Consider the following 72,089-nt stretch of genomic DNA (forward strand, 5'->3'; position numbering starts at 1 on the left):
TCCTCTGTTAGCAACACTATTTCTGGCCATACTATGAATATGGTAATAAAAACTAAAAAACAAAGGAACTGGGGAGCATTTATCACATGCAATATTCAGTCAATTATATATATGTATTTTTATATATGTATATAAAATATATATAAACATATATATATAAACATATATATTTTATATAACATATATATAAATATATATATAAAGACATATACATATATAAACATATATATTTATATATATAATATATATATAAACATATATATATATAAAATTTCTCTGTTTGATGCTTACGATATTTATATTCTTGCCCAGATAAATCTAAAATGAAAAATGAATTACTAGTGTTTGCAAATAAAGACATAAATCTTCCAGTGCTGAAACAAATGGTAGGCTTTTGTGTCTCGTTGGGAAGGTAAAAGAGAATAGGTTTGTTGCTAAAACAATAAAAGCTTGTTCTTATCCCTGTTCTGTTTTATATGGCCTGTTATTGCACTGAAACTCATCTGGCATTTACCAGGTGATAAAAAGGGCAAAACAAACTGTTCTTTACTGGAAACCGTGAAACTTTGATGTTAAAGCTGATACGAAATAGACCTGCTGGGTAGGATTGTATCAGATTCCTTCCAAATGCAACCTGAAGCCAGAATTTTCATAAAGATAAAAGTTTTACTTTGGTTTTGTTTAAAATATTAAGCTGGACTCAACATAATTTATGCTGAAGTAAGTTTTAAGAAACTTAAATGAAATCTAGTGGAATTGCAGTACCATTTGTGTCCGTGGATAACAGGGAGAGCCCAGAAGGTATTTGCAAAATGCATATAGAACCGAAATATGAGAATCCACTGGTGTTTGGAAATGGAGGCCTATATTTTTCAAAGCTTGATCTTCACATGAAAACTGACAAGTTACCGTGAAGTAAAACACTTCAAGGCAGCAATTCCTGCACTGGGAAAGTYGTGTACTTTAGCTGCTCTTTACTGCACAGACATCACGCTTTCACTTTGCCCCTAGACAGCTCTTCATATCTATACCATATTTTCTTCCCATTGAATTCCCCTACACAATCTCTAAGAGGAGTCAATCAAGAGTGAAAATTTTGCAGTGGCAAACTTTTTGTTACCAAATGAATGAGCATCTCCTCACTCGGTTCCTTCTGTTCCCAGGCACGTCTGGTGTAAGCTCCCAGAGCTGATGGAGAGACTGTCTGGGYTAAAATGAAGTTACATTTTGGAAACACAACAAACCAAAGTTGTACTAGAAATATAAGCACTGTAGAAATTTGATGGGTTTTAAATCAGCTAACATAGTCTAAAGGAGTTTGTTTCTATTGACTCTTTAGACAATCATTAATCTAAGCCTGGTCTGAAAAGACTAGTCTGAAAAATACACAGGAGTAGCATTACCTCACAGAGTGTGGCAGACAGAGCATCCTCTATCCCCAGCCCACAAGTGAGACAAAATTGAGGAAATTTTGTTTCCAAGCCCTATTCTCCAGCACTAAGCAGAAAGGTTGATCTGCACAGGAGGAAAAATCAGAGGATTTGGGGAGATATATGGTAAATATATGGTTTGGGAGATATATGATAAATGTATCTGAATCTATTCCAGACATGTGCAGTAAGTCAAGCATCAGATAGACATTCCAGAGTCAAAATAATTAAATCCCACCTTTACTGGCAGATTTTAATATATCAAGAATCCCTAAAATTCACCACATATCTCTGAATTGCTGTATCTAATAGAAAGTYTAAGAGTCTGTATTATTAAAGTAAGGTAACTGCATTAGGTGAAAGTAGAAAATCTTTTAATAAGGCAGGATAAGGAAGATTTGGAGGACCTTTTAAAAGTTTTGATTACCAGTGAAAACTGAGTAGAATTTCAATAGTCCAAATAAAAAGTCACATAATGAACATCTAGCTTGAGGGAGTTCCCTGTGGCAAATATCAAAGGATACGAAAAACAAGCATAAAACTATATTCAGGTTTTGCTGAGCAATAAACAAATCACCATTTCCTCTCTCTCCTGCTTCTGTTGCCCTGGGAAAAAAAAAAAAAAAAATCCCACCTTCCAAAGTTTTAGCTAAATGTATCTAGGCTCACGCCGCTCCCAAAACAGCAAGAGTGGAGGAGGCATTGCGCAGAGCTGAGAATGCAGCTGAGAACACAGGTGTCAATTTTCTATGTCCCCAAAGTGGGCTGCAAACTTCTGCATTCCCACAAAGGCTGGGGAAAAAAAGAGTGTGCAAGCTAAGCAGAATACCCTGGGGATCAGTAATACCTACCACAGCACGGAGCAAAAACAGGACTTAGAAATGGAGCTTTTTCAGCGATGCGCCTGGAAGAAGTGGTGGCTGCCTGTGCCACTGAGTGCTCAGTTCAGCAAACCTGACAGCTGGGAGCTGGATCTTACAGTAGTGAGATACTGCTCTTTGAGAAGAGGCCTCACCTTCCAGCTCCCTAATGAGCTTCCACCTGCATGCTGACCCTCTAATCTGTGAAAGAAAAATACAGTCAGGCATGTTACCTCTGAAAGGTATTCACAACCGTGACACATAATTTAATACAATATTTAATATAAGGGCTTATTATTTTTCTGCTGGATCTCCCATATCATTCAGTGCAAAAGCAGTGCTTAGGAAGGGAAAGAACGCAAATGGGTAGCAACCATTAATATAGCATTTGCTTGCTTTTCTGGTTGCATCTGCAACTGAATTAATAATTTTTAAGGAAGATTTTTTGCATGCTGTTTCTTTTTTTGTATTCTGACAGTCCATAAAGATCAGTTACCCACTGTGCAAGGTGCTGGGTAAACTGATGACATATACTTCTAATGGAGGAAACTTTTCAGTCTAAGATAAAATTAGCTGGACTTAGTCCTATTTAGAAGTAGAAAAGACAAAAGTTGCTTATGAATTTATTACGCTAAATAATCTGATTTAGTATGGACACGTTCTTTCAGCAGAGCAGCCAACAGCTGAACTCRTGATCAAACTTGTGAACACCCTTCTCTCCATATACATAGAAGTCTTTTCTGTTATATATGATGTTACAAATAAAACAAAATCCTTCCATGCCGTACAGGAAAAATATGGCAGCTGATTATGGGAATTACCCATTACCAAGCTGCAACTGAGTAAATACATCAAACGAATATCAGAGAATAAGAGAGATGCCAAACTATGAAAAACAGATACCTGGCTGTAGGTGTTATAAAGCAGCTTACCCAGTTTCTTTTTGCTATGTAGCAATACCCCTACGTGAGAGGAATTGTAAGAGCTCATTTGCACCTTGAGAAATTATGGAATAAAGTTTACAGTTCCTTATATGGCCAGTCATTCTTCATGATCAGTATGAGAGGCTCTGCCTTTCTCTAACCTTTCCCTAATATTCTGGGGTGTTTTTAGAGAAAACTTTTATTCCCGGATATGCCCAGTGGATCTCTCTTCCATCCATCCACATACATCAATCTATATTCATAGATGTAGTATTGTGCACTCTCCACACAGAGGTCCTACGGAGAGCTACACGTTCTCCTGAATCTCCGAGTTTGACAGAATATTGCTCTTAAATYTTTGATACTTGGCTGCTCTAAAAATGCAACACAAATACTTCTGAAAGTATTATTTCTGCATAGTGAATATGAATACTTTTTCAATTTTGTTTAGCTATGTTTAAGTTGCTAGAAAAGCTAACATTTGCATATTTCTGCTGCCAAAGTTTCTCCMCTCTGATCCCTAGCAGCACGATCATCCTTCAGGAGAAAGAAAAACAGCTCAGCAAATTGCTACATAAAAATAACATCTTACAAACTGGAAACACAAAAAGATCTTTACTTATCACTGAAGAAAGGAAGAAAGAGGCAAAACACTTAGCAAAAAGAACTGAAAACATAAGAAACCATCATAAAAAGGAGGAAGCAAAGATCAATAGTGAAAAACATCCCTTCAAAGATGGGTAAATGAAATAATAATAATAATAATAATAATAAAATAGATTGTGCTTTCTGGCTTAAAGCAATCATAGTCCTACAGCTAAATCCACTGATCTTACCTTTCTTCATCAGTTACATTTCTCATTCATTTTACTCATTAACTATTAAGATAGATTCAGTAAGGTCTAGGCTGGTTCACAGGCTCTAACAAATGGCCTCCAAAACAGGCTTGATTTAATTAGCAGACAAGCTTTATGATTTAGCTGTAATGGACTTCCTATTTGAGATAATACCCTCTCATTTTATCTCATTGCCAAAATAACCCACATGCACATTCTATATAAATGGCTGTTTTTCTAGTACTTTGAACACTACGATGAGTCTTTCCACTAAATTTAATAGGCTTTTCACAGTGTTTGGAGTCTCAGATACAACCTGATGAAGAAAGCACTGTTTTTAGTACTAGCTGTTAGACAGAAATTGTTTGACTAATCCCTAGGGGAATAGGTGAACTAACTGGAAATGGTGAAAATGAAATAGAGAGATAACTAAGAATTTCTAATCCATGGTATAAACAAGTAGGATTGCCAAAAAAAAAGGAAAAAATCTGACTGAAAAAATATCACTTCATGACTGGCTGATAAGATTTTTTGATTCTCTGTGGCAGATGCAGATTGCATCGTCCCTACATGATAGGTGTTAAGAAAGCTCTCATTGGCAATGTAGTAAAAAGACTGAGAGCTGAACGGGCTTATGGTTAGCTCCTCCAAATAAAAAAGAGCATTTTCCATCAGCGTAGCTAGACTGATGTTTAGAGGAAAACCACAGAGGCACTGCCTTTGTCCAGCTATTCACTTTCCAGTGCATAATTTTACTGATTTGTTTTCCCTTTGCTGTTCTCAGAGGTTCTTRTTCTCAAAATAAGAGAGCTTTCTGACCTCTCTGCTTCTCTCCTTTCTTAGAATCATAGAATCAGTAAGGTCGGAAGGGACCTCTGGAGATCATCTAGTCCAACCTCCCCACTCAGCAGGGTCACCTACAGTGTGTTAGACAGGGCTGCAACCAGGTGGGCCTTGAAGATCTCCAGAAAGGAAGATTCCACMACCTCTCTGGGCAACTTGTCCYAGTGCTCCGTCACCCTCACAGGGAAGAAATTCCCCCTCACGGTCAGGCGGAACTTCCTGKGCTTCAGTTTCTGCCCATTGCCTCTTGTCCTGTCACACGGGACAACTGAAGAGTTTGGCCCTGTCCACCTGACACCCTCCCTTCAGGTACTTTTTTTCCTCCATCTTCCACATCCATAGAAGTCCTTTATCTAGATTCTCTCTTTCTTACTTCTAACTAGACTTCTAATTGTTTTCGTAGTACAACTGGAAGTCCCAGCAGCTATCGAGAATGTCAYTCTTTCAGGCATTCTACAAAAACATATTGAAAATTATGCTGTGTCTTGAGCTGGTGAGTAACTAAAAGGTGATTGACTAGAAGTGCCAGGAAGGAGGAGAAAATAGCATGGCATAGGAAAGAGGTCTGTTGTACTAAATCAGTTGGTGAAATGKAGGTATAGAGAAAACCAAGAGCTGCCACACTGCCTCTTTCAGTTGCTCTTGTGATTACATTGCTCTCCCTTATTTCATCCACATTCCCACAGGAAAAAACACTTTCATTGATACATTTCGGAATAAATCTAATCCAAAATTATTAGAAAGCATTTCTCTTGTACGCTTTTGGCATTCATTCCATTGAATAATAGCATACTCATTTTCCTTATGAAACAAAATGCAACCATTATTTATCAGGTTGAGGGTTGAGTTCTATGTGTGTTACCACCTCAGAGGTAAAAACACACAAAAAGAAACAGCTGTTTAAAGGAATTGTGATATTTTCTTCCCACTGATGACCTTTTTTTCCACAGCTCTGAAAACATATCTTCTGGTTTCTTGAGTCTATGCCTAGAAGCTTTTTTCTAAAATTAGTATTAAAACACCTTGCGTTTTTTCAAAGCTCCTGGAAAGCTGCCAGCATGGCCCTCTGTCCTGCAAGTAAAGAGCATCCTTGATTCTTCAGCCTTTCTCATACACATTTCTTATTACCATAAGTAAAATCATTGTATAGTCCATGGGCTTTTTTGTGATTTTAAAGATGAAAGAATAAAGCCTTTGCCAACAGTCTTTTTTTTGTCTCATAGGAAAAATCAGTTTTACAAATTCCTGAAAGAAAATATGTTCTCAGCAGGGAACAGTTCTAAAAAGCAAAATTATTCGGTCTTGATCCTGTGATTACTTATCATGTGAATGGCGGCCTTGCAGTCAACATTTAGAATCAATAGGACTGTTTTACATGAGTTAGTTTTATTTTCATAGTTGGAAGATGTATGATCATGTGACTACGTATGCTACATAGRCTAAGGCAGAGATTTTCAAGATAGCTTGAAGCACTTATGTACCTAAAGCCAATCAAAAWTCATGACTTGGTTTCTACATCTCCTAGATGTCTTTGAAATAAGGTAAGTATTACCCTTTAATTAGGTACCTTAATTATATCTAATGACAATTATTATAAACATTAAAAGATRCTGTAATACTTGTATTTTATTTCCAGACATTTGTATTTTCAAATGGAAATTGCACCTATGTTGTAAATTTCTGTTTTCCTATAAAATATGTATTAAAAAATTAACATGAGAAAAGCTGATGCTATCATCAAGCAAAACAAAACATATTGTCTAGATTAGTCCAGAGAGTAGATACTAATAATTTTTATATTCTTGAATTTTTATTTATTGCTTGTATCCTTGGATATAAAATTTCTGCCACTTAACTGGAATGGATTAATATTTTTTTAAACCAGGCAAACGATTTTGTGTCAGCTGTTTGAACATATCAGAGTTGAATTCATCACACCCTATTTCAGAAGTCTAAAAACGGGATATCCAAGTCCAAATACTCTCATACCCTAGCAGTCAGTAAAGAGACATAGACATCTCTAGAGGGCAGTTTGTCTGATYTGTCCTAGACACCTATCTTAGAAAGAGAAGGATTGCAGTCTGGAGACGATATTTCTCTACACTGAGTATTAAAAAAACCTAGAGTAACTGTCTTAGTCACTTTTGTAACTTAACATATTAGATGCCTAAACCAGGGCAGATGAATCTCTTGTTAGGTGACACTTTTATTACATACCAGGTTCAAAAGAGCAGTGCAGAGCAAATCAATGTATTTGTCTGGTGTCCTACTTTCTATATACGTATATGCGAACATCGATTTTGGAAGCTAATAAAAGTATTAAGATTCTTTCCTTAATGTTGTTTTAAAAATTTCTTCATATATAGCAAATGTCAGGTATCTGTTGAGATGTTCATTGCAAATGCATGCTTGCCAGTCCTTGGAAACCTGTTGTATCACGATTTCCCCAGTCTTCATGCTAAAGTAGTGTAATGCCAAAGTGCATGTACATGCAAGTAAGGAATGTAATAAATTACAAGGTGCCAAAGGAAAAAAAAAAAAAAAAACACAGGGGAAAAAAAAGACAAATATTTTTTATAAGAGAACACGGAGTGCTGGAGGGTGAAATCTTTCAAAAGCAAGTGCACTTCACTAAAAATGTTCAGACATGGGAAAATGAATAACATGAAGTTTTGATAGTTAAGAGACTGGAGTGAAACATCATGAATGGTGTTTGTGGAGTAACTCATTAACCTTTTCTACCTGTTTCGAAAGGTTATATGGATTATTGCCCTACCGGCCTCTCATATCTTGTGCTTAAGGTTTAGAACTCCCCTGTTCAGCTTTCGTGACTCTGAAATCTTGATTACAGCAGTTATGCTACAATAGAGAGYGGAAAATAAAGTTTGTTTCGAACCAGCCACAGGGCTTTGTGGGCAACAGAGAAACTGGCCAAGGGAGAGACATGGGGAGAAGAGGATTAAAGGGACGGGACAGGAATAGGCAATTCATTCTTCACCATGAGCTTTCACATATAATATTTAAATATGCGTAAGGCTTGTTTCAAACTGTTCTCATTTTCAATTAGTTCTACCATGCCTGAACCATAACTAATAAGCAATTACTGACAGGACCAAAAAGCTTCTACACCAGTAGCAGTGTCATCTTCTCTGCTACCAAATGCTACCCATTAAACATCCAAGGAAATCTAGGAATGGATGTAACCTTGAGGGAGAACTACTGTCTGTCAGTCTGAAGTCTGCAGAGGTCAGAAAATAGCCTGCGAAAGCATTGCAAGAAAACTAACACCTCAAATATATCTAACGATTCCCATGCCTAAGAGCAAGTAAACAAAAACAATAAGGGGGAGTGCAGGTAATACATATGCAAAGTTTAGTGTCCCTTTATTCTGGAGTTAAAGAAAACCACTGTAACAATGCTACACAAGACATTGTATTGTGTTTTGTTTTGTTTCCAAAAAGCTGGGARGTAGGAAAGAGGCATATTAAAAATGCTGGAAAGCATTGGTCTAATTCATCTGCCTGAGCAGTTGCAGGATAAGTTATATTTATACTGCTACGTATAGATATTTGTCCAATCTGTTCATGAAAAATTACAAAGATCATGATTCCACAAGGCAGCTTGTGCTGGTGTTGGACCCTCTCAGTATCTCACTTAACTCATCTTCGAAGCCATAGGGTAATTCCTTCTTGTCTACCTCCAGTGAAAATGCAACTCCTTGATCCCTATGTGTTTTACATGCAACTGCTGCGCAGTCTAGCAAGCTGTTACTATGGCCATTCTTCTCTCCACTACCTGAAGCTCATCATTTCTAGATTTTTAAAAAAGTTGAGCTTTCCTTAAAGGAAATTAATAAATCTCTCACACTTGTTAATATTCTTCTTTAGACTGTCTCTGACGTGTCTACATCTTTCCTGGGATGTGGTGCTCAAAACACCCCCTAGAAAACTTCATCAGTTCCAAAACAGGTGGAATAATTACTGACTTGTCTGATACCTGGGACTTCTGTTAACACATTCCAAATGAAATTTGCGCTTTTTGCAACGTTAGTATACTGTCTCACATTTGTTTGGAAATGTACTACTGTATTCTTTACAGCGTTATAACTGCTGTACTACTTGCCTCTTTTTCTGGAGTACAGATGCCTCCCACCTCTTCTCCATTTTGTATTTGAGCATTGAATTCTCCTATGCACAAGTTTGTGCCTAGCAATGCTGGTGCTGACCTTAAAGTCCTTGCCAAATTCCAAAAACAATATTTACATTGTGCCATTCTAAATTCATCTTTACTTACAAAATGGAAGGAAGATTCAATTCTTGGATCAAATTCCTGAATTTAGGTCATATATTCCATAGACATAGCAAATTCTCTCAATGGTAATTTGTTGAGGTAAAAGAGACAATGTTAATAACTCCAATGAATTTGAAGCCATGGATATGAGTATCATTTGTTTTTGTTTAATTTTGTCTACAGATTCCAAACTATTTATTCAATTTGTCATAAGTCTTTTGAATTCTGGGCATTCCAGAATGAATTTGGGCCTCTGAAGTGTGCACAACCACTTTCAGGCTGGAATAAATCTYCAATTTTAGAAGTGTACTGATTGCTGTATCTGAGTCGTTAACAAACACATTGCATTGAATAGGCTTCAGGACAGATCCCTGCAGAACCTGGCTAGAAATGSTCTCCTCATCTGGCAGCAAACTGTTGTGTTTTACCAGTCTGCTAGACATCCTGCTTATGGTAATATATAGGCTAGGTGAACTGGATTCACCTGAGCTCAATGTTTGACTGAAGACCTCCAAGAAAAGAATCCAATGTTAGAGGGAGAACTACTGATGGATTAGTAGGATGACTTCTAATATGCAGAGAATCAATGCTCTACTGTTATAGTTCAATGTGCCATATCCTGGCCATATRATAGTATTTAACATCTCATCACAACTTTGCAAAAATAGTCATATAGCCTCTGGTATCTCTGTCAAATTCCAGTACTGACAATTTCGTTATACTAACTTAAAATATTCTTGAATATTCATAAGAAAAAATGTTTTTCTCATTTTCTGCTCCAAATATTGTGTCATGTATGTACGTTTTACTCTTCATCAAAAAGATCGTTGTGGATATTTACTAAGCTGTCCCAGAAATCAGTCAGGTAGAGGAACTTGCTCCAGATCATGGGCCATCATATTTCAAGAGTTAACATTTTGTCAATGATAATTTTATGTTTATTTCCAGGTCATTGAGGAAAATATTGAATGATGTGTAACTTGAGTACTATGTGTATCCACACTAGGAGCACCTCATTTGATGATTAATCCCCATGAATGATTGATTTTTTCAGCATGTTATTTTTTTTTTAATTTCTTTAATATACGCTGTATTGATATTATTTAGCACTAACATCTTCACTAGAACATCAAGAGAACTAATTATACTGTCAATTACAATAATGCGTCTAGTAGCCAAGCAATAGGAACATTGTTGTTGACTTCAGTGGCACAGTTTAAGAAAGAGAAAGATGAGAAAAGAAAACCTATGATTTTATCTACAAAAATAAACTTTACTCAATTCCTTTTCACACAAATACAATACAAAAAAAAGAAGATGGAAATGTAAGACTCAATGGAGAAAAAATATGAAGATTTTCAACTCCATGAAATGAAATCTGCCCCAGATTTTGAAGCTGGATGCAACTCCGTTCCCTTCAGGTTACCAGAGCCACGTCGATACAAATCAAAAGTAATTTTTTCTTATATGTTACAGTCCTTAACTTAATCCTTTCATAATGCCTTTTAACAAAGAATTTAGGAGCACAGGATAACCGTTAGGTAATAAGATGTGGATTCCTCAGGATTTGTAATGTCTAGACCTGTGCAGAGAGAGGTATCAAAGGAGGTGGTTCAAAGGGACCTGACTCTGTTGGCCACACAAGACATTTCATGCCATTTGAAATATCCCAGCTATCCAGCGTGGTGTTGAGCTGCCACTTSAAAAGAACTCATGTATTCGTACGGGTCCTTTGTCATGTCTGCTAGTCCTGTGTCCCACAAACCCTGCCAAGTAGCTGTGGATACCTATGTCTGGACAATGGAATTGAGCCCCAGGCAATTTTATTCCAAGTGCAAAAATATTTGAGAATCATTATTAGAGAAATATTATTCCATAAAACAGTTTGCTTTCTCACCCAAAAGTCTGGATTTTAATTTGATATAGATACATATATTTTTAGATATGTTTATATTTTATATATACATGAGAAATATTTCTACTACAGTTCATGCAACCAAATATCACTTGTGTATTTTATATATCCCATTTTGTGTCCAACCCCTAACACGTATGACTTCAATCAACTTTGGAAATTCTTATTCAGTTCTAGTTCAARCTAACACAATATGCATCCTGCAGCACTATATAAAAAAAAATATTTAAAGTTTCTAATAACAGGGGTGAAATCCTTAGCCTAGTTGATGAAATTCTRAATGACTAATTTCCCAAAGAGCATGCATTTTTCTCAAAAGGAGACAGTGTGGAGATTTCTAAGCTCARAAATACCACGCTGGATTCCCTAACACAGAGGACATGATACTGCTGCATCAGAATAAAAATGATGATACACTGCCAGTTTAAGACACTTACGCTATGTTCAACATACTTTCTGATTATAGGGTTAAAGCGAGTTGGGCCAGCTCAAGTCTGGCTGTGTTGATGTAAACATAGAATTCACTGAGCTTCATTTCATTTTGAAGTGGGTAAGAGAGGAGGAAAAGGGACCAAATTAGAATAATGAACTTAATTACAAGGTGTTTGTGTATCAGTCTCAATGGGATTTACATGAGGCTGTAAGTTTTACATGCTATTTCTCTTTCTAAAGAAAATTGTTATCTGTCTACATAGAATTGTAGAATTATAGAATAATTCAGGCTGGAAGGGCCCTCTGTAGGTCAGCTAGTCCCATCCCCCCCCCTCAAGACAGGTCCAGTTAGATCAGYGATTTTTTTCCCCTTAGGAATTGCTAAGGGATTTGCCACTGTCTTTGAGAAGACATGGATGGCCCCATTCACCTCCTAAAAAAGCTTCCACTCACTGGAAAGAGAGAGAAAAGTAACCACCCCTGAAATTTTATCTTCCTAAAAATTACTGAGACAAATTCATTAGTGGATTACACTAATCATTATGCCAAGGAATTACATCCATGAAGTCTCTAACCTTGCTGAATATTATCACATCTGCTGCCCTCTCAATGATACACTTGAATTATTCTCTCAATAACAGGATCACATCTCCTCAATTAACACATTAAATAACTAAATAAAAAAGATAAAAATCTTTATATACTTTAATTAAAAGGAAAAGACTCACCAAGTGTCTAAAGAGGCACATAACTGTTCCTGGAAAAACTCCAAGACATCATATGTGAAGGAGAGGCAGGAGGAAAGGGTATAATTACTTTTTCTTTCTTTTTTCTTTTTTTTTTTTTTTTTAAGGAAAATGTAGAAATTGGAAATGGCATTGGGCCAGATTCTGCCACACCTACACATGCTGAATAACAATTTTAAAATAGCTCCACTGAGCTCAAGGAGAAAACCACTGCTCAAAGGAGATCGCAATGAARACTTTATAAATTAAGAATTACACAGTACTCAAACCAAGAATTTGTTTCCTTGTCAAGTGCAAGAAGAGCATACACATGAGCAAAGATGTAAGTTGAATCCTTCAGCACTGGCTTCCTTCACTGTCRTCAAAAAAAATTTTTTTCCATGGCACTTTAGAAATCTGTGCTTTCAAATAGGTCATCAATACCCTTAATCTTACTCGAATATGTATCAATAATCTATCCATACGGTAGTTTTCAGATTAGTGGTTATTCAGGCTTTTCTATTTAAAACACAATTCAATTTCTTTAATCGGAATACCAGAGCTGTGATTTCATTAATACTATAATTTCTTTTTCCTGATTATCTTTATTTACATATATCTATCCACCATTATCCCCTAAAGAAAATACACATGAAAATTGATTTGAAAAACAGTAATAGTGGCCAACATGTGGAAAAAGAAATTTATCTTCCCACTTAGATTTATACATAATGATATATATGTTATGTATCATACTCACAGACAGGTATAACTTAGTAATGTTATTGGTATGGAGTGCCTAACAGTTTCTTCAAAAGTACTGGGATGCCATTACAAAAATAAATAAATAAATAAATAAAGCTCTGTTAATGAAGATAAGACTCCAGTCTTATCTGAGCAGAGAGTTTGCAATGTGTGAGCTCAGAGGAGCTCTGACTCTGCTGGGTGACCTCAAAATTTGCAGGGTCATATACCCATTCGTAAAAATAGGGACCTGAGGGGAATTCAGACTTAGATAAAAACAGGCACAAGGATGAATCTCCACGTGTTAAATGAGACCTTCTGGTTCCTCAGTTATTCCTCAAGAAATGTGTGTCATTTTGTACTGGCAAAGGCCAAGGTAGGTAAGGTCACTCAAAGTAAGGTTAGGTACACAAGCAATTAGCAGTTTCCAGGAATTCCGAAATTTTTAGCACCCCATCTTGCCCCCTGATGACTTCTTTGTGTGACTGTGTAGTCAGAGGTATCTATGGAATTTAACTCCCTCTAAATTGCATTAGAGCACGATTTTTCAAATTCTTAATTTCAGACTTAGATGTCAGGTGTCTGAACACCTCTGAAGGTCTAATCTTAAGTGACTAACATATATACATTATATAATAAAATATATTTATACTTTGATATTTATATTTAGGGGAGGTAAAGTGTGARGTGTATATATCCTCATAAAAAGATGAATTTATAGCTTAGTAGCTTAGCTGGGAATTTTACATAAACATACAAAGTCTAGTGAATTAATCTTAGTTTCTCACTAACCAGTCTGTGGCTTCTAAAATAGCTATTGATAGAACAGAATGATTTGACCTAAAAAAGTCTTTTGAAGSTGTACCTGGTCCTGAGATTAGGAGATATGGAAAAATACAAACAAACAAGCTGTGTAGCAAGGATCATAATAACATTTCCAACGTGCAACATATTTGGYGTATTATTAACAGACTACTTAGCTTTTCTACCAGCTAAATGATATTGATGGAGGTATTTGCAATTCTAGTATTACAAATATTTATTWCATCTAGTCTGTTCTGTCAGGCATTAAATAACATTCTCATTCTCATTTTCAAGAACTCTGTCTAATCTTTGTTTACACTAATGCCTCCTTTGTTGACTTTTAACAAATATGCGCCATTGACAATTGTTTATTGTTGTTTAATTAGGAGGTGGATTATTCCCATGTTTTAATGATAACTGTTCAACAACTTGACAGAAATGTTATTCCCTAAACCACTAAGCACTAATTGGCTTTGATTTATTTTACTTAATCTTGTTATGATTGTATTATAAGCTCTCCATATTATAATTTTTATTAATTACAATATCTCACAGTTTCAGCTCAGTAATATACACTAAAGGAAACAAATTTATACACTGTCTATGCTGTTGAATTCTGTTGCTTTAAGAAAAAGAAAAATGAATATAAATGTTGGATAACAGAATGCATATGTGCAATAAATTGACCAGCATTGACTCCAGAGCTGATTTACACAATCTGAAAATATGAAGCATCTTTTTTATTTATATTATTAATCACCTAGGTAGACTAAAAGTGTCTCAAAGAATGGCCATAATATGTTCAGTGTCATCACAATATTAGATGTAAAAACTGCAACAAGACACTATTGATAATGAACAGCTTATACATGCTGATTGTTATATGGAGAAGGGCATTGCATCCACCTTCATTGCCTAATCCACTTATTTTTTGTCATGAAATATTTATGGTGACTGAAATAATAATGAAGAAAAACTGTGCAAGTTAAAATTTGCATGAGACACAAGAGCACCTATTTCCAAGTTCAGTAGATAATATAATAATAAAAAAGTTCAGATAATTTTATTAAAAACTGTGTCTATATCAAGTAGCTAAGGCTCATAAGTAAATTGACTATCTACTGTGCATTTCTGACAAACTATATTTTTGATAGAATTTTATTCTTTTACTATTTTTTATTTAKTTTTTATTTTTATTTTAGTTATTTTTACTGTATTTATTTTATTTTATTTGTGTTCTCAGGGATCTAAAGTATTGGAAGTATTGGGCTGCTGGATCCACAGAGTCTGGCATCCCTCCGGCTATGATTAACTGGCAGAGAATGGAGCAGGGTTATGTCAGAACCGGGTCTATCATTTCTTAGAAGAGTTTTTTTAAGTGATACATTTTCATGACATGTTTTACTATGTTGACTCAGCCATTTCTGACAGACCAATGCTGAACTGCAAAATTTACAGCCCAGTTCTGCTGTTACTGCCTGGTTCGACCTCAAGCAGCTGAGGAATCTGCCTCATTCCTCTGTGGCRTTTCTGCTGGAGGTCATGCAGAACTACTTCTCTCACTCTTAGCACTTTCCTAGAGTTAAATAAASTAGTTGTAGGAGAGAAGCACAATTTCTAAAATGTGAAAAAGGCTTTTAGAGATTTTCATACCTTTGAAGGAGAGTACTAATACTTTACAAGTGCATAATATAGTGTACACCGTTCTTTTTAAGATAAATGAGTGAGTGAAAAAAGTTAGTTTCCTTTCCTTATGAAGAGTATCGCTCTATAATAATGATATATATTACATTATAGTTGCTCTAAAATATCTTCCTGAAGTCCTAATCGCTAAAATCCGAAGAAGATATTTTCAAAGTAGTTCTTTATGAGATTCTGTAGGATTTCAGCTCCTAATTTAGTTAGGACATTTAGAAAATCTGGCTCAAAAGATCCAAACTCCTGAAAATTGCACCATGTCATTTATGTTTTCTTTCAGTGGTTCTCCGTCTCCACCCAAAGACGTATGCAAATTCCATCTTTGCTTACAAAATTTATTACAGACACATCATTAAATCTTTTTTTCTGGAATTTCTTTATCATTTATGGCCAAAGACTTAATCACACTCCTTAAATCTAACTTCAGAGATCCTCCACACCTTTCCAACTTCTGTTCCCCCTTTTCAAATAYTGTTAAGAGTTCTCTGTATAAATGTTGGTATATGCAAATAGATTGCAAAAGAATAAGAAGTTCTAAATATCATTACTGAACAACAAGAATGACAGAAGAGCATCATACTTTGGTCTAGTTTAAGTCACAATAATTTKGAGAATGGTAACATAAGATTTCATTGAGTTGGTAAGCTCCAATATGGACCAGATAACACAAACTTTTTCTGTTGCCTGTAAAGGTGTTACCTCAGTTTTTGATGACTCCTAGCATATTGTAGTACATCTTTTACTACTCGCATCCAATTAGGACTGATGAATAGTAGGCATTCATGAATATCATTAAGAAAAAGCTGTGCTATGTTTTTTTTATGAAGATAGTTCATGAAAGGGAAAAATAGCAACATCCCTGTGATAAATCTGTGYATAACTTTGCTAACTTAAAGCATGACAACATGAGTATAGCAGTTTCAACTCCATAAAACCTCCTGTGATAATTTCTAGAAATAAGCACACACAATAGCTCACAATGATTACTGAAATATTAGACGTCTATTTAGAGAACTAACTCTAGTGTACTCGTGCCATAAAGGTAGTGCATTTGAACCCTTGCAAAGATACAAGAAAAACTAACCATGAATTAATTTTTAAGAAAGCACCATACTTGGTGGTAAGATTTTACTGCCTTTGAGATCAAYGACAATACTAGCATTCATTTGGATAATAACTGGATCAGGCTATTTATTGATATAGCAATATAGATTAAAAGTAAGGAAACTTGTTAGGATCTCTACACAAGATATAGTCTTACATATGCTAGAAACTATRTGAAGAAATTTGTGAGAAAAAAAGATGCCTGATTAATTTTAAGCCAATTCCTTTTCAATAAAACAACACAGAAAAGTCACAAAATGAATSACTTTTCTATTTATACACGTAAAAAATGGCAGGAGAAGTATATTATGTGTAAGATTACTTTAAATATGTGTATATATTATGTAATAGGAACTGRAAAATGGAAGATAAAATGAAATGTCAAGGACATGATTTAGCCTTTCAAGGCTATATCTAGGTTTCTAAATCTTTCTTCTGAAATCTGTCAAACTAATTATTAAAATGTGCCAGAACCAAAAATCAGCAAAAAATAATATATTATTTTTCAAAATTAACATCATTGCAGTCACAATTTCTTTCATTCCCTTGTTTAACATTAATTTTCTCCTCTATCACCTTCTTTCCAAATATAAACAACATTTTAGATGATCAAATTTGTTGAAATAATACTGACAATATTATGAACATTCCATATATGTACGTTATATATGCCTATGTGATAGATATCTCTATGAATCTAGCTACATATGATATCAATGATAAATGTAAGAATGTTCATTAATCACATTACCTGCCTTGTAACATTAATCTGTGCTGGGATTCTTTATATTGCACCTGTCTACACAACAGCTTTGTAGTCACCAAGTGTATTAAAAAAATCCATATTCTTTGTCCCCAAATTAGAATAATAGGAAAAAGAATTAAAAGAGATGGAAAAAGATTCTGRTGTTACCAAGTCCAGATCCAGACACTGCTGCTTCAGGAAATCATATCATATGTTCCATTTCCTAAATACCCTTTAGGATGTTAAAGCCAGTTGGGTTTCTTGCTGTAGGGTGATTGAGATAGACCTTATGTTTCTGATAATTAGGAACCTTTTGTTTTGACACCAGGAGCAGATTAGTCTAATTTATTTCTGTTCTAACACTTACTTGAAATACGTCTTCTTTCAACACAGCATTTATATCTCCAAGGTATTTATGAAGATCTTTTTTTTTCTTTTTAACCCTTATTTTTGTAAGCTAAACAAGTCATCCTGTTTTAACCTCCCTTTGTAAAAGGGAGGTCCCCCATTTCTTTGTTCATTCTGGTAGCCCCTCGCTGTACCTCTTTGAGTTTGAATTCTGTTCTCTTGGACGTGGATGACTAGAACTGTGCAGGGTACTGCATGAGATATATTAACAGCTATTTCTTTACATTTTCCTATRGTACCTGAAGGGAGGGTGTCAAGGGGACGRGGACAAACTCTCTTCAGTTGTCCYRTGTGACRGGACAAGAGGCRATGGGCAGAAAYTGAAGCACARGAAGTTCYGCCTGACCGTGAGGGGGAATTTCTTCCCTGTGAGAGTGACGGAGCACTGGAACAGGTTGCCCAGAGAGGTTGTGGAGTCTCCTTCTCTGGAGATCTTCAAGGCCTGCCTGGATGCAACCCTGTCTAAYATGTTCTAGGTGACYCTGCTTGAGCAGGGAGGTTGGACTAGATGATCTCCAGAGGTCCCTTCCAACCTTACTGATTCTATATTTATATTCTATGATTCTATATTTATTGGAGAGTACCTTATCTGATACGTATCAGAGATACAATTGCCTTGTGCATGGTYGCAGATATTGCCAGTTTACTGATGCTTCTAGACCGTATGTCATCATCACTGGATGAATTGACCATTTTTAATCAATTTTTTGCTATTTATCATTATATACAAAATCTTTTTTTTTTTTTTGCTGTTTTTCTTGCTTACTTAAATACAGATCTAATAGATCTAATAATTGTTATTCTGAAGGGACATGGTGCTATCCTGCAAATTTAATTGATGCATTAAGAATATTTTTTGTCAGTCTTGCAATTGCCTACACTAATTCTTCTTGCATTCTGAAATGGTCAGTGGCAGTCCCCTTAAATTGCATGCATATATCTACATTGCCAATTAATTGCATTTTYTGATCATCCACACATATGTTAGATGACTCCTTAGTTTTCTGTGTATAATAAAGTAAAATTTATTTCAAAGATGAAATTCAGATGAGGTTTTGAATGTAACTCAGGGCAGCAATGGCTATTACAGACAACATGGGCCATACCTGGCTTAGTTCCGTCAAAACTGTATTGTCTCACACTCACCATTGTACCAAAATACCTTCCATATTCARTTATCCCCCTCCTACATGTGTACACATATTATATATATATGCRCCCTCATACAAATGTCCCGGTGCATACATCACGTCCCCTCAATAGCAAGACATAAAATTATTATGATGACAGAGCCTTTAAATTGCTTCGTGCTCTTTGACTGAAAAAAACCATATGTTTTAGGGTCATCAGAGGAGCCCAGGAGCAGCTTAGGCCAAATGTTATAAAATGTGGATAGAGCCAGACTGCTCTAGATGGAATGACTGAACTGTGTAAACATGAGCACTTAGTCTGAAGGACAAAGATCACTCTCAAAAGCTCCAAAGCCAACATAGCATTTCCATATGGCATTGTCTGGATAACAGTAATTTCTATTTTGATTCACCCACCTCCACCAGCAACGAGGCTTTCTGACCCATGATCTACATCCTTGTTGAAGTTGAAAACTTCATATAATCCTGAGCCCTTATAAAAGTATCTGTAACMTTCTGGGCCCTTATAAAAGTATCTTTAACCTTTGTCCAGTTCTCATTCCTTTGCAAATTCTGCTACAGCCTTCCTTTTAATTTCTGTGGCTAAAGATCCCTTTATTATTTGTCTTAATTTCTTTGGAAGGTCTAACTCAGTCTTCAGACATTTTCACTTTATCCTAATACTTTCTGACTTCTAATATGAAACTATCTTTTCTAATTTTATACTCTCTTTTCTAGTATCCTTTTAAAGCTTTTCATTTTTAGGTAGTATCTATTACTTTCTCACATCAGTCTATTGTCCTTAATTTTCAGGGTCCACTCTTWATTTTGAAAACATTCTTTACAGACTTATTTTTGTTTAGCGTTTCATACATTTAAATTCAGACAACTCATGGTTAATCAATGAAAGCTTTTTTATTTCTCTGAGTGACTCTCTTTTGTTTGACCCTACTGCTCACCAGAAGCATGCATAAAATAACACTAACCCTTGCACTGGCTCAGTGACTAATTGGTGTAGAAATTTGTCAACTACCACCGCTAGAAATACACTAGATCTACTTTTAATAATATCATTTGTTCTCCAGTCTATACTATGAAGTCAATGTCTGTTAAAAGGTAATTATTTTGGCTAATTAAAATTGCTTGTAGTTGGAGTCATCACACTCCAACAGATATCTCTTTATGCATACAAAGGGGGTTGACAAATCTATAGCAGAATATCAACTTCTTTTCCACCCTTATTGAATGAATATTGACCTAAGCTTATTTATTTCATCCGTATCATTCTTTATTTGTTTGCAGTTAAGAGTATAATTAAAATGTCAGGTAATACTGTTTTTGCCTTTTTTTTTTCCTAAAGAGTTCCTTCTTAAGTCTCTTCCTCATCTTGTTTTGGCAAACTTGTCTATTCTTCTTTCTGCATGTCTTTCATATCTATTAGCAGTAAGTTCACCCATTTTGCTGCTATTAATGCATATGTAACATAACAAACAATATCTTGTAGCTAGCATAACCCTCATATTCTGAAAGTATTTATGACAAAAGAATGACAGAATCTAATGTCTTAAGAGGATGAAAAAGAGAAAGAAATAGTGGAATTATCATTTACTTTACAAACACTTTCATTTCAGGTGTGTAGTTGAAATATATGCTCTGCTAGTCAACTCATATTTCTTCGGTCTTATAATTCATGCAATAAATTAGCCAAGTTTTGTGTTGTTCCAGATCATCCTCCGCAATTATTTATGTCCCTACTAATTGATCCACATTGCCCCGATTTCAGATTTTCAATATCTCTTGGCAAGTTGCATAGTAAGTTAATTAGGTGTTGAAAAGAGGGGTGAATATTATCAAAAACTATTGCCATCTGTCCTTTTTTTTCTCTCACATTCTTTCTTTTTTTCATGAGCTGTCTTCTTATCTTTTCAACCATGTATTTGCATGTTTGAGGATTTCAATATATCGCAGAGTCTCATCTTGTCTCGTCTCGTCTTGTCTCTTCTTTTCTCTTTACATTATGCTATGCTACACTACGCTACGCTATGCTACGTTTTCTTCTATTTTCCTTTATTTTCTTCTCTGCTTAGGATTCTGCTGGCAGTATAGAAAAGTGAAGATTAAAAAAAAAATGTAGTTACTCCTTACCTTTTATTTGGGATGCTGGTTGGGAGGAATCAGCTGATCAATACATTAATTTAGTTTGCACTCAAAGGCACAACTCATGGATGTATTGAACGAGAAGAGTACCAAATGGAAGTAAATACAAAGGAATGTACGAAAGATGATTTCCGACAATCATATTGACTCTTTCTGAAATTTCAACAGAAACTAAAAATATCTTAAAAAAGAAAGACTTTATTTCTATAAGAGACAGATCTTGATGGAAAGAGTAGGAGGGGACATGTCTTGTCATGCAGTGATGCTCTTCACTGATACTGCTTAGAGCCTGTAAGTCTGCCTCCATGTATGGACTAGATTACCATTTAGTCCAAGCAACTCCCACTCACAGCACTGTGAAGCTCCCTCGGTGCATCCCAAGTATTCCAGACATTCACTTAGGAATCACAGATCTCACTCTTATCTCATTTCAGGAGGAAGCATTTACTTCCATATGTACCTACTCTCCCTATCTCCCTGTAAACTTTAAAATAACATGACTAGGCACATGTTTACCTGAGACCACAAGCAGGAAGAGGATTTGAGGATCATATGAGGAAATAGATGATATGTTTTTCACACTACTGCACATTAAAGTCTACATATAACCTAACCTTCAATACAGAACACTCAAAGAAAAGCAGCAAAACACACTTTCTTGAAAGGACACAGCTGATCATGACATTAGAAAGGAAATGGAAAAACTAGTGATGTTGATGATTATCTGTTGAGAAAGATATTCAGTGAATTCAGAGTATGACTAACTGCTAATGGATTCTTTTAAAGACAAGGGGTGATTTATCTACCTAGACTTGGGCATCTAAAACTTAAACATCTGAATCTGAGAAATTTACTCAAGACTCCATTCAGATTCAAAGGGCTGAACAGGTATTTCCTTAATGCAATTCATCTGAAGATAAGCATCTAACTAGAGCAGACAACACCTATACATTCATGTTTTGAATATGGAGTGGGCCTAGACTGACCAAATCAGGTCAGATGTCTAACTAAACCTGGGTGTCTCAATCCAGGTAAGATGTTCTTCTGTACATCTGTACAGTTAAAGGCCAAAAGGGGCATTTCGAAGGGATAGGTAGACCCTATAATTTCAAAACATGTCACAAACATCCTCTTTCTTGAGAACACAGAGAAAAGAAGAGAGTGTAATTCTGTTTTCCGGTTAAGTGTTTTTCAATAGATCATACAAGGTAGATTCTGCCGGCTCCACAAAATTTGAGACATGGATCTGAGATGACTATGGTAGGACCTTTGTCACCACTATATGGCAAGGGGCTGTTTCACACCAGTGACTGTTGAAGAAATAAAAGGTGACCGTGCTTCCAGATCAGGCACCTCAGTTAAGCACTTAAGTTAACACCATTATATCTAAGGCATTAATTTGTAATCCAAAAAGGAATATAAGGATATGTCTGCAACAGGAGAACTGAGAAATTGAACTGGAGTCCTCAGTTCCATACATACTGAATGAAGAAGAGTTTGTGCCTTAGGGTGGGCTTCAAACTATCCAGCAATACAGGAATGGGATATTTTATATATTCTTTATGTAATATTTTTAATATTATTTATATTTATATTATTTATATTATATTTATATTATTTTATAATATTATGTAATATTCTTTATGTTATTCCTTAATGAAAAAAAAAAAAAAGCCCCTTCAGCAGGGATCAATTCTAAAATCATCCCTGCAGGAGATATCTTCTGCTAGAGTACAGGCTAATGAAGCTACTTCCTTTCAAGCTTCATGAATTTCCCTTTCCCTTTTTTTCTCCCTTACTCTAACCTTACTTGCCTGTAATGAGGACCCTTGCCTAGGATGTGGAGCTATGGACTCCTCCAGGGTAAGGAATATATTGGTATTCTACTTCCATGTGGATGAAGGAGTGTTCTAATTCTATGGTTTTCATGCGTAAAGGGGGCTGTGGTCTTTGAATTAATACAGGCAGGTCTTTTGCGGTGAAGTGTTATGCACCAGAGTTAACTGTGGTCTGGCCGAGTAAGTGTTGGTTATGAAGGTGGAGCAAGAATGGATGTTCCTACCTACTAGTCAGAGCAGATAGAGGGCATGGGAGAGAAAATTTTGAAGTTTTACCTAGATAAGGGTTGAATGCATAATCAGTTTAACTGAGCTGTATTGCTGTTGTCCACCTTAGTCCTCAGAATGTGGGCTTTCTCTTACCACACTGCTACCACCAGAAAGTGTATTGGAAAAGGTAAAAAAGTAAGAAGCTACAGAAAGAGAAGTCTTAAATAAAGAAGATATCATGTGTGCTAAGCAAACACTGGTGAAGAGCGCAGCTCTTTCAAAACAGGGTTCAGTGTTTCGGGTTTTTCCAGCTTCATGTTGTTTTATGTGACAGAATGTCTTTAATTAGSCTAGCAAAGGCTGAGATAATGTCTGTGTTTGTTAGATGTGCTGGGCAAAGGCCTAAGGGTTTCTCTGAGGTGCTGAGTAGCTTCAGTTCCCGTGAATGCTCAAGACTGTGCAGAATGAAACCTCTATCCTAGGCAGATGATGATTACATCATTAGTAAGTAGTTAATTACTTTCTCTTTTATCTTAACTRTATCACGGCTTTTTTGACGGTTTTGTACTCCTTGATTTATCCCACTTGTCTGTTTAAATCTTGAGAGAGAGTCTCCACTGTTTGTGTGCAGGCTCTTGAGCAACTTCTGCCAGGGAAGTAGTGACAAATACATAGCATGCATTGTCCTTGAAGTAATGATAAACAAAATTTTAGCCTGAGATCCTGAAGATGATGGCCTTCCTAATGTACAAAGAATTTCCAGATGTGAGGCTTTATTCTCTGGATTTCAYTTCCTCACATGGATAGTGCAACATTTGCAGGCAGCAGATTAAAACAGCAGAAGTCGAAAATGAAGCAAGACTGAAAAAAATACACTTTTTTATTTGTCTAGAATACATTACTCACTTCTTTCTTTTCTTCATTTTGCTTGCTTAGAAAAATACTTATGACTTGTGCAGCGTTGAAGACTAACCTCCAGTCCACTCGTTAGATCACTTAAGCTTATCAGATCATAGTTAACTTTTAAGATGTATGAACTCTATTTGACTTTGAAAGGCAATATTCAATCATTTTAAGCTAAACACCTGCTTAAGTGTTTTGCTGGATCAGACTCTTTTAAGAAATATAAGCTTTAAATACACTTTTCAGTTTAACATAAAATGCATAAAAAGAATGTATGTACATATAGCACTCGCATTTATGCCATCATTTTGACATGACAGATTAATTCTCCATTAACAGAAACTGAAGAAAAAATCTTTCACAGTCCATGCTGTCCACTAAGATTGGATTAAATTCTGGACCTGTTTCTATCACTAAATTAATTGGACATTTTGCCATTCATTTTAATGAGAACAGAAACTACTTTTCCTCTGAAGAATGATAAGCTCCTTTGCCTGCAAGTGTGCCCATCAAACTGAATGCATGACGAGAAAAACCTTAAAAACCTTTGAAATCAATATGAAGCAGTGAATTCTAAGCTCTGCTATTAAAGGATGCTTCYCCTCTGCTAACACAAGGCCTTTCTCAGAGGACCTGTTCCAGCTGACTGTTTTCTTTTAGTCCATCTTCTGTAAAGACAGTTATATTAGGTGACATGAAAATCTAAATCAGTTGAAATTGTCTGCCTTTACCTAGAAAATGTCTGCTTTTACAACTGAAAGCTAGTCTGTTGTTATTCTATAGGGCGAAGGAGAAAATTCCCTCTCAGGAGACTGTGAGTACTAGGTAATACAAAACGCCCACTCCATAATTCAAGAGACCATAGAAAAACAAGTCTTTTAACCAATATTGAAAACTGCCCACATTGGACCAAGACCATTATAAGAGCAGGAGAAATTCTCTATTTAGGAAAAAAAAGGAATAGAAAAAGATTTTCATTTCATCACATGGTTCTGCTGTTAAGACTGGTTTACCATGTCTTCCTCTGAAATATAATGCTATACTTAGGTGTGGTATAAGAGCATACTGGTGTGAGTTCAAGGTCAGGTCTGGGCATAGTCAAGCTCCACTAGTAGATATGGAGATTGGTTCTAAATTATTCAAAGCCTTCATATTCCCTAGTCCTCTTACTCCTCTTACATTTCACACTATCTACCTGTAAATCATTTGTTCATCATGTCTTACCTTTCCTACCATCATCCTAGGGCACATTCCCTTTACTTTCCACTGCCACACACCTACAGTTCTTTTGTGTACTCACTTAGAAGGTACAAACTCCAGTTGCAGTGAAACAGGTTTATCTGAAAAGAAAAGTGATAAAGATTAGACAAATGTAGAAGCCAGAAGCTGTTGCATCTTACAGCGTCATGCAGCCAACGCCACATTAAGTACAATGAACCATCATACACGAGATAGTACAAGTTCTCTGTATGGAAAAGAGTAGGCCATTTATCATAATGCATAGGGTAGCAACCTTCACAAGGACAATTATTATATTGTGGTTGATACATGATTATTTTAGGAGAAATGTCAAGAATGCCACGTTTGGTGTCTTGGACCTAAGACTGGCCTTGCTCGAGTCAGACATATTATTCATTCATCAGTTATTATTCTAAATGGAGATAATAAGTGCTTTGTCCTGTACTACAACATCAGTATCCTTTAAAGCTTTTTCTTTCTTTAGTTAAACTGCCATTTTATAAAGTCTAAACAAATGATCAGGTTGGAATTGCCCTCCAGAGATATACAGGAGTCAGCAGAGCATATGTGAAATCAAAAAGGCTTTCTCTAGATGTCTGAAWWAGATTTTATGGCATATATTTTACAYGGATTCTTGAGCTTGCAATGAAGATAAGTGGGAGAGCATATATACGAAAAAATCCCTTAAAATGAGGGCCTGTATTACATTAACATCCAGATAATGTATATAGTGTAGCAATGTTTTGAAAACAATAAAACACAATTAACTCTAACTGTTATTACAATACAGTGCTGTCCTTGAACTTGCAAAGAGTAATTTTGAAACAGATTGTTGTAAGGAAATTAATTATGCTTTTTTTTTCTTTCTTTAACCTTACTTTTTTTTCAGAAGACAAAAAGGATCATAAACTCTTCTCTATGGAATGAATTACAGCAGCCCTTAATTTTAAACTATTTCAGTCTCAAGTGCTAACAGCATTTTATGTATCTAGTTATTCATAGAAAGTAAAATTTTACTTAAAGATGGTCAACCTCAGTTGGAGATTCTTACCATAAGACAAAAGAATACTAGGAACAGTAGAAAAAGTATTTGAAATTATTAGGAAAAGTCAAAAGCTTTAAGGATAATTAGAGCCTAATTAGAAATAGAGATGCTATCAGTATGATAATAGTTGCCGTTTTATTCATGCCAATGCATAATTTCTCTCAGTGACACAATGTGGTTCTATCCTGAAAGCATACACTCATAAATTGCTCACAGCAGTTAGTGGTTGAATTAGTGCAACAACTGTGTTTTGATTTTCATAACTAGTTGTCTTTTAAGTACAGATCTGATCATTAAAATTAATCATTGGGAGTATTTATGGAAATTAGTGTCAGTTGCCAGAGAGTCCGTTATGAAAAAAAAATTACATCTGAAATAAAATGTTAACTACACTACCTTGATATCCTAGTGAACTTCTCAGATCCACTTATGCTAGATGTGGTGGAAGAAAATAGGAGYATTCATTACAGGAAATAATACTTGAAAAAACTTTTGAAAATCAGAAAATAATAGTATATTCCTCTTGTTTTGATCAATACTGACCAACTGAACACAAAAATTGTAAAACATATTTTTTTACACTCTGTGGTTAATTCATGTTTACCAAAACGATACTCTCTACAAAGAATATATTTAAAAAGTGATGTCTTGAATGTCAGTATTAATATTTTCATTTATCTATTGACCACAAGAGACTGAATACATTTGTTATATCATGGGGGATTGTGAGATTTAATTATTGTTTTTAAAATTTTTAAATACCCAGGAATTACCATAAAAATATAAAAGAGAGAAGCCAAACTATCCATTTTATATTCCAAAGTGCCACTTGCCTCCTTTCAAAACATGGTAGATTATTGACTGCAGCCAGAACAAACCTATTTTCTTTTGTTCATGTTCTCCTAACATTGTTACAAAACAATATAATCCTTTTTCTACCAAGAAATTAAACTCAAATTTCATGAAAAGCATGGAGTTGATTTAATCATTTTCCTGTTTTGATAATAGGCACTATGTAATCAAAGTTGCTCGCTTTTTAGAAAATGTCAAACTATCACTAAGAAAACATTTACAGTAGCACAATATATATTAAAAGGACTAAATAGCTTTCGCTTCTTTTCTAACTGCAATGATACATTTATAGTGTAATGTGCTAACATGGCTCTAGATTTCTTTGAAATTCAGCATGCCTTTCTAAATCAAAGGTAGTTTCTCCTAGAAACACTCAGGAGTAACTAGAATAGATAAGAGTSCTACTTTCCATGACCTGTGGTCGACAATGAAATCTCACACAATAATTTTATTTATTTCAGCCAGGAATTTCTATCAAAAACTAATATTTGCTGTTCTCAATGCCCAATTAGACAGAAGTCTAATTAGACCCAATTAGGCAGAAGTCCCTAATTCAGGATCACTAAGAATAGCATCTAGCGATTGCACTGCAAATACACATCATTCTGTGAAAACATACAACCAATCAAGTTCACTTTTAAAAAAATACTTCATGCCCTCACCAAAGGCAAACAGAAAGCAGCCAGTGGGAAATTGTTTTCTTGCTTAAAGTTCAGATCTCTCTACTTTATATCAATTGTTTTCCAGCAGCACAGAATCCCCTAAAAGTCATATTACTTTCAGACAGTATGTGACTTGATAGCTTAGCCTTCAGCTAGGTTAGTCTTCGAGTATAGAATCTTTTAAATAAAGATTCCACAATACAATTTCCACAGCTGTTATCTAGATCATATAATTCACAGAGGTTCAAGTTAAAATCTTGTTAAAATCACAGTCAAGTGAACACCTCTGGAGAAGGACCTTTACTTTTCTTGAAATACTTGATCACTGATAACTGTTTATCTTAAAGTTGAGAATTAGGATGGGTCGTTACAATTTAGGATTTTCTTCAAGAAAGATTGCACTGCTTCAAATTCAGAATCTGTCAAGTTATGGCTAAATACTTCAAATAACACAGTTCTAGTTCTAGTAATACTAGGCAGTACGGATTAAACCAAAGAGCAAAGTTACATTTTGAAGACATCCACCTCTGAGCTAGGCTCCTAAAAATTCCTTTATAATTAATTAGTGGAATGAAATAGGAATTTTTTAGGGTATGAATCACTTAATCCTATTTATTTAAGACATATCCTACAAGGTATGGCATTCTAAAAATGCCTGTTTTCTCTAGAATCAAAGACCTGAATCTTTAGAAAGCCCCACTCCTCCAACATTTTCCTTCTATTTCACCATCTTTCTCCTGAAATGGACAAGTGAAGAAATTAAGGAGTAATGCCTCGAATCTTTCTGCTATTTGGAAGAAAAATGGCTAGATGCCATTTCTTGTGGTTTCTCTCTAAGACATTAAACTCACTTTTTCAAGCTCTCTTTGAGAAATGTGAGATGGCAGACTGCAATGGCTAACCATCCGTGAGGAGTACGATTTCCTAATCACAAGCTGAGGACCCAAAAGGTTGTAACAGGCAGAGCCATACTTCAGGAGAAAGAGTACATTTCCAGAAAAATGGTAAGTCTGAACAACCAACTGTAGGTTAGATGACTACCTTAACAAATAGAACATGACTTTCTTCCAACAAAAGTAAGTAACCAAGCAGTTAAACTCAGTATTTTCATTATAGTCCACTATATCTGGTCATTGTATATGTATTTGAACAAATTTTCCTCAACCTATCAGATAATAATCCTACAGATAAGCTCTGATTTATTCTATTACTCTCTTCTGCTCATTCAAAAGTGCCAGTATAGATTCTCAGTTTTGAAGGAGGCCTGTGTTTCTCTGATTGGTTTCTTGCAGAGCTCTTAGCTATAAAGAAGTATCAGTAGTGGACAGTCTCAAGTCTTTTAACGCATCAGACCAGAGACTTCAACACATCGAATCCTGCAATGACAAAGGTTACTTAATGTTCTCTCTTGATTTGTTCATCATCACTGATCATTCAGTACCTTACCCAGAATTACATAGTTGTATATGGTTTTATGAGGTCTCATCCATTTGTCCTTATGTACCACTAACGTAGTATGTTAGTAGGTATCTTTGGGAGACTGTTTATATAGTAATGGGATTTTGATGTGAGTTCAAAATTYGTTCTTGGCCTTACAGTAATAACATTGACTTGAATATTTGAAATGCCTCCGAGTAACTTTTAGGTATGAGAATGAATTTGTGATTATTTATGACTTCAGCTGATAGAAATATTTCAATCACAATTTCAGCATGAGCTTGAACTGAGGATTTCCARGAAAAGTGAACTCTTAATCAGTGCTTGATCTTCTCAGATTTTTATCATTTTATTAGAGAATATTTCTATGAGACCAGTTTCTTCTTCTCTGTTCAGAATTCGACTCCCTGAAAGGGATGGTTTGGTCCCAAGCAACCATGAGGAAGATATAGAGTGACTCTTCCAGTCCATAGCACTCCAATGTAAAAGAGCCAAATGAGATCTTGGAATTGTTGTGCTTGTAAAACTTGGCAAATTTCCTTAGAGTCTGTGAAGTCAAATCTTCCTGCCTGGTTTTCATTACACTAGTAATATGAACGATTARAAAGGGTAGCTTATTAAATATTTGCTTTGGATTCAACACTTAATATTTGTTAAGTTCTTATGATTTCATTGGAAACTGTCCAGTAGGATGTGGCTATATATTTTATCGAGTATCAAAGCTGCAGACAGTGAAGAAAGTCTTGTGAGTAATAATCTTAAGTAGCTACATCACACATGACAACTGATTATTTAATTAAAGCTGTCAGTGCTAATACACTCTATATATGCACCAAATGTACTTCATTAATTTGTTAGATGTATTCATTAAGAACTGCCAATTGATGCCAGTTAACACATATTGTTCTTCATTTTATGAGCCAGTGAAGTCAGAAACAAGCAAGAGTTGAAATTTCTGGCTTCCAAGAGTCAACAGTGCTCTTACTGTTTTTTAGCTCATCATCAGAACTATTCATCCTCTGTTTTCAGTCTTCTTTGGCACGTTATCATTCTGAATTACTTTACCCTTTCTGTAGGTACTGTCTAGGAGACTGTACCAACATCAGTAGTAACTACTTCCTGAGAGTTAATGACCAATCCATTTCTACTTCTACTATGATCCATCCATATCCCTTCTGCTTTTCACTCCATCATGGCCTTTTATATGTCTTTCCCCTGTGGGTGTACTGTCACCTTTCCCCATTAAGAATATCCAGAATGGATCCTCTTCATTTCTTAAGTCCTTCTCCTTTTTATTTTTTTTTTCTCTTTTCATAGTGGACAGCTCCAATCTTTTTACTATTTCCCACTCTCTCAGCAGAAAAAAAATTTGGCTTGCAATTTTTTTTTAAGAAGTGTAATTATTTTTCATCAGAAATTTTTTAATTGCCAAAAGAAAGACTTTTTGTATGCAAACCATTCCTAATGGAACTATCAACAACATTTCTCTAATTCAAGATAAAAATTCACTTCTAAGTCAAAGCTGGTTGACTRGGAAAAGGGAATATAATTAGACAAGAATGTAAGTCTGGAACATCTGATTCTCAGGTGAATACCTTCATCTGAGGTTCTAACTATTCTTGGATTCTTGCTTTGTCTTATTAATTACTAGGATAACTACTGAAGTCCTAAAAAGTTTCACAGAATAAGAGAAGTACATTCTGACCTATTCACATGTCAAAATTTCTTAGATTTCTGTACCTCACCTTTCCTTAAATCTAACTTATGCTTCCTATGTTAGCTACATTATTGCATTTATTGCTAAGGCCCCATGGCAAATATTTAAATAAATTATTTTTGTCTTTTTGATGCTATATTTTGTTATCTCTCCTATTTTTGTCTATTTTTAGCCATCATCCTTTTTGCATTCTTTTGCTTCTCCTTTTTTTAAGCCCCCTTTTAAGCCCTTGTATTGTTTTCAAGAGGGTTGTAATAATAAATATAAACTCTTCTCAAGATTTTTCCACAATTCTGTCCCAAGCTTCTTTCTACTCTAATTCTATCTCAGTATGACTTTTTCTCTGCCCGTGCATCTCTATTTGACCTTACRGCTATCTCTGTTTTTATTTCATGTGCCTCTCTGTTTACAGTAGTCTACAACTTCTGGTTTCCTTACTCAATAACTTCCCTAAGATTTACTTTTTCYGTGATTTCTTATTCATACAAAGTCTACTATGTTAATGTGTAAGAGCTCCGGATCTCTTACTAACATAAAACAGATAAATTCCATGCTGAAAAACTTATATTTTAGCACTGTTTCTGCCATAATAAATATTCTACCTTTTTAATATTAGAAGATATGCTATTTGAGATTTGTTCTGCCAAGTACATTTACAGTGAATGTCAGAGTATTATAAAAGTAATACAGTTGACAGAAAACTTCCAGTTCCTATCAGKATTGCACAAAGAGAGGTTAATTTAAAAAAAGAACTAAGAGAGGCTTAAGGAAGTAGTGCAAAGAAAATATAGTCTTATTTCACAGCATTACTCAGATCTCTTTGTCAATAGGAGCATCCTCTGTGAGGTTAAGTCCTTTCTTCCTAAATCTAAGGACATAATTCCTATAAGCATAGATCAAAAAGTTAACCAACAGTTAAAAAAAAAAAAAAAAGAAGAAGAAGAAGAAGACGAAGAAGAAGAAGAAGAAGAGGAAGAGGAAGAAGAAGAAGAACCAACCAACTTATGGTATTTTGAACACTTTGGGAAGTTTCAAAGACATTAAAAAAGTTTAAGAAATGCTTTTTATACTATTACAAATACTTATAAAAGTTATATTTAGCACATAGTAGAAAGGAAAGAACTGTTTTCTAACTCAGATATCACAAATACTGTATGCTATTGCAACATAATAAGCTTTAACAAATATCTTTACTATTTCWGAGTAATAAGTTACTCAGTTTAGTAACAGAATGGAAAATTCAGAATTTTTAGGAAAGACAAAGATATATCCTATCTCATGTTAAAACAACCTTAAGAGAAACAAGGCAGGAGAAGTTCAAATAATTCAGACACAAATGGAAATTAGTTAGCCATGAGAAATTCTGCCTAGAGCAGCAAAAGCTGATRCACACTCAAAACATCTTTCTCACAATGATAAATACAAGTTGTATGATACATTTTCCATTAGTTTTCATAATATGACTGCCCAATGAAAAAGAAATTCCATTCTCATTGGATATAGTGAAATTATTCATTTTGTCTGAGTTAAGACAGGCTAGAATCTCTTTATTGGGATAAAATGGGTTTCTAGATTGAGATTCGTGTGACCTCTTAAAAATCTACTTCAGGTAGAATTGACTATATATATTAATCTACTATAATAAYAGTGGATGTTTATACAATTAATGTGAAGCAGGTGTAATTTAATTAATCAGTTAATTAATCCTATCCTGAGTGACAAATGTCACCTTAGAAATAYGGTTAGAATCAAATTTTCCAACTGTTTACAACACTGAACAATCATTTAGAACAGTTTGGAAAAAGTACATGAAACAGCTGATTTATATTAGTGAAGAAGAGTTATATTTATCTGATTTACCGGCTTGGGGTCATAATGCACTTCTTACAAATATTAAGGGATAAAAGATATGGAGTTAGTTCAAAGGAATGGTAGTGGTCTTCATTTCCATAATTCAAAAGTATGTAAAAGTAAGCTGTGGGGATGCCTCCAAAGATGAACTTTGAAATTACTTTGGGCTTTTTTAAATTAGAATAAGAACTTCTTGACCTTTCCTCAGAGTATTTTCCATGGCATGRGTCTCTTAGTATCACTTCCATTATTTAGCAAGTGAAGACAGAATATCTTTTTTAATGAACAATTGTGTCTTTAGTCTCAGTGAAAAATATAAGAGATSGCAGATAGCTCTCTCCAAAAAGCTATTCCACTTTGAATATCTCTGAGTAGATGGGTACGTTTTTTTTGCTCTCAGCTGAAGAAAAATCTGTTTTGAAAAACAAGGACAAGATATCTGCTTACCTTAAAAATGTATAAGAACATTTTTTTGTATAAATTCCTAAACTTCCTTGCTCTCTGCTCTTGTATAGAATTGCCTGTAGAGATGCTCGGAATAAATACTAGGGGCRATGCTATGATGAGAAGTGCCAATATAAAATACTAGGATGGAAATTRTAATAAACATGGCAAAATTTTCCTTTTATACCTTTTAAAAAGTAATTTTAAAATATTTCTAGATATTGCTGCAATGAATGTAATATTTACCTTCTCTGCCCCTAGAAATCATTTTTAAGTAGTTAGATTTGACTCATTCTTTTCCTCTTTCTTTTTCTTAGTGTTTGTTTGTTTCTTTTTCTGATTATGTTTCTATTTTTGCTTTTTCTCTTTTTCTTTTTTTTGAACTGTAAAATAATTTATCATTTACTTGCAACTTGGCATAAGTATTTTGGAATTGATATCTGAAACGATAAGATTTTTCATTTAAAAATATGTCGTGATGCTTTGTGCCCAATATTCTTTCTGAAAGTTTCAGAAGGATTTTTATGATATAATCACAAGTTATAACTGTGTCATTATGCATAATTACTCTACACTATTACATCACATAATTGGATCAGTTCAAGTTCTAATTGCATGGTTAGAGAGATTTACCATAAGTATGTTTGGGATATAATTACACTAATTTCATAATTCTGGGACCCGCAGAGTCCAAATTTTGCAGGATTAATGTTTATTTTTGTGGTTCTGTCTCACAGCAGGAAAATCTTAAGATGGTATCTTGGTTGCATAATGGATCATATTTGTTTTCACCAGGATGSTATTAAAGTCTATTCATATTTATAATGTACTAAGTTCTATCTGTATGTGCAAAGATTAGAGTACTACTCACTCTACAGAATGTCAAACCTGCTTATATGGGCCACCTTGCCCACTGGTCCAGGAATGAAAAATAAGCAAACATAATAGTCAGCACATGGGAAGAAGCAGATGGGCAGAGACTAGTAGAACCGCAGCCAGCTGGTGTGCAAGTGGCAGAGACTGCTTCACAGTTTTGTGAGGAAGCCAACTCAGAGACGCTGATGTGGTATTACTGGGACACTATTAATACCCTGGTACTTTAATGAAAGATCTGTGGGTGGGCCTGTGGTAATATAGACACCACATGGAGCATCGCCAGCTTTAGAAGACCTAAAGTCATCAATCAGATAGCGAAAAAGCTGAAACTGACCTTATGATATTGACATTAAAAAATAATCAGATTATGTTTTCCATTCTGCCTTTTGACTTTTAAATGTCCGTYTGCTCCTCTTCTAATAGTAATTGGCAGATGACAATTTCAGGTTGAAAAGTCAATAAGGCAGAGCTTTCRCTAATTTTTTCCATTTGTTCCTCTAAGCTCGGGGAACTGCTCATTTTCTTTTATCATCTTGATTTTTCTAATTTTTACCTATGTCTAAAACAAGTGCTAGAAAATGAATAAGGTATTCACAAAGGCATTAATTTTCTCAATTATTTATGTATATAAGCTTCAAGTCTGCAAGAATTTTTCCATAGAATTGTATGTGCACATAAAACCACATCAGACACTGTGAATTCAAATAATCCTAAATCAGTTACGGCCCTGTATAGCTCAGTGTTACAACTACATTTATATTCTCCTTTGAAAATTTATTGTATTTAATACTTTCACACCTGAAGTACTAAAAATATTGTTAATTCAGACTAATATTTGAAATAGTGATACCATCAGAAATATATAATATATCCAACACCAGTAAATTGTTGTTGCATGTGCATTAAAAATCAGTATTACCATCTTCAAAGCAAATCCCAAAGTGATTGTAGGTCATTGAGATGGATTTCTGGTTGAGTATGCCACAAAGATTCAGTTGTAGAGAATCACAGAGAATCACAGAATAGCTGAAGTTGGATCTTGCAGATCATCTAGTCCAWCTGCCCTGCTCMAAGCAAGGTCAAGTAGAACAGGTTGTTCAGGACCGTGTTCAGTCAGGTTTTGAGTATATCCAAAGAGGGAGACTACACAGCCTCTCTGGCTTGTTCCACAGTTCCACAGTTTGACCATCCTCACAATAAACATTTTTTTTCTTATGTGTAAATAGAATTTCTTGTATTTCCATTGCCTATTACCTCTTGTCCATTCACTGGATACCACTGAGAAGAGGTTAGCTCCATTTTCTTTMGTCTATTTCATTAGACATATATATATATCGATCAGATCCCCTCGAGTCTTCTCTTCTCCAGGCTAAACAGTCCCAGCTCTCTCAGCATTTCATTGTATGACAGACACTCTCCAATCCCCTATTCATCTTGGTGGATCTTTGCAGGACTCTATGCAGTATGTCCATGTATTTCGTGTACTGAGGAGTCCATAACTGGACACAGAACTCCAGAAGTGTCTCATCAGCATAGAGTAGAGGGAAATAATCACCTCCTTCAATTTACTAGCTCTTTCTAATATAATGCAGGATACAGTTGACCTTCTCTGTTGCAAGGGCACATTTCTGTCTCTTGTTCAACCTAGTGTCCACTAGGAAGCCCAAGTCCTTTTCTACAGGAACTGGAGGTCAAGCAAGATAACCAACAGCATTTGAAGTGGAGTTAGATGGCCACTATCTATGGCCACTGGAATTGAACCAGTCGTAGATTAACTCCAAGTTGGCAAGTGGCAACTGAATTGAGGCTCTCACAGGGCTAGAATTCAAGTCACAGACATCTAATTTTAGCTTTCTACACATGAATTAGTTATTTACAGGACTGCTCAGATTTACACACTCAGTGGAGACTTGAGAGCTATATAGCTGACAACACAAAAATCCACATTCAGGTGGATGGAATAACTCTCTAGACTCTATTGACTGCCCTGCTTAAAATGGCAATGACCACAAGAGTATCTTTAACATCTAACTCACTTTTAGATATGTATTTATGGACATGTAAAACTATTTATCTTCATGTATGAGCTAAATCATGACCCAGAAATGTTACTGTGCCACCAAAACTTTGGGCAACCACTGAGTGATCAATCATGCTAACAGAGACTTTCAGATTGTTCTGATCCTCCCCAAAATATGTCTATTTCAATAAGTCATCTATAGCTGAACTAATGTTAATAGTGATACTAGGTTTGGATACAAATTTCTTCATGGATAACATTTTCCTTTTGGATAAATTGGACAAAGACTGCAAGAATCAATCTACTACTTCCTTATATTCCTCAATTTGCCTGTACTGAGAGGGTATAGTATGCCCAAACTTGATTCTGCAGAACTGAAACTTCCTTTTTCTTTCACTATACAAAGCTTGACACTCTCTTCCTATTTTCTTCTTTATGAGGAGAGGTAAGGGGAGATGGTCTACTTACACATAACATGATCAGTCTTATTTTGATATTAAAACTACTAGATAAGGTTTGGTGACTGTTTCCATGTAATGGAAGCTGTTTGTTATAATTTACTGTCCAATCATGTAAACATCATCATTATATATATATATATATATATTTCTTTTTGCTGTCCCTGGAAGTCTTTCTGGGATCCTAGTCACAACATTTCTCTTGCTTCTTGCACTTCTCTCACTATCTATGATTCTTTGCTTATAAGGATTTCTCTTTAACCTCCCATCTCTGTTTCCTTTCTTAGTATCCTACTTAGAGTTTTCCTTTTTCTGACTATTACTGCAAAGGTCTAATCCATAATCTAAGGTCGTTTTCAGTGACAAGAGAGCGTACAGCTCTCAGGCATAGATGTCTGGGCCTACAGATCATGGGAATCTGAAAACTTCTGACATTGTCCTGCAGGTACAGAGTCCTTCTAGTCATCTGGTTCCCAAGAGTAGATCCTACGGACACTAGAACAGTGGGTGGTCATCCTTTACAGCTACCGCAGGGAGCAAGTGCACCAGGTGAAAGTGGTGACTCCACACATCTCCAGAGAAAGGAGCTTGTGCTGCCTCTGGACTACTTATTTTCTTACCTTCTACACCTCCAATGAGGCTTTGTGTGAGTAACTAAAATAACAGGAGGCAATATTTAGCTCTTTATTGACATAGTTATAATCAATCAAAGTAGAAAACTGTTTTAGGCAAAGAATATTACAGAAAWTTCTTGATATTAATAATTTAATTTATATTAATATACAACGACTTCATTGTCTATAAGCAGAGAAAACAGTAAGGGTCATAATGGCAGAGTTTCTGCAGTGGAATAGATAAGAAATATTTTTTTTCTTCTGAATKAAACAGAAAAAACCTGCTCTGAGACTAGCTTTGATTTATTTTTCTTTCTTATAATTACCATTTCATATAACAGATTACAAATCCTAAAATAAATAAAATTCTACATCTATGAACCTTATATTTTGTACTATAATTAAAGGATAATCAGTGTAGCACTGGACTGCCCGAARTAATAAATAACATTTGCAGGTAATTAAATGCTAGAGAAAAGCTGAAGTATTTTATAACCTTAAAAGCCATTTAGTGTGGATATAAACCAAAGTATTCTGTTTCTACAACCAGGTTTTAAAAAGCTAATCAGGCRTAAGAGTGCTCTTTGGTACTAATGATCATTTTAGTTGTCCATAAAAACTTTTTTTTYCTTTCTTTCTCTTTTTTTTTCTTTATGTGCTCTCTCCTTCAGTTTGAAAGGCAGAAGGGAAATTTCTCATTTTCTATGGTAAAGTATATGAACCATTTCAAATTGAAACTTATTGAAATAATTTATGTCCAGTTCATAGAAGGTGTATTTAAAAAAAAAAAAAAAGTGTATATGTTTTCCTGCAGCAAAATTCTATGAGGGAAGGGAGAATGAGATAAAGAAAGAAAGCAACAGAGAAAGGGGAGGAAAATGGAGAATAAAGTGAGAAAGTGAGAAAGCAAGTACAAGAAAGTGTCAGAGAGAGAAGAGAGAAAGAAAGAAAGAGGGAGGGAGAGAGGGAGGAAGGAAAAGAGAAAGAATATCTCAGAAAACAGTCAATAGGAATACTGACATCGACCAGGAAATTATGACAGCATCTTAAGATAAAACTAATATACTTCTCACTGCTGTGGATTTTGATGTGGCTGTAATGTACTGTATCAAATCACTCAGATGAGGAAAGTTCACTTGCTTCTGGGAATAAAAACACTACACATTTCAATTGTCTATAAAGATGTCACTTAAGATAAAATAGGTAGAGAATCAAACACAAGCAAAATGAAATCTGGTAAATACTTTATTGTCTACCTCTTCTAGATTTCATCTGTATCAAGTGCTAAAATACATTTGATTTTCTACAACAGAGGTCCCATCTAGAATCTTTACTGCAGTTAGATGCTGAGCTGAAACAACATAGACAGGGAATTCTTTGTTAGGTTTATTCAGGCGAAAAAAACAGAAATTTCTAAAAGAATTAGATGTCCAAATCACATGGGATGCTATTGAATTCTAATTTCTTTAGGTTACATCATAATACTCTTCTTCTAAGCTGAAAGTCACACAGGAAAGGGAAATGCCTTTAGAACTCAAGCATGATAGGAGCATAAAGATGGTCTTTCTTAGGGGAAAAAAAATAAGATTGGTTGCTATGTTTGTTCCCTCTATAATTGTATGATTTCTTACTTTCCAATATTCCAGACTGAAGCTGTAAGCATCATATTAATGGTACTTAATCAGTAATTTATAACTGTTGTAAATGGGCTTAATGTGGAACTTGTATTGATATTCCATTTAGATCTCAAGTAAAACCAATGGTCCATTATACTAGGTATTATACACATCCATAGAATGAGACAGTCATTGGGGGAGAGTTTACGYTCCAAATGGACATGATAAAGGGCAGGAAAGGAAATGAAAGAACCTACAGTCACACAAAGGCTTATTAGCAGAGCCAAAAAGTAGAATCGTCATTGTCTTTCTGACAGATTTTCCCTATGATATTCTACAATATCTCTGATTTTAATGAGAATTAGGGGACTACAGATTTGCCAGCTGAAGCTAACCTTAAAAAATCCAGGAAAATTTAGGATGTGTTCTGTTTTCTTTTAAAGATATATATCCATGATGCAGCCCAAATCTAATTACAAACAACAAAAGTTTTCTCTTTGGTCCTACACAGCCTTCTCAAGAGTGCTCGCATGGAAGGTAACAGAATTTGAAAATGATAATCAATATCCATACTGACAGCAAAAAAAGAAAATTTCATCTGAAATTGTATTCAGAGGAGAATGTTTTGATAGAGGGAAGGAGAGTGGTAGGCAGAGAATTAATTCTTATCCTTACTAAAGGTGCGGCATATGGAAACCTAGATTAAAGCTTTCCAAAAATGATGCTGGCTTTACTCACTTTTTTTAATAGGCTTATTTTTCAGCTTTTGTGATTCCTTTGGGCTGCCAAATATGGTGGCAAGCTACCAACCATACTAATAGTCTAGCTGTCTACAAGATGCAGTAATGATCCTAATTAAGATCCACAAGTGAAAGCACATGCAGATCTTCAGTTGTATAAAAATGCAAAATTGAGCTTATTATTTACACAGGAATAAAAATTCTCTTGATTAATTCAGTTTGTTGATGATGCCAAACTGGGAGGAGTGGCTGACACACCTGAGGGCTGTGCTGCCGTTCAGAGAGACCTGGACAGGCTGGAGAGCTGGGCGGAGAGGAACCTCATGAGGTTCAATAAGGGCAGGGTCCTGCACTTAGGGAGGAAAAACCCTGTGCACTAGGACAGGCTGGGGGCTGATCTGCTGWAAAGTAGTTTTGCAGAGAAGGACCTGGGACTGCTGGTGGATGACAAGTTGACAGTGAGCTAGTAATGTGCCCTTGTGGACAAGGCCAATGGTATCCCGGCGTGCATTGGGAAGACTGTTGCTTGCAGSTCGAGGGAGGTGATCCTGGCCCTCTACTCAGCCCTGGGGAGGCCTCATATCAAGTACTGTGTCCAGTTCTGGGCTCCTCAGTACAAGAGAGACATGGAGCTACTGGAGAGAGTCCAGTGTAGGGCTACGCAGATGATCAGAGGGCTGGAGCATCTGCCCTAYGAGGAACKGCTGCGAGAGCTGGGCCTSTTCAGCCTGGGGAAGAGAAGGCTGAGGGGGGATCTGATCAATGTGTACAAGTACCTGAAGGGAGGGTGTCAAGGGGAYGGGGACAAACTCTTTTCAGTTGTCCCGTGTGACAGGACAAGAGGCRATGGGCAGAAATTGAAGCCCAGGAAGTTCCGCCTGACTGTGAGGAGGAATTTCTTCCCTGTGAGAGTGATGGGACAGGTTGCCCAGAGAGGTTGTGGAGTCTCCTTCTCTGGAGAWCTTCAAGGCTTGCCTGGATGCAACCCTGTCTAACATGCTGTAGGTGACCCTGCTGAGTGGGGAGGTTGGACTAGATGATCTSCAGAGGTCCCTTCCAACTTTACTGATTCTATGATTCTATAATTCTGCATTTTACTCCATCTCAAGTTCTCTGCTACTTTTGTTATATGCACAAATGACAATGACAAATTAARTAACAGCCCTGGGGAGGCCTCATCTCGAGTACTGTGTCCAGTTACRGGCTCCCAGTRCAAGAGAGACATGAAACTACTGGAGAGAGTTCAGCATAGGGCTACAGTGATGATCAGAGGGCTGGGGCATCTGCCCTACGAGGAACTGCTGCGAGAGTTGGGCCTGTTTAGCCTGGAGAAGAGAAGACTGAATGGGGATCTTATTAATGTCTACAGATACCTTGGGGGGAGTGTCAAGGGGATGGGGCCAAACTCTTTTCAGTGGTGCCATGTGACAAGACAAGAGGCAACTGGCACAAACTGAAATAAGTTCCACCTGAATATAAGGAAGAACTTCTTTGYTGTTAGAGTGACAGAGTRCTGGACCAGGTTGCCCAGAGAGGTTGTGGAGTCTCCTTCTCTTAAAATCCACCTGGATGCAACTCTGTCTAACATGCTCTAGGTGACCCTACTTGCGCAGAGGAGCTGAGCTAGGTGATCTCCAGAGGTCCCTTCCAATCTCAACCATGCTGTGATTCTGTRTAATTCCTCTTCACAGACTGAATTTGTAGTTTCCCATTTCCCTGGTATTCTGAGAAGTAACTACAATGAGCAGCTTGAATTTCTTTTATCTAAGAGAAAATAATGAAAATCAGTATAGTTATAAGATTCTCCATGACTTGTAAGTGATATTAATAATATTTCTAAATGTTTCAAATGATCTATCCTTTTGAATGACAGACAAATCCAAATTATGATTTACTTTTCCATCCTCCAAACATAGAGAATAGAAATGGCTTCAAAGCAAAGAGGGAGTATGAAATTTAATGTCTGATTTAAGAATCAGCCCCCTGGGTTCTTTAGTAACTAGTAATTCTCAGTAGACACTATACCTGAGAAGCAGATTTTCAGCTTGCCAACATTATTTAAAATCTTCTCGATTTTGGTATATTGAAGTTTACTTCAGCTAGTACTAATTGCACCAAAATCTCTGACAAAAGATGGCATATACTAGCAAACACAACTATAACTAAACTAGAAATATCACAATTCACACCTAAACACGCTGTCTAGCCATAAGCCTTCCACAGAGATCTTCATCAATTTGGGCTCCTGCTGCTGCCTGAGGCAAGTGAGAGAATGGACTCTTGACCTGTAGCGCTACCAAAATCTGACATATGCTGGAGGATTGCTGAGACTTGTCAGCTTCTCTGATGGCATCACCCACGTAAAACAGATGGAAATGTGGTTTTGAAATTCCTATACGTTGATTTCCTGTCTGTGGTATCAGCTAACTAAACAAATAAGAACTTCTAAGCCATATGGTCTTTCAACTGGCTCTTGATTTCTTACTCTAAGGAAAGGAGAAAAGTGAGCTTTATTATACAATACTGAATGGAAAATACTTTTTGAGAAAGTACTGTCAAGTACTATTTCTTCCACAATTGTTGATGACCAGCAAGACAAGAACTGTACCCTACAAACTAATTTTAATGAAGGCAGCTGGGGACTTTGTTTTTACCTCTGTAATGACTCTTTCCAGAGCTAGAGAACAGAAATCTACAGTATCGCTAAATATATACAGAAGAGAATAACCTTCCATAAATTAAGAAACTGATAGTCTAGCAAAATTTAATTCAACATATTGATTCTGATACACTTTAGAAGACTATAAAAATTATTGACTGAAAATACATACTCAAGCAAAGTCCCTTTTGCATACCAGGATACATTGTGAAATTACACCTACAGGCATTATAACCTCTTTCACAATGCTGCCTTCATCTTCTCCTTATGGCAAGAATTTGTTAAGCTACCAAGTAGAAAATCCTTCATGAAAGAGGTTCTGCCAGGAAACCTCAAAATATTGATATAACAGTTTCATATTTGTGTGAAAATAATCTGTGATCTTTTTTGTTCTCTTTTTCAAACAATAGCAAGGGATTTTTTTCTGAAAGGCCACTGTTGTTCTAACATTTCCTCCACAGAGTGAAAGGATTTTTCTCAATTTCTATGCTGTTGAAAATATCTTAGTTCAGCCTGCACACATTGAAATGCTTTAGAAAAAGGCATGATTCACTTTTTTCACATCTTTTAGTTCGCTTCCTTTTGAGTGAAAAAGATGAACAGTACAGCAATTACTGTTTGTCTTTGCAAGAAGAGATTGTTAAACAAAAGACTCAGAATTAAAATTTGCCTTTCATCAGATATTAAAACTCTTTTCCATAAATAGTGTGATTTCAGTGGTCAAGAAAAGATAGTCTTTAAATATGCTGTGGCACCCTCCCTCTATAAGTGAACAGGCTAAGGAGTTAATTTGTTTTTGTTTAGACTGAGAAGTCAGCAGCTGTGACATCTCTCCTGTTGTGTGTCTGACCCTGTTACAACTTGCCTGTTATTAAATAAAATCTCTTTTGTTAGTTTATCTTGAACGTGAATCCCTGGCCACAGTGAAGCAGAATCTGATATAAGGGCTCATTGGTATTCGGGAAAACATTCTCTTTCTGCACTTTCTTGTCTTCTGGGACGAGCACTGCTGGTGACCCTCCTTTCCAGGATGTCATGGTTTTTAACAATGGAGGCAGTGTCCACTTCTCCTTTCCTGCTGTTCAAGGCAAGTTGCTTAGGCAGGGTGCACTCCAAGTTTTTTTCACTGTRATTACAGTTAACAGAAATAGTCCATAATTTTTCTGATCGTTATCACAGAAGCACTCAAAGATTAACAGAGATCAAGGCTACAGTACTAGGTTCTAATGAATTACCAGAAGCCAAGAGAAGTCTCTCTTGAAAAAACCTACGGTATAAAGATATCAGGAAGGAAAAATGAAGGGGGAATGAATAGGTAGTGATGGCTGGCCAACATCATGTTAGGTCCAGAACCAGAAAAAGAGCAGTGATCGAGGTGATTTCACTATTCACTTTTGTTAGAAGGAGATAAGAAAAATGAAAAGATAAAAAAAAGAAAGCGAGGTACAGAATAAATTAAAAATGATGTGATGAGTCTGAAAGCTCTTAGGCAAATGGTACAACAAAGACGGAAGTAATGGCCAGTGAGCAGAAGAAAATATTGTCAAAATGAAAATTAAATAAACTCTTTGAGGTGTTTTCTTTCTATTTTCCTTCCCKCTTGGATTTTCTTCAACCTTAATTACAGTTCATCCACAGAGTTTGGGCTAGGTGTGAGGGTGAGTCTTACAAGTCCATGTAGGGTGTTAAAAGAAGAGGGCATAGTTCAGATTTTATTACCCTGTAAAGAGTTAGTTCTAGGAATGGGATCTAGAGATAGAAGATTGTGGTGAGCAGGCTTAGGAAATAATTAAAGCAGTACTGCTACTGATAAGGAAAAAAAAGTTTTTATTCCATACTGATATGTTTCCTCCTCCATCTTCAACTTTCTTCTGTGCCCTTGGTAACCAAATGCCAAATTGATTGTCTTCATGCCAACGTGTTAATTTAGGAGGTGAAAGCTTCTGACGTAGGATGGTAAAAAAAACTCTTATTGCATAGTAAAAAGGTACCTTATCATTTGTGAGACAAAGTTACCAATAATTGGTAAATTGGTTACTCTAACAGTCTYCTCATAGTCCTAGTCATATACAGTGGTACAGGTACGAATGAAAACAGCCAATACAGTAATATGYGGTCTCAGCCTTAGAGTTTCTGATCTGCATGTTACCAGAGTATCCAGATCTRGGAGTTTGGTAACAATGCTCAGTACAGAAAAAAAGCTTGGGAAATTTTCCATTTACTAAATGCACATTGGCAGTAAAGGAAGAGTTGACTGTTAAAGAGAATACCAGTGGTCACCATCTGTCAGATGGTCTAATAAATTAACTGATCTGTATTTTTTGGCCCAGAAATGTTTTATCGATCAGAAGAACATTTAACCAGAAGCAGTTCCACAAAGTGAAGTGATGGCAAAAAAAAAAAAATGTGCACATTTATTTTATGCACATTTATTTTGTCAACAAGGTTTGAGAAATGGTCGTTGAAAATATGCCACTTGATATGGTTACTCTGAAGCTGTGTCTAAGCTTACTTTCTGGACTGTGTTTGAAAGTATCCCAGAGTTGTACTCCCTGCTTGAATGAACCATGAACCAAAACCTCATTTGGCCTGTAAGTGTGGTTTCCCTTACATGGAAGTACAAAGCAGAAGATAGGACCGTGTTTCTCTGAATCATACACTGATATGCAATCTGGAGGTTATTAAGCTATATATCCTGCTCAGGGAGCTTGGAAGMGCTCCCAAAAACATAATATGCAATATAATCATGGCATAAGGAAACATCAAATGTACAAAATTTCATATTTTAAGTGAAAATCATGTCCTGTTAATAACTCTTCAACAAGGAAATAAGTCAATTTTTTGTCAGACTAGTGCTTTGTTCCTGTTTTTTGTCAGAGAGTTCAAATCACCAGTTGTATTCCAAATCAGTCCCAGAAGCGTCAAAAGATCTGAAATTCAAGGATGTTGTTGGTGAAGCACCATTATGATAAGAAATGCTGTCTACCGCTGTAAAAGGTCACAGTAACTCAGACATTCCCTCATTTTTATCTATATACTCATCAATGACAGAGAGATTAACTCATCTGGTTTCTCAGGTCTACTAGTTGACCATCATTGACTTATGCCATGGATACCTAGTCTCCTACCCAGCTACTAACTGCTGTGTCCTACTTCAGACAAGCTCAGTTGCATTTAGCCTGACTGAAATAATACTGAGTAATGAAAGATGCCAAATTTGGTACTGGGAAACAGGTACTGAACTGACATCTCTGAYAGACAGGTAAAGACTACAGTTATTACTGTTTAATTGCCATGGCAACTAYACATGGCCTTTTTGCTAAAATAATATCATGGTAACACCTTACTCATTGTAAGGAAATAATAATCAGTCAACCTGAAATTGCTATCAGGGCTGCACTCAAGTGCAAGCTGTAGACTTAGAAAAGAAAGGTTAATAAAATACACAGAACAGAAAACAAGGTTAGAGGTGATGTTTTGCCTGTGAGGCATTTTTCAGAATGTAGAAGAAAAAGATTAGCTGCAGAGACAAGATGAACATTAGCTCCCTGGTTTCTCCTTTCTACCAATAACCTTTTAAGAGTCTTTCCATAGCCCACAAAAGGCCCTGCAGCCATCATGTCACCTTCAACCTTGTTATCTATCCTAGTTTTCAATATATATCGCTATCAATTCTCTTTTTCTTGCAATCTTTTGAAGAAGCCACAAATTATAATTGTTTCACATCCAAATTAGAAATTCAGATCTCTGAGTAATCTGATGGCTTTTCATGTCATTCCTTTCCAGCTACTGGAAAGCTGAAAGTTTGTAAAATAATATCTTTGTTATTGTCATTTCTCTTCTTAGCACTTTGGTCTACGATTATACGAACYAAACAGACTCATAAAGAAACTTTACTGATTCTCTTTGACTTATTTTCTTCTATTATGTCATTGTTATATTAAAATACAGGCTAATAGAATGTGCTATGAGGAAAATAAAATTCTTTATCATCTAAGAACTCAGTTTGCAGTGCTTACTATTGTGYGTTATGTATCTCCTTATATTACTTTTTAAATTTTTCATAAGCTTTAAGAATAGCTGAATCTGAAGGAATTCATTTAATAGTATGTTATTTCCTTCCTTTTAAACATTTTTCATGCTGAGGACTGCACAGGAACAAAGAACACTTGAAAACTTGTAGTTCAGGCACTTTAGCTTACAGGAGAAAAAAGAATTTAAAAAAAACATGGAAGAAGAAACGACTTACACTTTCAAATGCTAGGCAGGATTTATATAGTTGATTCCAAATAACTTCCTTGAAAAAATTCRTATACTTTGAAGATCTAAGGAGTAAATATTTCATGAAATTTAACACAAATTATTTTTTAAATGCATTAAAGAGGACATCCTATCCATTTGTCTTTTCAGATTGTTAACTTGACTATGGAATTTTTACAACACAGTATAAACTAGCATTTTGTGATCCTTCTCACTATGAAACAGTGATTGGCTATAATGACTGCCTTACTATCCACCAATAGTGCTCTTGGCAGAAGAGTTGTACAGATGCCTATGTTCATGAACAGCTTTCATAATTTTTTTAATAATATTATTTTTCCTCTTAAACAATATTTTCTTTTCAAATTATCCATTCTTTGCAATCCAATGAATATCTTGAGTGTAGAAAAGCTCTAAAGGAGATGAGGAGCTTTAATTTTCTCTAATTTTCTACGAATTCTGAATAGTGCTGTGCAAGACAAATAAGGCTGAGTATGTACATTCAGCGTCTTTATAAAAATGATTTATTAAACCTCAGACATGGGAATAGTAATACCACAGAATAAAAGCCAGTTATGGACCCAGTACATATTCCCTTTAACCACTACCTTTAATCAGGTTTTATGTGAAGACAGTGTTTTTTTTCGTTTCTTTTCTAGGAACAGATTAGTATGTCAAATTTTGGTACTTGTGGTTAAAAAGCAATCAATTCAGTAGTTCACATCACTGACAGAAACATTATCCCCACTAAATAACATCAGAAAAATATATTTTAAACATCCAAATACAACTACACAATCCAAATTGTGTAGGCAATCACTCAAGTATCCCGCATATTCTTTGCTTCTAAACTCCTTAGTGACCTACAGATAAGGGAGATACTTTGTCTTGCACCCTTGAAATACTCTGGGAAAACTCCCAGAGGCAGAGAAGGCAGAAGAAGGCAGAGAAGTTCAAACGTTAAGAGTAAGGGAGTGGACCAGCGTTCGCTGCTCCGCATTCAGAGAGATGCTTTCCACCTGTGTGCAAGGTCATCGTCTTTAGACTGAACTAACACAGTATATCTAAGTGCTGTTCACAAGCAATAAATCTGTGGGTCAGTTTAATTAAAAAAATATATATTAGTTATTTCAAAAAGGGTTTGTTTCTAGTTTTTATAATATGATCTACTTTAAAAAGGGAATTTAGCACTAAGAGCAGATAATGGGGGGCACATGCTTTTGAATCTCTTGCTCTGTGTTCTTTCTCCATTAAGCATTCTTCAAATGCAGCTGACATCCAGGAGCCCAAGTCAAAAAGGAAAAGAAAAGGAAATTTTTATTATTACATGAGAAAACATGTGTGTCATGCACAGGGTAAATCCCTTTGGATAAGTATTTCTGAGGAATTTTTTATGTCTGAAAATTATTTCTCTTTGATCATTAAAATACAATTAAATCTTCCTTACACATTGAATCCTACGCATCTTTTCAGAAAAAATGCAAGTTTAGCTTTGCTTTGCTTAATAACTTGAGATAAAAATATATCATGGATTTTTTTTTATTTTATTCTATGCTTATAAAAAAATGTGACATAAACTTGAACTGAATAAAAGCCAGAAATAATGTCAATTTTCAAACCAGTTCAGTTCAGGATCCACTGCAATGCAAATGACTATTAGATACCTAAATGAACAAGTTCTCTGATTTTTATCAGTTAAGCTTTACACACATAGAAATAGACTTGGCTTGAGTGGTCTGGACCATCTCTCAGGTTGAATATTGATGAACAAAGAAATAAAGGCCTAAAAATGAAGTAGTCACCAGCATGTCAGAATGTTTCTGTTCCTTAAGGGCTRCTTTCCAATTGAATAATTCTTCCTTGGTCTGTCCATCCAAATCTGRCTGGAACATGATTTTTACCAGCAGTAACCCTAAGGAAATAAAGGCAATCAAATGATTCTATAATTTTGGTGCTGAGCCTATACCTACTCTGGAACCTTTCACATAACAAACATATAACTTTAGGTAAAAGTTTCATAGGAAGAAATTGATAGCCTGCTTCTTTAAAAGCTTGATAATGTTATAATTGTGAAAGACTATTGTTAAATAGAGCGAAAATATTCTGGTTTATGCTATGGAGTCTAAAGTAACAAGAGGTCTAAAATTAACAAATTATTTGGCTGCCTTGAAACACTGTTTTCAAAACTGAAAGATTACCTCCACCTAACCATTCAGTAACTGTCATCGTTAAGCTTTCTTTGTTAAAAAATTGGGTTCCTAGTCCTGCTCTCATTAAAGGAATATATATTATTACTCTTTGATAGCTGTAGACACAGCTGAAATCATCAAGTCAGAAAAATGAGTAGTAGTTTGATGAATTTCTTTCAGCCTTGTAAATGTAGAACCTTATGAATCTTCAAATCTAGATGAAGACCATCAACAGCACATGAAAAATATGTTCTATTTTATTGTTACTATGTTCCAACTCTACAATCCTCTCACAACTAGAATAACTTTATGATGAGGAATATGAGTGGATGATGAAACTGTACTTTGCGCTTGTGTCTAATATTTCTTGGTAAAAAGCTGTATGAAATTCTGAAAGCTGAGGGAAGGRAGGGAAGAGTGATCACCTGAACTAATCTTTTTGATGATCATTATTAGCTCAGAGAAACCATTGTCTTTCTAAAGCAGAAACTACTATTAATTATATTAATATTATTAATGGCTTTGTAACAGTTAAGTAAGACTTTGAGAGTCCTGAAGTTTTTGATTATGGATGAACTTCAAAACTAATCCTTGTGGATTTGACAGGGTCTAAAAATGAGTAAATTTTATGAATTTTATATGACAGACAGAGGACATACACTAAAGCGCAAATTTCTACCATCTGTTCTGTCACAAGGTAGTGCAGGAGATAAAAGGCCAAAGGCCAGTTGCATGTACACAATTTCTGTCCATGATTAAAAATAAACCAAAGGCCTAAAATCTCATTGCTTTGTAACCTTTAATCTGAAGTTTCATGCAGAAGTTATATCGTATATGYATATTTTTTTTCAAATGGGCTGCTGAATGCTTAAACCAGGATCTGTCTTACCATGTATTTTAGCGTGGTACCATTGCGGTCTTGTAAAACCGATCTAAAGAGCATGAAACACCGAGAGTTTTACACTGTACTGAGAACCAACAGAGCAACTCAAAGTGTAAGTGTGTGAATTCATGGATGGAACGTCTATCTTCCCCCTATATATATATATATATGTATGGATTCAAAAGGGATTCAAGAAATTCATGAAGGCTAAATATATCAGCAACTATTAAATAATATTTTTTCTGGCAGAAATCTGGCCCAGAAATTCCCCAGAGAATAGATTGGAAAGTCTTTCTAGGGAAGGATATTTGAATTTTTAAAAGTTAAATACTTTTTGGTGTACTTAGTAAGTATCCCCATTAAACAAATAATCTTCTCAAGGATGAAGAACAGGTAAATAAAGTTAAAACACTGTAGAAATAACAACTTTCTTACCAAAATGTTGGCATGACATAAGAACAAAGATTTTCCCCATTTCCTTATTCTGATACAAAAAATAATGGGAAACACTCAATGTAAAACAAAGTACTTCGTTGAAGTTGCTGTAAACAGAACAAACTCTTTTGAAGATGCCTCAGAAATGATGACTTATCGTTCATAGCAAATTAGGGACATCTGCAGAGAACTGTTAACAATTTATTCTAATCTGTATGTGCTTAGCTATCATGCTTGCTGGAGTATGCTGCTGGATTTCAATGTGGCTACACTTCATTGCCCACAGTGTAATGGAAGGACTAGGGGGAAAAAAAGTGCTCTTAATTCGGTGAGGATGTTGGATATTTATTATGCCAGTAAAGCAAAGGTTAAGCTTYCATTAGAGATTTCCATTTCCTGAAGAAATTTGTGGCTGTACATGCTGTTTCGTGTCTCTCACAAGTGCTCTGGGTGCTTTAGAGAGGACCCTTTTCCCCAGTCTGTGCACTGCCTGCTTTGCTACCCTTTTGTATAGGGTGAAGGCCAATGCATCTGTGAAAGCACRGATCTGGAGATCTTTTCTATACCAGGGCCTCATATTCGATTTGATACCTACATGGGTTTAAAAACGCCTGTGTTTAACTACATCTCACACATTTCTGTCAGATGCTTTTATCTCTTAAACCAGAGGTCTTAATTACATAACAGAATCATAGAATCATGGAATCAGTAAGGTTGGAAAGGACCTCTGGAGATCATCTGGTCCAACCTCCCTGCTCAGCAGGGTCACCTAGAGCATRTTAGACCAGGTTGCATCTTTCATCATTGTCAAAAATCAGCAGACTGTCCTGCCACAGATAGAAGTAGCTTCCCACTCAAGTCTCTGTAGTCATACTGAGATGCAAGAGCTAATGACCTGGTTCTTCACTTATGAAATATACTCTCCAGCCACCAGGAAGTAGTTTCCTCCAGGGGACAAAATATGAAAGATCTTGAATTCATTGAAAAATAGCTGATAAAAATGACTGTATTACTGTACTGATGATGCCTAATTCTTTCGCCAGGAGCTAATATGCCTAAATAGCTTCTACCCTATACTTTATGATGCTTCTTCAAAGGAAGTGGTTTTGTAGGTGCTATTTACATAAATGTCCTCTTTTTTTTGTAATCAGAATCATTTCCTGCTTTTAGAGAAAGCGAGTTCTTCAGAGATGAGTATATAAGATAATGTTATTGCTATGAAAATACAATCTCTAGGATAAAAAAAAAGAGAGAGATGTTTTACCTACTTATAAAGAAACCTCCATCTGAGATTCTAAGTGAACCTTGTAAGTATGTAGTTGTATTATGGAAAGATCTGTATGTTAGGCAAATGCTGATGACCTACAAAACTGCTGGGTAAAGCTTGGTGCAAAAGTTAAGTGACTACCAAAGGAATCACAAGAAGGTAATCAGGCCCTCCAAATCAGTAGCATGTGCTTTGAAAGAGGGTAAGAATTTATGTATAGCTGGAAATAGGACCTAACTCAGAGCATCTGGCTTTCACGTTATACTCCTTATGATGCTGGTTGACTGATGGAGAGCTTGCTTTGGACATTGCTTTAGTTATGTAACATATACATTCAGAAGAGGAAAACGTTCTCTTTTTGAGATTGTTCCTCAAAACTGGCATACTGAGCACTAACTAGCTGCTCAGAGAGTAACAAGTGACTGAAGGGCCAATTTCATACTTAAGCTCAATTCACTGAGTACAAGATCACACAAGTCTTGCTTTGGGGCAAGATTTTATCTGGCTTGGGATTTAAGGTTAAATCCCAAACCAAAACAAACAAAARCAAAAGGATTTAGGCACCTTATCTGAGGAAAGGGTGATATTTCAGAGTTACATCCAAATTGTTCCTAAAAACTCCTGTTCAGCTTCCATCTAATCCTCAAGGCATCTAACCGTCAGAGGTGTTACCTTCCGTGACCTCAAATTTCCCAGAGCTTAACTTCTGTACAGCTGCAGAAGTGCTTCTGTTTTGATRCAGTTAAACAACCTACTGTATAGTTCATACTGAAGACCAGCTATGATGTCAGGCAGGTGTTCCTTCACCAAATTCCCTCCAGGGTCTTCCTGACCTGATAAGCATTATCAGAGCAGATCTCTTGCACAGAGACCAGACTGGAGCCCTTGAAAATATGTAGTGGCAACTCCTAGCTTCTTGGAGAAGGACATAGTGCAACTAAACATTTATTTAAAAATCAAGAGACTTCCAAGGCAGTGGGAGATGAAAGCTAATTCCTTTCTCTGCCCAAGAGATTTCTTTCTTCTTCTTAGGTCATTCGTCAGAGTTGATAGGCTATGCAGAAGATTATGGAGTTATTTGGGTCAAACAGAAGAGTTATCACGACCCCTCTGAGAATGACATGTCCTTTATGACTTGGCTGAGTGACGCCTCATCTGCGCTCGCTGTTTAAAGCTCCCTGAATCCTGCATTCCTTCCTACAAAGTGACATAACAAGCTTCAACAAGCATGTGGAATTTATCTGTCCTTCCCCAGCTCCCTGTATTACCTGAAGCCTAGTGGTTACCACATTTGCCTGAGGAAGCAATGAGGAATTAAAAGATTTTAGGCTGAAAAGAGCCTCAGAGTTGGGCTGTGTCCTATCTAGGTGTCATATACAAAGTGTATACACCCTGTATACACACATACCCTGTGTATACAAAGTGAATGGAAGCAACTGTGGCTGGTATGTGTTTTAAGTGGCACTTATATTTGCAGAGTTTGCTAGCCATGACCTGACTCTGTGGCCTTAACGATCATCATWTAAAAATGTTAATGTTTATTATGGGAAAGTCAAGATACATATTACACAGAAAGTATGAACATAGAGATTCAGTACCTTTGCATACCTTGCCATTTGCTTTAATAATCCTTTCAGATTGCCTTTCAGATACTTGTTTGCATGAAGAGTCCACAAATGAAACTTTGAAAACATTTGGTTATGCAAAATAGGGACAGACATAAAATTATATCTAATATACACCATTGTTAGAGAAATTACTTTTGGTAAAAAGGGTGTTATAGTAAAGTATGGACAGTCTTCAGATCTGCTAACTATACTCCACACATCTCAGAACCTCATATGCTCAAAGCTTCTATTACCTCTTGGTGAAAGATGATATGATTTAGTCTCATCCTCTGACTGTTGTGTGATCTATCTATCCCTTCATAAAATAAAATGGAAGGGATTAACCAGCTTCAGTGTGAAAAGAGATAAAGACCCAATAAAGATTTACGTCATCTCTTAGTGATATAACACACATTTTAATGTGTTTTTGTTTGACATTCAGCTCCAGTACAATATGAAAGATTGCTAATGAATACAATAAAAACCTAATATTAAGTTTTTTACTTCATCCAGGTACAGCCAGAGAATGCAAAGTTAAGGTCAATATTCAGTGCCTAAATYTTTGTGCTATGGTATTTATCATGTCAGTATAATCTAAAGTTGCTTTCAATTTATATTTCCTGACATTTCTCAGTTTAAGACCGTACTTTGAGATTTATTTAAATATAGGATATTAGATGTAATTTGCATCTAATAAGTGCAAGACAGAACTTTTACTGTCCCCATGACTGTATGAATGTCAAAAAGACTCAGGATTCCAGGAATACCATAGTGAACTAAAAAAAAAAAAAAAAAAGACACATCAAAGCTGAAGTATGTTTTCAATCAATCTTTGCAGAAGACTCAGCTCTGGAATGCTGAGGTTGTATAACAACCTGCAGACCATATTCCTATGCACAGTTGTATGAAATAAATCATGAGCAAGTAAACTGTGAAAACTATTATTGTCTCTGAGAGCCTAAGTAACGTTTATTTGAAGCCTTATCTGTTCCAATAAGTTTTTATTTTAGAGAGAAATAGACACCAAAAATGTAGCATAATTATGCATTAGCCATTTTGGGCACAGCATGGAATTGGAAATTGTCCTCCTTTGGACATCAAGTTAAAATTCTAGAGACTTTCAAGTTACAGTTAAAAAAAAGAAAAAAACTCTTATCTTCAAAACAAAGCTGTATTGATTTCTACTCTATAAATATAAAATTATATAGTATATAAATGTCAGTTATGTGCTTCTGTGYATCTTGTTGTATATGTGTATATACACAGAGGTGTATATTGGTATATCTATACATATGTATTTTTGTATCCAAACACATACATATGCATACATGTATCGATACATATGTGTATATACACACATATATGTGTGATTATATTTACACACATGTATACATTTCACACTTTTTTCTATATCCACTATGAGAATCATACAGTGATTTCCTGTTAGCATTCCTCTTTTTTTTTTTACAGGGAAAATTGCATTCTAACAAGGAATTATTATAATTACTCTTTAAAAAATTACATGTGGCTCAACTCCAGGAAGCTTTTCACTGCACAGATCTGCATGAAATTTCATTATGAAACATGGAATCAATTAAATCTCACCTCATTAAGGCTTTGTTAATAGCTTGACGCTCACCTTTAGATCATCATAATGTCTGTGTGATCTTTTAAAGTACAGCTGGGTATAGCAACTGTACCTGTAGAGATGTCTCTCCCCCCCTCTCTCTCTCTCTCCTTTTTTTTTTTTTTTTTTTGATGCAGACACTACAAAAATCAGAGTTTTATATAAAGGCTTTAAAGATGAGAAAGGCTACTGTTTTGTTCAGAAGAAAAATAAATGAATTTGGTTTGATGGTACTTACTATCTCCTCTATTTATCTACCAAGGTGTTTGTATCAGCAAATTTTTGTTTGCTGATCACATAAATAGAGGTTGACTCATGCAAATAYGTATGTACCAGTGTTTGCGCTGGAACAATTTATGAGTCTGTCTTCAGAGCTGTTTGTTGGCATGGGAATGTATCCAGCAAGGGAGCAGAAACGGTGTCACGTGTGAAAGAGATGACCAATTACACAGGCAAGGAGAACATATTAAATATAGAGCAAGCTCTAAACAACGGTCGATCTTTTATGCCGGGATCTGCCACTCCGTCCCGGGCCACTGCGGCGCAGCCGTGGCACGCAGCCGCCCACCACCTCGCGGCCCGGGGCGCCCTGGGGACAGCCCACGGTCCCTCGGCCTCGGCTGGCCGACTGCAGACTCAGCCCTCGGCTGACGTACGCCGTCTGACGAGTAATGCCAAACGCCCAGCACGCTGCAACGTGTGCGAGCGCGTTTGTGTGCATTTCAAAAAGAGCTTAAATTTGCTGAAGAAACCATTGCCCGGCGAAATAGATGACTCAGCCCGAGGTAAACACTGAAAGAATTTGGGCAGTTTCCTTTAAGCTTTCCTGCATTTTTCCCACCAGGTTTCTCTGGAACCTAAAATCCATGGGGAAAATGAAACCAAGGGAGAGGTTCAGCCCTGTGTATCAAAAAAATAAATGTGACACCATTACACAAGTAAGGCTCCGGGTGATGTTATTCCCCAGTTAGTGTCTCTAATCTTGAGCTCCCACCAAACTTCTTGGCTGAACCAGTTATGCATGACAGTGTGACTGACCCTATTTTAACCCCAGGTTTAAAGTGGTGCAAATGGAAAATTAATAACAGGGATAGTTAAATAACACACAAGGTAATTTTAGAAGGAACATAAATTAAAAAATAATATATACAGTATATTAACACCAAAATAGTTTTCTACCATACTGAACAACTGCTTTAATGAAAAACAAATATTACTGCTACAGTCTGCATTCCTTTCCCATTTTGCTCAGCTGAATGTTTGAGCTAATGTTCAACATGTTTATTACTTACAGATCTAGCTGAATTAGCTTGTTTATTTATTTAGTTCTAGCATGTGTTCAAAATTTTATGCAACCATTGACCACAAGATGATGGTCAGAAGAAGTAATTTGATATAGATTAAAAACATTGTATCCTGTGTTGGAGCATACATACACACTAGATGATTTTTTTAAAAAATTTCTTTCAGCTCAGTGATTTAAAATTTCACATCATGTAGATCATGATCCTATGACTATAAAGTGCTGAAACAGAAGCTTGTTTCATCAACCATTTTTTTTTTTTTTTTTTCGACTTGCCTACTAGCAGTTTATTCAAAAAACAATCATCTTCCGATAAATCATATTTGAAATCTCAAAAGCCAGAGTAATGCTGTATATTTAGGTTGTCTGATCTTTAGTTTTGGGGTTCTTTTTTTAGTTAAAATGATTGATAAATGTCCCCCTAGTGAGGAATAATTCTTAACTGACCAATTACTTCCTTCTTAGAGGTTTTGAATCAAACTAACACAGATATTTTGATCACATTTCATTCTTTTGTATTAATACAGCATAAAATCCTCCTACAGCTACATGTCACATAGAAATATTATACAATTCATAAATATTTATTTATAACAAATCTTACTACCAAAGTCTCCTGGATTGCTAGCAAAAATGTAAATACAATAGATTTATCTCCTGCAAAAACCCTAAATACTGATGTTGCTCATTTATATGGTGCAGATAAGGGTTATGGAAACGATGGACATCAGCCCTGTTGGCTTATATTTTTATGGATCCCCAAAGAATGCTCTGCAGTTTAAAATATAAACAGAGAGGGCTTTGCCCCAAGCTGTTTTTTATCTCACATGAAATGTGACTTAGTGGTGCCAACTACTGCAAGGAGAAAGAGGATGAATGTTACAATAAGATCATGAAGAAGGTCATCATGACTGTCTACTCCAGATCCAGCACTCTTGCAAAGGAGCCTCGTTCCTCTGGAGTCAGCAGAAGCAGCCTGCTTTACACTGAGCAGACCACTATCTCTGAACAGGTAACCTAGCAATTTGGTGACGACTAGTTAACGACCTGTCAAAGCTGAAACACCAGTCATTCACTTGCCTAAATCTAAGAAAGTGATATGCAGCCAGAGCTATACATGTAGCTTTTAAGCAACTGCCACAGATGGGGAGTTTAACACACTTGCTGAAATTATTCCAGGAATCCCTAAATCATATTTGAGCATCAGTAAGTTTATATAGAAATGCCATCTAGTGTACCCTCCAGCAAAACTCAATCGTAATAAACACCCTGCATGCTGAAATAAAGCAAAATGACCCTGCATGCTGAAATAAAGCAAAATGATTATGAACTGTACATCACCCTGGATTGTGATAGATGGGGCCGTTAATAGCAACCTGACAAAGATCAGATGGCTGGATCTAATGGAAATCACATGCCTTCTCAAAGCAACTTACACTGTTTGGTTCTGTCAGATGGCATAAGATTCTTTATAAGATGACGTAAAACTATTCCATTTCTATCCAGTCTGTCTCACCAATCTTTCACTAGGACGCTTTGTGGCAAATCTGTAACTAAAGAAAGCCTCCGCCCTCCCCACCACCACTAGCACTTTGTTTCTCTATCTCTAAATCATCCTAAATATAGGAAGAAACATTTTGTGGAGCAAAGCTGCTGGATGGTTCCCTGGGTTCTCAGAGATAAGCATTAATCTGCATAACCCTAGTAAAGATGCTTGATATGATGTTATCTGGCAAGCGGTTAATCTTAATCTTACTATCTCACAGTTGCTCTGGTATGCAATAACAAATTGTAAATACCTAAATGTCTTCCACCATGCATGTCACATCTTTATTTCTTCACACACAAGACTGAATGACAGCACTCATCTCAGGCTGACTCATGTGATGGCACAATGTGTGAACCAACAGCAAAGGCTTTCCACTACCCACTCTGACTTCAACTCTACTCACTCACAGTGCTTTGGCATTCCAGGTCAAGTCAATTTTCTATCAGCTATGGCAACACAACTGTGAATTATTTATGTACACAAATAATTTAGATTTTTATACGGCCTATATGTTCAATGTATTTCTAGGAAAAATCCTRCATTTCATATTTTGAAAGATTACTGCTATGTTCCAGCTTATATTAAGCACTTGCTGAGGTATATTTTTACTATGTGTCATTGGYCATGCAAAGGCATTAAAATGTGTATTCACATTACATTTCATAGTAAACTTCTCCCTCATTTTCATCTATGAAAACAAGAAGGATTTAATGAGCAAGASAGGTCCAACACACAGGAAACTAATCCAGCACTAAATTCTCTGGACACTATGTTCTTTTGGTACGACTTTAGGCAGGGTGTTTCGTTGTGCGCTAACTTCTTCCCATGTAAAWCAAAGATAAAGGCACAACTGTCACTGACAAGTTTTGCGAAGTTAAGTAATGTTAAAGACTGAAATGTTTGAATAGAACATTAGTACAGACAGGCAATACTTAGGTAGATTAGATGCTTTGTCCTACTTTCAACAGTRCTAGTGCCTGCTCTGAACTCTGTAACATATTTTAAATAAACTTTGTCAACAGTTCTTCAAGTTTGTTTTAAGCATCTACCCTTTTCATTAATGGATGCGAAGTGTTTAGTGAAACTGCAGAACAATCTGCAGCTCAGCTGTCAGCAGTAGCATGTCAATGATGCTGCTCTGGCAGGGGACAGCTGCATTTTCGCGGTTGATGGCTGTACAACCATGGTGAAGGCTGACAACACATATTCTGCTGAAGAGCATACTGGTAACAGTTCAATAAACTTCTTTACCACAGGATAGAAAGTATTTATTTCTCCTAGATATTCTTCATTGAACTGAATCCTGCCTATGATTTACAAAACTGATTATAAAAACTTAGAGTTCCAGTAAGATGCATCTTCTTGCTAGCAATTTAAAGAGCTTCACTGATCAATTCAATGAAAATATACAAACTCAAGTGAATAAAGACTAGATTTATAATTTATTAWTTTTTTTAATGAGAAAAGCAAAATACTAAGGCATGAATATGTGTTTGAGATGTATTTTCCAGTAGCAGAATGGAGTGAAGTAGAATTAGAGCTCATGGATAAAGCTTCTTGAGCACTCTCTAAGTCAGTAGATCCTCATTTGCCATAGAGGAGCCTAGCACATTCTATATAGTTTCTCACCCTGATTAGTAAGTGGGAATTCAGCAAGAAAACAGAACTAGGAGAAAAGACATCAATATTGAACATTCAGAGAGACCAATATCACTTCCTAGAAGACCTGTCTTTTTTTATTCAAAGTCTGCCTCTGCTCACATTGCAGAGCTTTTGATGCCTCTTCAGACTGCACGTATATGGAAGCATCACTTTCTAGCTCTATTAGCTGTGCCATAGCTTGGAAGCAGCTGGACAGCATCTCAGCRGGGAGTAGGAATTGCTCCGTAGTTATTAAACACTGAAAGTTGTGAATGAAAACCTCCTATTATAGGAATCACAGCATGGTTGAGGTTGGAAGGGACCTCTGGAGATCATCTAGTCCAATCTCYCTGCTCAAGCAGGGTCACCTAGAGCATGTTAGACAGGGTTGCATCCAGGCAGGCCTTGAAGATCTCCAGAGAAGGAGACTCCACAACCTCTCTGGGCAACCTGTTCCAGKGCTCCGTCACTCTCACAGGGAAGAAATTCCCCCTCACGGTCAGGTGGAACTTCCTGKGCTTCAATTTCTGCCCATTGCCTCTTGTCCTGTCACAYGGGACAACTGAARAGAGTYTGGCCCCAYCCYCTTGACACCTTCCCTTCAGATATTTTTAGACACGGATAAGATCCCATTTCAGTCTTCTCTTCTCCAGGCTAAAGAGGCCCAGCTCTTGCAGCTTTTCCTCATGAGAGAGAGAGATGCTCCAATTCCTTAATCATTTTAGTAGCCTTCTGCTCCCCTGACTTCAGTAACTTGCTGTCTCTTTCAAACTGGGGAGCCCAGAACTGGACAGAGTACTCGAGATGAGGCCTCCCCAGGGCTGAGTAGAGGGGCAGGATCACCTCTCTTGACCTGCTGGCAGCAGTCTTCCTAATGCACCCCAGGAGACCATTGGCCTTCTCGGCCACAAGGGCACATTGCTGGCTCATGATCAGCCTGCAGTCTACCAGGACCCCCTAGGTCCTTCTCCACAGACCTGCTTTCCAACAGGTCAGCCCCCAGCCTATAGTGATGCATGGGTTTATTCCTCCCTAGGTGAAGGACTTTGCACTTCCCTTTGTTGCATTTCACGAGGAAGATGAAGTGAAAGTCTGACAGAAGATTACATGGTCACGATTCTGGAAAATTCATCATCAAAGTAAAAATACCAAGGAAACTCAARCATAAGGAAATATCACAGGTAGCAGAAAGAAAAATCAATTTATTTGGTAAACGTGAAATCAAATATTTTGCATAAGTGAAATAGAATGTACAGTAGTCAAGGCTGAAAAGCAATGGTTTGCATAATACCGGTTCATTTGTAAAAACTTGAGAATCTGACCATAATTCTACCATGACATATTAAAAATACTTTATATAGCACATATAGGCATACAAAATAAGTCAGTAATCGGTAGGCATAAATAGACTAGGAAGTGGATAATATTCTTAATAAAACTGATATGGCTTCTTTGACTTCCATAGCGAAGGTATCAATTTATGCCAAATCTGCTCAAGAAGGCTTGAATATTTGTTCTTTCTAATGAATTGGTTGCCTTCAGACAAGACAGTTTTCTGAGATCTTCACAATCTGTAAATGGTGAATGCAGTTTTTCAGCGGTACAATGAAACATTATCCAGATCTCCAGATGGCCTCTATTTCATACGCTCAGAGTCCACTGTAACTGCTATCCCAACACAATACGTAGCAGGTACCTCATACCTGAGTGATAAATTAGTATGTGAAAGGGATTGCCACGGCAAGAAGTCTGTATTTCAGTGTGAAATGAACCCTGTGAATTCTTCTGCAAGACACAATACAAGAAAGCTCCAAGTAAGTATAAAAACATGCAGTCCTTTGCTTGCACTAATAGAAGAACCTTCAACCCTATTAAGTTACATTTCGCCCAAATTCAGTCACTCTTTGTTGAAGAATGTCACTTACTGTGATTTAAATCACATGAACAACAATGGAGAGCAAGTTAAAAGGATATATGCTGAACTAAATATACGTAATTCTTCCTGTAATATTAATAAACAGTATGTTCTTCCCAAGTGTAAAAAACTGCCCAAGAGATTTTTCTCTAGATATCCCTTCCTCCAAAGGGAAGAAAATTAGACTATAAAAACATACATTTCTATATATTACACAATCTAAAAAATGATCAAATTTTTAGATAATAAGCAAAGGCAAAAATTTCTGATAATAAGAAAGTATTCATTTAAGTGTACATAGAGGGATATCTGTAAAGTTTCTTTTGGAAAAAAAAAATACCAGTAAATGGCAGGTCTCAAGGTATGCRATGACGGTTTCCTATATTTCAGTAGAATTTAGATCTGAAACACTTTATAATATAAATTTTTTTTAAAGTAAAAATGAGAAAGATAGGAAGAAAAAACATACAAAAAGGCAGATGGACAAGGACAGAATATGTTGGAGATAGTGATAAACTGAGCATGGAGTTGTGATATCGTGAGACCTTGCACTATGAGACAGTCACGTCTTTGTGGTTTGTTGCAATAAAAAAGCACAACAGTTTATGTTTTTCTTGCTTTCCTGTTTACTTCACTGTTCTTTTTTTTCATACATACATACATACTTTTTCATACATAAAAGTCAAGTATCAAAAATTTTCTGGCAATTTAAAAGCAAACACTTAAGAGCATTTCACAATCTCTTTTATGGAAAAAGCTTAACTTTTCCAGTGTTCTAAATTGGAAGGGAAGTTCAAAAGGTTATAAAGCGCTGACTGAAAACGATCTAGGGATCTTTTTGCACACATGAAAGCAAGTCCACCAAATACCAGACCATTTTTGGTGGTTCTATTTTCTACATACATTTCACATTTTTTCAGTAGCATTTTTTAAGTGTGAATGCAAAAACTGGATGCAGTTTGATTCCCAAAAAATGTAGTAGTTCTTTATGCTCATGTTTAAAAAAATACTCTGGGAAACTTGGAATGGATGCAGAAAAAAAATTAGTCACCAAAATGATTCAAGTTATAGATCTTGAAATTTAGGGATTATAGGCTTTTACTAGATTAACTAATCAGACAGAGGATTTAGAAGTGACTTGACTGACAGGGCTTAATATCAAAAAATATGGACTCTACTAGTTAAGGCATAACAAATAATAATGACTGGAAGCAAAGCCAACCTATTCAAACAGCAGAATGGACAGATATTTAAGAGAGAGGATGATTCATCGTGGGAACAAAGCCTCAAGGGAATTGACACATCCTCTCCCTTCGTATCTTCAGATTGAAATTGTGTCTCTGGGAACATGCTTTTGCCAAGCACAAAACTTATAAGTTTCTATGGAGCGGTAACTAGGTAAAATGATACACTGGAGATCAGAAGAGAAATTCAGTGGTCCCACTCAGTCTTCATTCTCATCAATTAAACTCTACAAATCTGCAAAAGTATATGAGCAGAATTATTCCATAAAAAAATCTTCAGTAATTTTATACTGTATTAAACATTTTTCCCCTCTCTTTTAGCAGCCTACTTCTAATAAATTTGAGTGGACTGATTCAGGAAAAGGTTGAGAATTTTTATTGAATATCATGAGTATTTCGTCAGAAATACCGTATCTTTCTCTACAGGAAAAAAAGAAAATCTCACTATAGACTGGACAATTTATTATGAAATTCATAGTAATACCTAATTTGTACTGCAAATAACTCAGTAAGTGTTGTATTAAGGTTAATATGAAGGAGACTGTTTCCTAGAAAGAAGCTATTGTATAAAATATTTTATTATGAATTGAGCATTTCCAATTCTGTAAGAGAAAGACTGATAAATCAATTTACAGGAAGATGCTGAAAAGGAAAAACTTCTAGTTTAGTGGCTGCATGCTGGTTGTTTCTAAACATGCTGCAAATTTGATGAAAATGTTGAGTAGAAGAATAGATACAAATTYCATGAATTTATTTTCTGAGTGAATGATCAATTGTGTGTGTTTGCACTCACACTCAGAGAAACTGTAGCTCATAAATAGGATATTGGCACCAACGTGTGGGTCATTTCTTCACATTCTGAAGGGCCAGAAAACCTAAGACCCACCAAGAGAGCCCAATCTCAGAAGCAGTTAAATAAGCTAGACAAGTGTGTGAGTCCATCCTTACAAATTAAGGCAATGCATTGACTTAGTACGAATCCAAAGAGATAAAATTAAATGTAAATTCTGAGCCCAGCTAATAAAACTCGCAGTAGCCTAATTGTTCTAGGAACAATTAAGCCTTCAGCTAAACCTCAGTGAACCACCTCCCCCCAAAAAAAGAACAGTTTTCTTCTATATCCTTCATCTCGTAGCTCTGCTTCCACTTCCTGAAAGAGGAGATCGCAGAGATTTCCTAGAGATTTCTTCAGGTGCTTCCCTTATTTTGAAATTACGGMTATCCAGGCAAGGAAAATATGTGATTTTATCTTGCAATTACGACCATGAATCTCAGCAGACACTCTGTACTTTAGGCATTAAAAGCACGTGTAAAACATCCTAGGTTAATCTATAAAAAAATCAAAACCCCTTGAAAAACATGAGGAAGATTCATTACAATGTGTGTGTGTTTGAGTGTGTGAGGAGTCTTTTCTCAGAACAAAAAAAGGTTGGAGCTTTGTGGGACTACCGTAAACTGTGCAGAACCCCAGTGCCCCATCTGCAACAAGAGAGCAGGATTAAATGATGTAGTGGTCTGCCAGTATAGTCTCATACTCCATGCAGACAGAAAGCCACAGTACAGAGGCCAAAAAAGAAAAATTAAGCTCCAGCATACCAGTGTGGGAATTTTTGTTCTTAAATTTTGAATATCAGGAGAACCACCTACACGCACAAGCAAAAAGTCTAAATACAAAACAGATTATGAAGTATGTAAGATCAAACCTTTTGYATGTTCCAATCTGGACCATTATCTGAAAGAAAGGCATTTAGCATAGAAAAAATGTATTATATGATCCTGAGCATTAGTATTTTTATACATAAAATAACCCAGGTGACTCACAGAAAGTCAGCAAGAATGTTAGAATGATCAGACTCTCAGAGGCACCAGGCGATATCCACATATCATGAAGCCTTGCTTTCTACCATGGACTGACACATGATGTTTCTTTCAATAAACTTTTACATGTCTCCTCAGTGTTTCTATTCCATCATAAATAATATTCTGAATTTAAAAAGGGAATCTTCTGCTGTCTGAATATTATTACATCATATAAAATTAAAGTAGCAGAATCATTTTAATTTCTTATAACAGTTTAAACTGAAAGAATGCATAGGAGCTCCACATACAACTAAAATTACAGAAGTAGGCTGCTAGGAAGAAAAAAACATGACTATGAAGGGATAATGTAGAAATATCTAACATTTCAAGAAGATATGTACAAAATTTCCAAAGGATAAACTTTTCTTTCACTTGTCTGTACTTATCCAACACAATACAAGCTCATGTATTYGGCAGCTGAACTGAGTAATAACAGATGCCAGAATTCATCTGAATTGATAATAAGGTAATTCTATGAAGTCAACATGGAATGTCAAATCTTTTGACTTGGAATTTTTTGGAGACTTTTGTACAGAACTACGTTCCCTCATATCTRTTGCTGAGTATAAAAGATGTGCAAGGCATAAAAYTGATTCTATATGTCATCTTTCTCTRTTCCTCATATTGCTTAATCTGGTTTTCAGTAACATGTCTAGTTCTTCATAGGAGAACTGAATTCCGCTATAAGCCTGATAGTGAACAAGAAGACTAAGCTCATGTTTTGGGACAGTGAACATCTTGTTTTTGATCTAAGCTCTACTAGATTTTTCCCCATGTTTTCCTAATGTCAATTAAATTGTTCCAGTTGTACCACATTACTTGATGTAATCTCAGTATTATAGGTTTAAAATGTTCCTTTTATTCTTTTTTTAAAGGTCATGTTTATCTCTGACAGGTAGGCTGTTAAAAAATTCACTTATGCAAAAAAAAGACCTCCCTTCTAGCTAATAGCCGTATTATACTTTTATACTTATACTTGCATTATTCAGACTTTTCACATACAGAATTTACAATTTGTTTTCTTCTGACTATGCCTAATTGGAGTTAAAAAGGACTGCAAGAAGTTTGGAATGGCTAACAAGTAATTTTTTTTWAAAAATAGCAATATATCTGTTATCAAATTGATGAGACAAGATAGCACCTGTATTCATATTCAGCTGGAAGGTATTAGAGTAATGTGATAGGGCAAGTTGGAGCATTTTTGATAAATCTCCTGTTGATGAAAATAAACTGTTTCTTTAAAAYTGAAGTGTTTTTGAGATATGTGCCAGTTTGAACACAATTACTACAGTTTCAATATATTGAAAAGAGTGGTGAGATATGAGGCTTTAGTATCTCAGATATGATTTCTCCACATAACCCTTACCTGAAGAATCCTCAAAACATAGGATGAGTTGCCAACAGAGACAAGCTAAATACTTTCCTGCATCCATGTCCCCACCACTGAAGAAAGACCCCAAACTCCAGGCTTCCCTATTATTGCCTATAGTTAGGTGGGATAAATTCATTAGGTGGATCAAGCCTGAAGCAAATCTGCATTGCATAGAAGAGCAAGGCACTGAGACTTGCGTGCTGTGTTAGTAAAGTCTACTAAATCCACTAGGCACCGTGCAACAAACTGGCAGAGCGAATGTCTTTGAGTTGCTTCTCRACCTCAGTTGGCTATGTTGGTCATCTGTGCAACTCCAGCTCTGGAGTTAACCTTGACAAACCCAGTTCAGACATTTTCAAATCTACAAACGCAGTAAAAGATTCAAACTAATCATATCTTCTAGAAAATTGATATTTTTGCTTAATTTTGCCAGGAGAACATTTGAAAGTTTCCTCTTACCAAAAAAAAAAACAAAAACAAAAAAACCCCACCAACAACAACAAAAAAACACAGCTGTTTGGAGAAATTTGCTAAATGATACGTGACACAATTGGAGGAGAAAATAAAACCTTTTTCTCCTCTCATTCAGAGCCCCCAAATGACAACCCTCTGACAATATAGAGATGCATTTTTTTTCCAATTGTCACCCGCCACTTTTAGCTGATTGGCAACAACTGAGCAAGCACAAAAGAAAAGTCAGCCTTTTTGTTCATAAAATCCAAACAGCCAAAAAAACATATTGAGCTGCACTTGCCCAGCAGGTTGGTGGGCTTTCGTTCATTGCTACTGACTTTTTTGGAGCTAGGTTATGGAAAAGGGACTACAAAATGAGTTCCAGAGCGCCTACGTAGTGCCTAAAATGGAAGTTGGATGAAATGTAGGCATTTAGTCCAAGAAAACGATCCAGAAAACGTATACAGCAAGTGGTTGTCGAAGCCAGCAGACACTAACACTCAAAGCACCTTCCTGTTCAGCTTGAGAAGTTCTCCAAAATTTTGTGCTTGCCCTTGTCTCCCACCTCTGCGCCTCGCCACGCGGGGACGAGGGGGACGTGCCCAGCCTCCATCCCAGCTCTGCCACCGGCTGATTTCCCTCCGGGTCCCTGCCAGGTGCTGCCAGACCGAGCTCGCTGCAAACAGCCTTGGCTCTGGCAACGTGCAGAGACGGGGCCGTGGGATGCAACAGCGGTGCTGATTCTGCCCCCTTCCTGGGGAATTTGTCCCGCAGATTTTGATGCAGCAGCACCTGATTTACATTGCAGCCAGGCGCAGCCCCCCGACACCACGGGCCCCAGGGAGCGCCTGGCCCCCACAGCACCCCTCGGGTGCCCCTCGTCTGCCCCACGGCACTGCCATCTCCAGCACTGCCCCAGTCTGTGGCTCTTGTCTAATATCTCTGCTCAAAAAAACACGTGGAACTGGATACTCCCATCGCTCACTGACTCCTCGGGGACACCCAACCCTCACAGGTCAATATGGAARCTAAAAAGACATTTGTTTTCTTTAATTGATTTTTTTGTTTTATTTATCTGTCACTAAAAATACTCCACTGCACCCCTTCGAGGGAAAAACAGTATTACAAACGTACTGAAACAAGCTGCCACTGCCCTAAAATTTCCTTTTACAAGCTAAGGAAATTCCAGTATTCCAGAATGACAACCATAGCGCTTCTGAGAAAAACTCTGTAAATCTTGATTGTGAGCCAGCATATTGTTTTAGTCAGGTTTATTCTTAGGAAATACTGGGGAAAATGTGATGAGAAAGCCTGTTCTCTTGGAATCCATACCAAAACTAAGACCAAAAACACTGAATTTTTCTCTGCAGCAAACCAAACCCTGGGACCTTTCAAAGGTTCTCTCACCGTTGCATAAATGTCTCTACATAAATCAGTCAAGGATAATAAGGCAATAAAATTTACATGTACAAATATCCTGGCAATTAACTATGCTGGAAAAAAAAACTGGAGCATTATATGGGAATTTAGGAAGGATTATTCAAGTATGATACAGCAACCTTTGCTAGAATGTGACAGGATATATTTAAGTCTGTATCTATCTTCGTGCCTATTATTGTGTTTTGTCAGAACTGAGAACCCTTTCACAACCTTTTYGTCAGTTTTACAGTTCAAGTTATGTTAGTAACTCAATATAAATAATATTTATCAAAGGTTTACAACTAAGCTGTAAAAATATACTTGACACCAACATCCAGCATATGAAGGACTGGCATAAGGACTACCTAGATGCATTTTCCCACCCCTCCTGTTCCAAATTTAAAAGACAAATAGATAGAGTCACTTCTAGTTATTTATATGTATTAAAAGAACCAGTTTAATATTTTCAAACAGATTTTTTTGTACTTATGTAATTCTAAGAGGGGATGAATCCAAGTAAAACACCACAGAGCTCATATTGATGTCTTTTATTAGAAAAGCTAAAAATAGCTAAGAATTTAGCTAAAATAAGAAATGTAAAAGATATTTCTCATTCTAGATCACGGAGAAATTATATTTGAGCTTCTTATGGACTTCACATGGCCTTAGTGGCTTGAAGGTACCATAACACCACCAGCCCTGATCATGAAGGAATTTTGCTATGACATGGAGGCATTTTCTCCCAGTTATATCAGAGACACAAAGAACTGAAAGCAGTCAAAGCAAGGAGGAAGAGCCCCGGGGTTGATTCAGCTTATGCTGACAAAACAGGTCCTATCTAGGCTTATTTTCCCTTTGTCCCTTCCTTTCAGTATTTAGCTTCAAAAATTACTGACTTCAAGAAAGAAGTCAAGTGACTTGTTTCTCTGAGCAAAGAAAGCCTAGAAAGATGCACATATATATTCTGTGGAGGAGCGTTGCCTCTATTCTGGAGCCTTCTATCTACTCACACACACATCTCAGTGGCACTACTAAACAAATCATGCCTCAGGTAAAGTGAGCATCCTGCCAGGAAACCCGCCAAGAGAGCAATGGTTTGAGACCCTAAGAGGAGGTACAGAGCTGCAGGAAAGTCCTAGACACTAGCAGACCTCAGGGATCCTCAAGATTTTGAGAATCAAACCACCTTAAATGCTCACTTTAAAGATGAGCTGCCTTTTTTTCTCCCTCTATTCCTGCCTCACTCCCTCCCTCTCTTCATTCACACTGAAATGATGTGATGGAAACAGTGAAACTTCTTGAACTTTCCTACTCAGACTCTTACACAGATTTTTCCTTGGAAGGGGCAATCTGCCCTAATACTCAGAAACCGAAAGAAGGAAAAATGCAGTCAATGGTTGTACATAGTTTCTTTCCACCAAAGCTCAGAGGGGATTCTGGCAAGAGATAATGGTCTGGATAGAATCAGCGTATGCTGGAATGAAAGACTGACCTCCTGAGACTAAGCCAAGAAAGGCAATTTTTTTGTCTTCCCTTCCAGAACCATTACCTTTCCAAGAACTGAGACTTAGGGAGTTTTTAAGCAGTTAAATTTGATCCTTTTAGACAGCCAATGAGCCCAAGAGAGGAATGGAGAGATGAATTAGTATGATTAACCAAATTTCTGTTCAGCAGCAGTTTAGGCATCATGAGCTTTTCCTTCTTTATTTTTTTTTTCTTTCTTCACAGAATCACAGAATGGTTGAGGTTGGAAGGGACCTCTGGAGACCATCTAGTCCAACCTCCCTTGCCAAGYAGGGTCACCTAGAGCATGTTAGACAGGGTTGCATCCAGGCGGGCCTCGAATGTCTCTAGAGAAGGAGACTCCACAACCTCTCTGGGCAACCTGTTCCAGTGCTCCGTCACTCTCACAGTGAAGAAATTCCCCCTCATGGTCAGGCGGAACTTCCTGTGCTTCAATTTCTGCCCATTGCCTCTTGTCCTGTCACACGGGGCAACTGAAAAGAGTTTGGCCCTATCCCCTTGACACCCTCCCTTCAGGTACTTGTACACATTGATCAGATCCCCCCTCAGTCTTCTCTTCCCCAGGCTGAAGAGGCCCAGCTCTCGCAGCCGTTCCTCATAGGGCAGGTGCTCCAGCCCTCTGAKCATCCTCATAGCCTTATGCTGCACTCTCTGCAGTAGCTCCATGTCTCTCTTGTACTGGGGAGCCCAGAACTGGATGCAGTACTTGAGATGAGGCCTCTCCAGGGCTGAGTAGAGGGGCAGGATCACCTCCCTTGACCTGCTCGCTACACTCTTCCTAATGTACCCCATTGGCCTTCTTGGGCACAAGGGCACATTGCTGGCTCATGGTTAACTTGTTGTCCAAACTTCTTATTCTTCCTTTCTTTAGATCTCAGTAGTTGTGTAGGATATAGACAAACACAAATCACTGGTACCCATAGAGACCAAAAGGCTGAAAAATCAATGCTTTATGAGAATTCAAATGTGATAAGATCATGGATTTAAAATAAGATGCCTCATGGATTTAAAATCCATACACCTCTGAACTCTGACTCATCCATTTACAGTAGCCAAGCAAATTCTCCCAGTGCTTCCAAGTAATTTAGGAACCAATTGGGCCAGACCCATGACAGTGCTAGGGTGGCTTAATTACTGCTAGCATGGAACTACCCTGAATGTTCATGAGTTCTTCCTGGTTGCAAGATAATATGACACAAAATAAATCTCCTCTGAAGAGATTCAAACCTCCTGCTAGACATGGGATTATAGTGTGCACACAGACAGTTTCTGCCGTTCTACTGATGAGTAGTAATTTATTAAATTGCCATAGCTCTAGATGGATTCAGGTCGAAGGTCTCATATATTACAGCAACAGGAATGAGTCTCATCTCTTTATTTGAAACTCCATTGCTATTTCAGGGAAGCAAGGTTAGACACGACAGCTACAAAAACACTACAATGATTGCCATTTCATTCCTTTTACTTTGAAACTGTTCCACCATCACTTTTTTCTCTCTTCAACCAGCAGAAAATCATGCAATGACATATAGGGAATATCATTCTTTACCATCGGATGCAGAGGGCAGGCAGTGTTGATGCTTCTGTATGTCTTTTGTGCCTGCAGTCTCTACATCCCATTAGTCTTTCTATTTTTAAAACATCCTCTTTCCATGAAATCTAGCACTGTAAATTTAATTATGTATTTATCTGTGGTTGATTGGTAAGAATCTGGTACAAATCTTCAGCATATAGAAAAGTTCAGGAACAGTCTAAGGCTTTGCAGCAGTCCTTCCATGCTTTTCCATTTTCCTTTTAGAACTATTACACTTAATAAACTAAATAYCTCTGCAAAAGAGACACGTTTTTCCATGCATTTACAAGGAAAAACATTAAAAATAAAAAATCAGTTTTTAAACTCATTTGGGAATAATGATTTCCATAAGGCCTAATTTGCTAGAAGGATGCTAGCCAAATCGCATTCATTTTGGAAATAGCACACATTCAGGTGTGCTCCCACTCAGTGAAGTGGAATCTGGGGCATCRGCAGCAGTGCTGGCAAGACCTAGTTTACAGAACCTCCCTAATCTCAAAATGATTTTTGGATTGTCATTCCCTTCTAATCCAGGTAGAACTTTTACAAAGAAACAAAGTTTCCTTAGACCTTGCTTCTACTTTGATCATTTATCTCTGCTTAATTAAGAAGCCTGAATCATCTTTGCCTTGCCAGAATATCTTGTACCCTGATTCATCTTCCCTTGGCCAGATGAAAAAAAAAAAAAAAAGAAAAAAGACTGTTGCGTTCCACTTTTGTCTTTGCTTAAAAAGTCTAAGAAAAGGGATTAACTTTCTTTTTTCATTCCTGCTTAGCTTTTCACATTATTATTTCACTATAAAGTCTCTAACTCTTCTGTCCAGCTTACCTCAATTCTCATAACATTATCTATGAAAGACATCTGCTTCCTGAATGTAGTAAATTATTATTAAAACTATTTAATTTTTTTTATTATTACTATTTTCCCCTGCAGTACAGAATGGCATTATGCTTGATTTTTTTTTTTTTTTTTTTTTTGTAGTGAATTCATTTGGCCTCGTTAAATAATTACAAAATAAACCAGAAGGAGCTAGTTCCAACCATTATAAACAGGTTTTAAAATGTGGCCTAATTAAATACTTACTCAATAGACCACAACAATTCTGATCTGTCACATAGTTAATACACAGTTCTCAAAAACTACCTGATTAATAACTCAAAGGAGTTGATGATTCTAAATGAGAGACTTCTTTTTTTGAGGTGGTATATGCTGCCCAGATTAAAACAATATAATTATATAATGCTTCTTTAAGGAAATGTTCTGATCTATCAATCAATAATATACTAGGGTCTTCTTCTACTTCTCTTTCTTTTTGGCCCTTTTAACTGCATCAAATCTATTCAGTGTAGTTAATCACAGGCTTCTGTGACCTCCGGATGTCAAATGAAGGGGAAGGGGCTGTTCTAGTCCCAGGCAAAAATCCTTGATGACTCTTCTGTGTCCTGTACTTACATTCAAAAATGAAATGTCAGAAATCCCTTGGTAGAAGTAGACTTTTTGTATGACACCTGCTTATCCTACCTTAACGTCAATATACGTATTTGAAGTGCCAGTGTGACATGCTATCACTAACTGGCTGATTTTAAGCGTTGACACATCTTATCAGCAAAGTCTTCCTAATATGGACATATTTTATACAAACATAAATGTGCTTTGCCTAGAATCATTTAAACTTTTACTATTTCTCTCCTTCCTCTTCCTCCCCGACATGCCTCAGAATAAAAGGATGCATCAGCAAAAGC

This window comes from Rhea americana, unplaced genomic scaffold, assembly GCF_003343005.1.
Source record: "Rhea americana isolate MKP2758 unplaced genomic scaffold, rheAme1 scaffold_50, whole genome shotgun sequence".
In the NCBI taxonomy this organism is placed as follows: domain Eukaryota; kingdom Metazoa; phylum Chordata; class Aves; order Rheiformes; family Rheidae; genus Rhea; species Rhea americana.